The following is a 69512-nucleotide window of genomic DNA, read 5'->3' on the forward strand; positions in this document are numbered from 1 at the left end:
CCCTTGGACAATGGCCCACAGGCACGGTGATCCCCACGTTCCTGGAGCATGGTTGCCCATGGATCATCCTGAGAAAAACTAAATCACAATAGTGTGTAGAATTGTGATGTAAAAATTGGGGCTATAAACCGCTGATGAGTAAAAATTGGGACTAGAAACTGCTGAGAAAGCTCATGAGTGCCCCTATAAATACCTGTAACCCTCAACTATCGGTGTGCAGCTGGAGGGAGAACTTCCCCCGCTGTAGCCAGCGCTGTATTGCTCATACTTTGCCAAAATAATTAATAAATTGATTGCTGCTTGAATATTGGCCTAGTTAAGCTTCTTATTCATAACAGATTGTACAATAATAAACTTTTGAAGTACAATTTTAGAATATTGTTTGTATCCTTGAAACTATAGCTTTGGAATATATATAAAGGAAATATGCTTATCTCATGCCTTAATAAAGCAGAGAAGAGCAGCTTGAGAAAGGAAGATGAACATCAAATCAAGGATTAATAGTTTCGACCAAGGGAAGGTGGACATCACTGTTATGAGATTTACAGTCCTTGTAATTAAAAGGTGGACACATGCGACGGTGTTCACAGGGGTTCTTGGGTTGGGGAAGAGACGAGAATGTTGGCTCCATGTTTCAGAAGGCTTGATTCATTATTTTATGATATATGTTACGTTAAAACTATACTAAAAGAATAGAAGAAAAGATTTCATCAGAAGGCTAGCTAAGAATAGCAAGGAAAGAATGATAACAAAGCCAGCTTTGTCCAACCCAGCTGACTGTGACTGGCCATTAATTACAAACAACCACATGAGACCAATCACAGATGCACCTGTTGCATTCCACAGCAGCAGATAACCAATGTTTACATTTTGTTCCTGAGGCCTCTCAGCTTCTCAGGAGGAAAAATCCTAAGGAAAGGATTTTCCATAAAAGTTGTCTGCGACAGACCCACATCTGGGGAGCTGGACTTCACCAGATGGGATTCGTCTTCCTTCTTTCCGAAACCGGACCCCTGACATCTGTGGATACTCCTTTTGGGATACATCCTGAGACAAACTAAATCACAACAGCGTTTAGAATTGCGATGTAAAAACAGGGAATAGAAACTGCTGAAAAAGCTGATGAGCACCCCTATAAATAAATACCTGTAAACCTCAACTATGGGTGTGCAGCTGGAGAGGGAAAACTTCCCCCGCTGTACCCAGCGCTGCATTGCTCACACTTTACCTTTCCTGCTTGAATAGTGTCATAAATAAGAAGCGTCAAGCTCCTCATTTATGACACTAGGGACCGCGCTCCGTGGGTCCCGTGTCCCCAAGGGCGTGGTGTCCCCAAGGGCGTGGCCGGTGCCGGTGTCCGGAGCCCCGCCCCGGGCGCGGTGCCGCTGTCGCCACTGTTCTTGCCGGTGTTGTCGGGGATGTACGCGGGCAGGAAGAGGAGGAAGCCGGTGCCCAAGAGGTGGGTGCGTGGGACGGGGCAGCGAGAGCCCGGCTGGGCTCTGGGAAGTGCCTTTGGGGGAGCCAAAGGCGGCGGCGGCGGCAGCAGCAGCACGCTTGGGTTGCCGGGTTTTAATCAGGGTTAATTGGAGCTAACGCGCTGCCGGCTCCGGCACGCTGGTGGGAGAGCAGAAATCCCGAAGATGCTCGTCCTCCGTAAGCTCGCCGCGGAGTTTCAGCCGCTCGGCGGTGATTTGCAGGCTGGGTTGTTTTTGGTGCCCGCCTAAATCAATCGTACAGCGATTAGTAATTACCAGAACACCTCGATTCTGTAATTATTAATTACCACGCTGGTCAGTAGCTGTTGCATAACATCCCCCTCGGTGTCGCCGGTGTTTCCTGCCTTCCCCAGCTCCCAAATCCCACCAGCCTGTTTAAGCTCAGCTTTTCCAGGTGTACAGGAGCTAAAGGTGGGTGTCTGTTTCTGGGAGGCTGTGGAGAAGGATGAGCTGAGTCCAAGCCCAGGATGAAGGAGGGAGCATCAATACTTTAAACCTGTAGTGAGGTGACCCTGAGCCTCTCTTGGGTATTTAATTGGGAGTCTTGTTGTGTAAACATGAAGGATGGTTGTTTTGCCACAAACCTGTCTTCTGTTCATCTCGGAGTGGTGATTCCAGCCCTCTGGCAAACCAGCCTGAGGGTTTGGGCTGGATTTGTGCATCTCAGGGTGCAGGAGAAGGTGTCTCTTTGGAGCAGAAGGGCCCTCATTCCCTGAGTTCTGCAAGGTCAGCCTTGGGAATGGGAAGAGATTCATTTTCTCCGTGCTGGGTCAGACCTTGGAGCGGGACCCTGCTGGGAGCGGCCAGGCGGAGCAGGGCTGGTGGCAGTGGGACGTGACAGGGAGGATGGGCTCAGGGGCTTCTCCTTCTTACTGACTTCAAAAAACTGTTCTTGAGAATTAATAGATCAGCTCAGGCAAGTCCCGCTGTCAGGAGTAATCTCCCTTGGTACTTGCCAGCTTGCAGAAGGGATACACTTCCCCCGTTAAAGGAGCAGCTGGGGAAAAACAAACCAGTCCCATTTTCTCTTCTTTCTGTCTGTTTGGAGCTGGATTTGGGTGGTGAGTGGCCAGAAGACTTTAAAGGATATCTGAGGAATCTCATACAAATTTTCTGAAACCTAATTTAATTTTTCTCCTTCCTGGTGCGTGACTGTGATTTCAAAAGTGTTTCAGCTTTGTAAACAGTGCCAGTGTGTTTTACCCAGCTTGTGTGGACTAGTTTGGAGCTGGGTTGTGCCAGCCTCCCTGAGAGAGGGGATATCCCTCCTAATGCAGCTCTTACAACGCAGCAGGCTTCAGCTTTCCTGGGGAAATGCTGCAGTTTTCCATTCAGCCTTAAAAGACCCCTCAGTCTCTCCCTGAGCTGCAAATTCAACAGGCACTTCGGTGCATTTCATTTAATGCTCATTTCCTCTCGTGTCACACATGCGAGCAGCCCTGCCAGATGAGATTGGAGAGTGGTGGTAGAGGAGGGAGCTTAAATTGCTGCTAAACACTGGCAGATCCTGTTTTCCAAAGCTCCTTCCTGAAGAGAGGCTGCGAGTTTGTGGTTAGACAAATTACATCAAACCAAATGAGCTGCGTGTTAGGGGATGCAGATCTGGGTTTGTCTTTGAGCTGTGAAATTCAGATTGGCATTAAAAAATGAAGGACACAGGGTGACATCCAGGACTTGTTAAAGCTATTAACTGAGCTCTTATTGCTGTGCTGGGGTTTTGGCTGGGGTGGGTGAAATAAGTGCAGCTCAAAGAGATGGGACCTCATGTAGGCTTCAGGCTGCTCTCCTGAACACTGTTCCTCCTAAGTTTGGCATCAAATGCTGGTTTAATTTGGAAATGCCCATCTGAAAGGGACAGAAATCAGAAAACTTTTTTTTTTTTTTTTTTTTTTTTTTTTTTTTTTTTTAAGAGAGGCTCTTTTCACAGTGCAGTGCCCTAAATCACCCTATGCGATGTCCCTTTGTTTAAGTCACAGAATCCCAGAATGGTTTGTGTTGGTTAGGGACCTTAAAGCTCATCTCATTCTGCCCTATCCCTGGAAGTGTTCCAGGCCAGGTTGTACAGGTCTTGGAGCTGCCTGGGATAGTGGAAGGGGGTGGAACAAGATGAGCTTTGAGGTCTCTTCCAACCCAAACTACTCTGTGATTTTTAAGAGGAGCAGTGTGTGTGTGTAAAAGTCTTAATAATTTCACTGTTGTGGCTGTACCAAAGCCAGTGCTGGGTTTGAAAAGAGCCTGCTGGACAATCCCAGCTTGATTACCCTCTCCTGTGCCTCTTGCAGCCCCAAAGCCCCCCCTGCCGAGGGTGTGAAGTCCAACCCCTCCAAGCGGCACCGGGAGCGGCTGAACCAGGAGCTGAGCAAGCTGACGGGGCTGCTGCCCTTCCCCGAGGATGTGCGCTCCAGGCTGGATAAACTCTCCATCCTCCGCCTGGCCGTGGGCTACCTGAGGGTGAAGAGCTACCTGAGGGGTGAGTGTCCGTGCTGGGAGGGGGGAAAAGCCCCTGGGATCGATCCCCACTGCACAGCTCGTGTTCCACTGTGACGGCGTTCACAGGGGTCCCAGGATGAGGGGAGAGACGAGGATCTGACTCCATGTTTCAGAAGGCTTGAGTTATTATCTTTTGATATATATTACATTAAAACTATACTAAAAGAATAGAAGAAAGGATTTCATCAGAAGGCCAGCTAAGAATAGAATAAGAAAGAATCATAACAAAGGTTTGTGGCTCAGACTCTCTGTACGAGCCAGCTGACTGTGATTGGCCATTAATTGGAAACAACCAACATGGGCCAACCACAGATCCACCTGTTGCATTCCACAGCAGCAGATAACCACTATTTACATTTTGTTCTTGAGGCCTCTCAGCTTCTCAGGAGGAAAAATCCTAAGGAAAGGATTTTTCATAAAAGCTGTCTGTGACATTCCGCCCCAAGCTTTGAGATGGGAGGTTGTGTTTCCTGAGGGAAGCGTGATGGTGAGTTATAGGAGCAGGCCCTTGGATGTTGATACTGGCAGGAAAATGTCACCATGGATGGTGGGAGACACTTGGGGGCCTGCCCAGCAGCTGAGACCTCCTGAAAATTCCTTCATCTCATAAGCAGCCATCCTTTATGTCCAAAAATCCAGCCAGCCTTTATGTCCAAAACTCCTCCTGTGTCGCACTCCCAGCACCCTGTGAAGAAGAGAGAGGTGGGTAAAGCATTGTGTCTTGCTGAACTGCAACAATGCCCTCATCTGACTGGAATGGGAATTTAAAATTAAATTCACTAAATAATTGAATGGTCATGATGTAATACATATTACATGTTCCCTTTTACTGTATTTCATATTCTGTATTTCCTTGTTTATTCCATATTTGGTATTCTTATATTTATTCCATATTCCTTCTCCCACCCTCCCTATTCTTCTTCAACCCTTTATTATTATTACAGTTACAGTGTGTGTTTAATAAATTTTAACATTATATATGGTGCAGGGCCTGGCTGGGGGCAGTCACCACATTCCCAGGAGTCACCAGCACACGTGGATAGGGACGTGTTCCCTCTGCAGTGACTTGGGCCTGATGGAATGGGAGCTGGACACTGGGGAATGCAGAGCATATGGGGCAGGAAGGCAGCAGCAGCTTTTTATATTTAGAGGCTCCTATTGTGTCTTCTCCCCACGGCAGATTGGATAAACTTGGCTCCCTTGGTTTTTCCCTCCTGCCCACTCCTCTGGGCTCTCCCAGGGCCCTCTCCAGCTGGGATGCTGGGCTCCAGGAGGAGACTCCCGTGCCAGGCTCTCCAGATGGGACCTGTGCCTCCAAGCAGGAGCTAGTTCTCAGTGGATGTGCTCAGCGTGTGCTTCCCAGCGAGAGAGCTGCTCGGGAAAAGCCTTTGGCATTGCAGGGGCTCTGCAGCCCCCTTCTGCCAGGCCAGTTATTCCCATCTGGCCACTTGCCTGTGATTGCCAGCTCCTTCCCCTTGCTCTGCCCTGAAGTTCATCTTGTTTGACTTCAGATCATCCCAGATACATCAGGCTTGGCCTGGGTCTCAGGCGTGCCAGGTGAAGACCCGTGCCAGCTGCAGGTCACAGCAGCCCCATGCTGCTGGTGTGTCCTGTTGGGAATTTTGGGGGGACGTGCTGGCACCCCTTGTGCTCTGCTTCCTGCCTCAGGTTTGCTGTGCTGTGCTTTGTGCAGGCTCTTCTCCTGCAGCAGGGAGAGCATGGCATCATCTGAGGAGCATCCCTATCCTCACCCACAGCCCAAGCCCAGCCTTATCTCCAGGCAGGATAGAGATGGATGTTTTGATAGAGTGGTAATTGCCTTATCTCCAGGCAATTGAGAGACCAATTGCAGGGTGATGCCCTGAGGCTCCTTTTCCCCTTGTGCTGCATTTTCTCCAGCCCTAGAGTGGAGCTTCCATGTGTTGTCTGGCTGCTAACACCAGGAGAAATCTGAGAAGGGGCTTCCAGCCTTCTCCACCTTCTCTGGTATTTCTGAGGTGTGGGTGCTGTGGAACAGATCTGTTTAATGGGGTGTAGGAGCCTGGGGCAGTGTTTAGGGTGGGACAGAGCAGGGGACAACTGTGACGGTGTTCACAGGGGTCTCAGGTTGAGGGAAGAGACAAGGATCTGACTCCATGTTTCAGAAGGCTGATTTATTATTTTATGATATATATTACATTAAAACTATACTAAAAGCAATAGAAGAAAGGATTTCATCAGAAGGCTGGCTAAGAATAGAATAGGAAAGGATGATCACAAAAGCTTCTGTCTCAGACAGAGTCTCCAAGCCAGCTGACTGTGATTGGCCATTAATTACAAACAACCAATCTGTGAGACCAATCACAGATGCACCTGTTGCATTCCACAGCAGCAGATAATCAATGTTTACATTTTGTTCCTGAGGATTCTCAGCTTCTCAGGAGGAAAAATCCTAAGGAAAGGATTTTCCATAAAAGATGTCTGCGACAGACAACCACAGTGGGTTTGGGTGCTAGTATCAGTGCCTACTTCCACAGGGGATATGAGGAAAGTGACTTGTCATCTGCATGGGACCCTGGTTTCCATTGCAGGGTAGTGACTCACTGCATCGTCCTTTGAGTCTGCTTTGCTTTTGAATATTCTCCTCTGTCTGTGCTTTAAGAAACCAGACTAATTAGTAGTTTGCTGGAAATGATAAGCCTCAGGTCTAGAGGGGGAAGCTCTGGGAGCTCCTTCCATGCCTCCACGGGCTGATTCAGGGTGTGTGTTGCAGACATCTTTCACAAAAAAATCTTTTTTTTAGGATTTTTCCTCCTGAGAGGCTGAGAAGCCTCAGGAACAAAATGTAAACAATGGTTATCTGCTGCTGTGGAATGCAACAGGGGCATCTGTGATTGGTCTCAAGGAGTTGTTTTTAATTAATGGCCAATCACAGTCAGCTGGCTCAGACTCTCTGTCCGAGACACAAGCTTTTGTTATTATTCATTCTTTGTTATTCTATTCTTAGCTAGCTTTCTGATGGAACCTTTTCTTCTATTCTTTCAGTATAGTTTTAATGTAATATATATCATAAAATAATAAATCAAGCCTTCTGAAACAGCCTCGTCTCTCCCCCAGTCCAAGAACCCCTGTGAACACGGTCACAGGTGTGCATGCTGTAACTCCCCTGTGCCCCAGGGCAAACACTGCAGGTGTTGCACAGCTCTCTCGCAGCTGCCTGGGATCTCAGCCTTCCCTGCACAAAACCAGGGGGCTCAGGGCTTGGTCTGCCCGAGCTCTGCCCAGCCTGGGTAGCGGTGACAGCTCTGGTGCTATCACTGCCTCTGCCTCAAGGGCACTTTAAAGGTTTTGTCACTCGTGTGAACAGTGGCTGGACCTCACTGCCAGATTTGTGCTGAGCTCTGTCTGCAAACCAATTTGCAGTGGTTGCTACTTGGACCTGTGTGTGACAGCCTCCCAGACAGATCTGGAGTGACTTTGCTGATGAGAGCAAGAGCCCAAGGAGAAAAGCTGGTGTCTCTGCTGCCGACTGCCACGATGCTCTGGCCTCTCTGTGCTGTGACTTGCTGTAAAGAGGGAGATCTCATAAAAGCCTGGATGGATTTTTGTGGCTTGGTAAAGCTCCAGCTAGCTGGAGAGCTGTGCTGGGGTTCGTTTCCTGCAGTTCCTATAGCAAAGGAAGCAGATGTTGGGATTGCAGATGTGGCTCTGCCAAGGGTGAGCGAGAAAATGGGGCTTAAAATGCTCTCTGAGGTGGAGAGGGTGTGATTAGGAATTGTGCTGCCATGCCTTCTTCCTAGGAGAAGAGAGGATCACAGAGTCCCGCGCTGGTTTGGGTTGGAAGGAAGTTCATCCCATCCCACCCCCTTCCATGGGCAGGGACACCTCCCACCATCCCAGGGTGCTCCAGGCCCTGTCCAGCCTGGCCTGAAACTCTTCCAGGGATGGAGCACCCACAGCTGCTCTGGTAATCTGTGCCAGGGCCTCACCACCCTCACAGGGGAGAATTCTTTGCCAATCTCTTTCAGAATCCATGGAAAACCCTGTCCTGGTGTGAGACCACACTCTGGAGTCTGGCAAAGCTTGGGATATCTAAGAGTTCCTAGCAAACAGTGAACAGTGGGCTGCCTCCCCATGCAGCTCACCTGGCTGGAGCTCAGGAGAGGCCTCACCAGGTCCTTTCCCCCCTCTGGTGCTGGTCTCACCAGCTCCCTCCCCAGTGCTGTGCTGCAGGGCAGCTGGCAGCAGGTCTCCCTGGGTAATCTCGCTGCAATCAGCACTAAATTAGCTTTTTTTATTCATCTCCTCTTTGTTTGTTGTTACCAGAGCTGGCTGTTGGGCCGAAGCTGCAGGGGTCTGAGGCAGTGAAAGGAGTCGAGCTCAAGTCTGTCCCTGGGCAAGATCCTGCAGGACTGTGTGGGATGAAGGTTTGCAGCAGCAGGTTGGAGAGGCTGGTGTGGATTTGGGGATGCCAGCGCTCCCCAGGGCATTTCTGTGCTCCTCAGAAGACGCTGAGTGACTTTTCCATGGAGTTTCTAATCCGTGGGTTTGGCATTTGTCTGTCTCACTTGGATGGCATGAGCCTGCTCTGCTTGGCGCCGTGCCTTTGTTCAGCAGCTGAGGAGGCAAAGGTTGGTGCTGACTTGACAGGGTTTGGGATTGGATCCAAGACAAAAATGGTTGTGTGTGGCTCACTGTTGCTGGAAGAGCTGGGAGCTCTTGGGTTTTGGATGCCAGGCACCTCTAGAGCCTGTCCAAAGAGAAGTGTTTGCCATGGATGAAGCTTTTCAGTGTAACCCAGTCTGAGAGAGCAGATCTGGCTCTGGGGTTGTTACCAGTAACCTTTTATTTTCAGCACCGAATCTATGCCAGAGGCAAGGGATGTGTTTTAGCCTTGTCACGTTTTCCTTAGGGAATGTGATGGGCAAAAAAGTGAAGGGGTTACATTACTTTGCCCCTTTGTCTTTCTTCTGCTGGAAGTTTTCCTCCATTTCAGGGCTTAGGAACCTCCTTGCAGAGGCAAGAAAGCCAACCCATAAGAGGGTGTGTGATGGTATTCACAGGGGTCTTAGGATGAGGGAAGAGATGAGGATCTGACTCCATGTTTCAGAAGGCTTGAGTTATTATTTTATGATATATAGTACATTAAAACTATACTAAAGGAATAGAAGAAAGGATTTCATCAGAAGGCTGGCTAAGAATAGAATAAGAATGAATGATAACAAAGGCTTGTGTCTCAGACAGAGAGTCCAAGCCAGCTGACTGTGATTAGCCATTAATTAGAAACAACCAACATGGGCCAATCAAAGATCTACTTGTTCCATTCCACAGCAGCAGATAACCATTGTTTACATTTTGTTCCTGAGGCCTCTCAGCTTCTCAGGAGGAAAAATCCTAAGGAAAGGATTTTTCCATAAAAGTTGTCTGCGACAGAGGTGCTCTTGGGGATGTGTGGGGCCCATCCTGATTCATTGATGCTGGAAGCTCTGCTGATCCTGTCTGGCATCTTCCCTGGCTGAGTAAAAACCTTGCAGTCCTTGGGGATCACACCACCAGCAGGAAACCTGCAGTGCTCTGGGTGGTATTGGGGTTTGAAACAGAGCTGGATTTTTCCCTACTGTCTTAAAAATTACACACAGCCCCAGCACTTTGAAAATGTAAGTGACGACCACACTACCCCAGCAGATGCCTGGGACTTAGCTGGTAATGCAGATGGCTTTTGCCACGGTCTTTTTCATGGAATTATGGAATCACTGAGCTTGGAAAAGACCTCTGTGGTAATCAAGTCCAATCATTAACCCAGCGCTGCAAAGCCCACTACTAACCCACGTCCCTAAGCACCACAGCCATGTGTTAATTCCCATTAATTGTCCAAGATGCACTGCAGGAGATTGGAAAAACTGGGCAAAAACAGCAAAAGGGAATTGTCCTTTTACCCAGTTACTTTTGTTGTTGTGGGTATATTATAGATTTGGATACACGTTGGACCTGTTGCCTTTAATCCCATTAATTTGTGATCTCAGCTGCTTTGTGTGGGAGTCTGAACTGCTCCATTGGAAGGAGTGTGTTAAATGAGATTAATTAGCCAGCTTTTAATACAGCTTCTCACCTGCTTTGTGCTGCCTGGCAGCCAGTGGGGGTCTCTTCTCCCTGCCAGCCACTGTTTCCAGTCCATCTTAGCCCTTGGCCCCTTGCAGACCTGGCTGCAGCAGGCTGGGGGATCCATGGCTGTCACAGACATCTTTTCATGAAAATCCTTTCCTTAGGATTTTTCCTCCTGAGAAGCTGTGAGGCCTCAGGAACAAAATGTAAATAGTGGTTATCTGCTGCTGTGGAATGCAACAGGCGGCTCTGTGATTGGTCTTATGTGGATGTTTGGAATTAATGGCCAATCACAGCCCAGCTGGCTCTCTCTCTGTCTGAGCCACAAACCTTTGTTATCATTCTATTCTATTCTTAGCTAGCCTTCTGATGTGAACTTTTTCTTCTATTCTTTTAGTATAGTTTTAGTGTAATATATATCATAAAATAATAAATCAAGCCTTCTGAAATACGGCGTCAACATTCTCATCTCTTCCCTCATTTGAAAACCCCTGTGAACACGGTCACACATGGCTCCAGGTGGGATTCCAGAGGGTGGCATCTCCCCGTCTTGTCTCAAGCAAGGGGCTGTTTCAGGAGTGACCCCCTCCCTCATGTGAGGTTTCCTGTGTTGTAAGTCAGCTGGGATATGGTTAAAATGTTGGCTTTTTTCCTTCCAAGTCAAAAAGTGTCGGGGGATACACTATGGGTGAATGAAGGTGGTATAGAATGTAATCTTATCCCCCGACGAGTTGCAGCCGGACCAATTACTAAAGATTAGGAACAGGCCTGATCTCAACATGCCACACCTGTAGCAAGTAAGAACAGTGGTATAAAAGAGTGGATTGGTGGGATCTGGAGTCAGATGATGACTACTGCAAGGACCAGGAACAGTCAGTGCTTAGAGGAGATGCCTGCAAGAAACATCGAGGAGTTACAAAACTCTGGCGATATGGAATCCTTGCGCCATAATGATAATAAAACTCTTGATATGTAAGACAACAAAAAAGTGACTGGGAATAGCCCCTGTACCCTTGGTGGTTGCATGGGCCTGGAGTCCTCTGCCTGGAAGTGCTTGGGTTTCCCTTGGGATTGCTCCCAGTCCCGATGGTTCTTGGCAGTTTGAGCGAGGATGATTTCAGAGATCTGTTTGGAGGAGGAGAGCCTCAGGAACAGCAGGGCCCCTGGCTGTGGATGGTGAGGACTGGGCTGGCCGTGAGCACCAGCTGCTCACCACCACCTGCACTTTGGGGGCACACAACATCTCTCCGAGTTTCCTGCCCTCTCTCCATGCTCCAGACCTTCTCCCCAGGTCAGGTGTGTCCCATGGGAGACAGATTCTGGAGGATTTTTGAGCTCAGCTGTGCAGAAATGGACTGCTCTGTGCTTGAGAGAAGGGGAAGCGAGCACCTTTGGCGGGAGATTAAAAGCCCCTTGCTAAGATCAGTGGGAGAGGTGAAGAAATTTTGCTGGAAAGCCCAAAATGGGTATTCCCTGCTGGATTCTGAAAGCCACAGCAGCTCTCCCCAGCTTTCCCTGCAGATGCTGCTGGTGGACACTGGGAGAGAGCTGGAGGCCAGATGCTCTCAGGATGTGCATGCTCTCAAAAAGTTCTGTGCCCCCCTTTTGGAGCTTTATTTTGGGAGAACTTTGTTTCTTTTTGAAATCCCCTGCCAGCCTGCCTCATTTCAATGCTTTAGAGAGGAGTCAGCCCTTCAAAAGAAATCAAATTTTAAATGAGAATCGGTGTTTCATTTTGAAACTATTAGGCTCCATGAGGTGCAAATTGAAGCCATGTGGTCCAGATGGGATTTTTTTCCCTTGGGGATCACATGGCAATCACACTTTTTGCTTGGTGTCTCCTCACCCTGCTGCATCCATGCCCTGCATGATGAAACCTCCACGGGTGGGTGCTTGTTGGCACTCAGGCTCCAGGTGTAAATACATCCCAGGGATGCTTTCATTCCAAGTTAGTTTTGAATTCAAACATGCCAATCCATTTTTTTTTCTGCAGAGCAGAGTGTCCCAGATCAGCAGTTGCATGTGAAACTTCTTTAGATTCCAAATTGTTTTGGTTTTGGTTACCAGGGAAGAAACCAAACAAACATTTGAAGCGTTTCAGTGGTGTAGTGAGAGCTTCTGCCATGGAGAAAACTAAATGTATGGATAGTTTGAGGTGCCTCCTCATATCCAGAATTCAGAGGATCTTTTCCCTTTGGATCCAGCACCACCTGACACCCAGGGCTGAGCTGGGCAGGCAGTGCTCTCTGCTGGGATGTGAGTTACACAGGGTACCAGACCTCAGGGAGCTGCACATGCTGCTGGTGGTGGCAGGGGTGGGGTGGTTCCTACGCAGGAGCTGCTTTGAGCCTTTCTGTGATTTTTCTCTTTTTTTTTTTTTTTTTTTTTTTGGTGTGAGCTGGTGCAAAAACATGCCTTGAAAATCATCCTTTTGCTGCTGGTTTGAGTTTTTTTTTCAGTGATAATCAGCGGATAAAGGATCGTGCTGGAGATGTCCCTGGGAGCCTCTGTGCTCATTCCTGTTCCCTGAAGAGCTGGTTCTGTGGGAGTCCTGTGATGCTCCAGGTCCCATGAGCAGGGCAGCAAGAGCTTTCATGCTGGCTGCACCCAGGGGTGTTGCCTTGAAGGCATCCAGTGCTGAAGTATGAGGAAGCTCCTGAATTGTCACAACTCAGGACATCCCTCTGGCTGTCCTGAGCAGCCAAGACTCCTGCCAGGGGTCTCAGAGCCCAAAATGCTTGTGGTTTTGATTATGACTTGGTGGAGCAAATTGCCAACTTTGTATGAAGATCAGCAAGCCACAACAGTTTAAGTAGGATATTAGTTAAGTTATCATGGGGTGGAAAAGTGGATTTTAAAGTTTTTGGTATGGGAGTTCAAGAAGCAAGATGGAGGGATCTGTGTGTGTCCAGCCTTTCTCCTTCTTCTTGGCCTCCATCTTCTGCTGTGATGTTGGCATTTTAGATTGGTTGGAAGCAAGGAGTTGCTGCCATGAGCTCCCCAGGCTGATTCAGTGTTGAGATCTCTAGCTTGTCAGAGTGACCCCAAGATAAGTTAGAAAGTCTCTTTTCCCAGCCCGGCACTTGAAGAAGGAGTCAGAGCTCTTCATTTCTCGGTCTCAAGGTTGTTTATTGTATCTTATCTATAAAAAATTTTCTTCTGCCCTGCCAAGGTCAGCTCAGCAAGACAGTCTGAGGCACTCTGCCTGCCCCCAGGGCGGTGTTATCTTTTTATACTAAAAACAACTACATGTACAATATTTACAATTACTTTCCAGTGCCTATCACCTATGTTAGACAGTGAGCTTCTACTCTAAACCAATCTAAAAGTGCCAACATCACAGCAGAACATGGAGGCCAAGAAGAAGAAGGAGAAAGGCTGGACATACCCAGTTCCCTCCGTCTTGCCTCCTGAGCCCCCATACCAAAAACCCTAAAATCTACTTTTCCACCCCATGATAACTTCACTGATATTCTACTTAAACTGTTGTGGCTTGCTGATTTTCATACAAGGTCGGTAATTTGCTCCACGGGTCATAATCAAAACCACAGGGGCATTTTGGGCTCTGTGCCAGGGTCTCTGAGCCCCCTGGCAGGGGTCTGGGCTGCTCAGGACAGCCAGAGGCATGTCCTGGCTCCTGACATTCTCCAGCCTGGGCAGCCCAGAAGCTGGGCATGGCTCTGTGAGTGGGCTCTGTGCCAGTTCCTGGTGATGGTCACACCTTCCACCCAGCAGCTGCATGAGCAGCCCTGGGGTGGGGAGGAGGAGCAGGAGGCTCCTGGTTTGCCTCTTCTGTCACAGACATATTTCATGAAAAATCCTTTCCTTAGGATTTTTTCCTCCCGGGAAGCTGAGAGGCCTCAGGAACAAAATGTAAACAATGGTTATCTGCTGCTGTGGAATGCAACAGGTGCATCTGTGATTGGCCCATGTTGGTTGTTTCTAATTAATGTCCAGTCACAGTCAGCTGGCTCAGACAGAGAGTCCAAGCCACAAGCTTTTGTTATCATTCCTTTCTATTCTATTCTTAGCTGCCTTCTGATGAAATCCTTTCTTCTATTCTTTTAGTACAGTTTTAATGTAATATATATCATAAAATAATAAATCAAGCCTTCTGAAACATGGAGTCAGACCCTCATCTCTTCCCGTCATCCTCAGACCGCTGTGAACACCGTCACACCTATTCCACACTGATTTCTTGCCTTCTCACTTGCAGCCACAGCTCCAAACGTTGGCAACTGCGTGGATCAGCCCAGACCCCCAGGAGGGGACAGATGGACGGAGCTGCAGGGTGACAGGGGGTTGTTTCCGGAGGGAGAGCTGCTGCTCCAGGTATGGCTTGGTCATTTGGGGTCTGCCCAAGCTGCTCTGGAGCTTTTTGTGGAGTGGGAAGAGACCCTGCCTTGCCCAGAGCTGCTTCACTGTGATTCCAGCAGGCACTGAGTTCCTGGGGACAGAGATCAGTGGCACTGCCTGGCTGGGATGGGTCCAGATCCCCATTCCCAACATTTCCTCTCATCCCACTGCAATTTTCTGCCCCTTTGATTGCGTTATATCTCATGGACACGAGCTCCATCCCAACCAGGAGGTTCAGGGATGTCAATGTCATGTGGTGGTGTGAGGATGGATCCCTGAGTAGTTCCCAAGGTGCTGGGTTGGTTCAATATCTTCAGCAAAGGGCAAGAGGAGAATATTGAGAGCTATGGGACAAAACATCCCCCAGGAACTCCTTGCCCTGCCTGGGGCATTGTGTGAGCTATGTAGGGATGAGTTCACAGCCTGCCTGGGATGGGAAAAGCCAGCTTTGTAGGTGGTGGGGGAGAAAAGAAGAGCACTTGGACGTTGGAAAACAGTGGTGGACAAAACCAGTGGGAAGTGAGGGCTGTGCTTTGTAGAAAGGCCACGTGAGTCTCATCAAACAGCTGACAGTGAAGCTCAGAGCACCAGGGGCTGGTGAATCAGCCTCCCACAGTGCTGCTGCTTGGGGCTGCCATTTATAAATGTGAGCTGGAAGGGCCTGGCATGGCAGGTCACATGGAAAGGCTGACTGCTGAGCAAACATCTGGGCACTGATGTCAGCTGAGGAACGTGGGGCTCACTGGGGCTGCAGGGCGAGTCTGGCCAAGACCTTCAGTCATGCCATGTTCTTGCCATCTGTTGTGCCTGGGCTCTCGCAGAATCCCAGAATGGTTTGGGTGGGAAGGGACCTCAAAGCTCATCTTGTGATGAGCTGCCATGGCAGGGACACCTTCCACCATCCCAGGCTGCTCCAAGCCATCCAGCCTGGCCTTGGACACTTCCAGGGATCCAGGGGCAGCCACAGCTGCTCTGGACACCCTGTGCCAGCGCCTGCCCACCCTCAGCTCTCCTGTAGGCTTTCTGGGCCTTCAGTCCTCTTCTCCCACCTCTCCAAACGCCGGCAGATGGATGCTTGGCTCTCTTTAAGCCTGGCTTTGGTCGCTTCAGCCCTGCTCCTGCAGGGCCCTCCCTTCCAGGCAGCAGGCAGTGTGAGCAGACCCTCAGCAGGAGCCTCCATGTGGGGTTTTGGCGAGGCAGTGACTCCTGGGAGCTCGGTGTGACTTTTGGCAGTGAATCCTGCACCACACGAGGTCCCCCAGGGTCCCAGCTGTGTGCGAGTGTGATGGTCACAGAGGAGCAGCTGGATACCAGCAGGGATCCCGTGGCTGCCCCAGCATGGAGCTGCTCCTGAGCACTCCCCAGGGCTTTGGGCTTGGACCATATGATGGCAATTTGTTGAGCCATCAACATCAGAGCATTGGCAGGCTGGGGTGATTGAAGGCATCTGGAGAGCTTATGAGGTGTTACTGTGACAGAAATCCCCCTGCTGAGCTGTCTGGTGGCTTTTTTTCCTCCCCACAAAGATCATTTTAAGCATATATTGTGATTTGCAGAAATCTCTGGCTTGGAATCCCTCAGGGGGCTGCAGCACACAAAGGGAAGGAACTAGTCCCTCAGCAAGCTGGATCTGTATGCTAGGTTTCCATTTAGGGTATTCTTTCCCTAATTTCTCTCCTTCCATTCACTAATAAATTAAAGATATCACAGTCAAGAACAGGGGACATGAGTTACTATCTAGTGCAGTGCTTTGCTTTTGGGGGAAATCAGCCTGAAATGGTCGCCAGAAGCATAGAATATCCAGAGCTGGAAGGGACCCACGAGGATGATCATGTCCAAAGCACAGCCCTAGGAGAGTGTAGCTATTCCCAGATGGAAAGGAGGACTCCAGATCCTCCACGGAACCTCTCCTTAGCTGGTCCCTCCTGATGCAGGAGCTGCCCTGCAGTGACAGGTGGTTCCATGGGGGGTTTGGAGAAAGTGGTCAGTCCAGCTTGGATCATTGCTTGTGCTGTGAACGAGAAACTCCACGGAAGTGGATCTTGCATGGCTGTCAAGTGCTGTCCTTCTTTGTGGGGTTCTTTGTTGGGGAAGAAGGATGCTGAAGAAACATCCAACAAGTTGGGAGGATTTCATGGATGGAAGCTGGGCAGAGTAAGTTTGGACTGAACTTTTGCTTTCAGGCACTCAATGGATTTGTCATCGCCGTGACTGGAGACGGATACATCTTCTACATCTCCCCCACCGTGCAGGACTACCTGGGCTTCCACCAGGTGAGCACCGTGTTCTCCTGGCTGGAAACAGATGGATGCAGTCCTGGTGTGGGAAGGAGGTGCAGATGGAGAGCAAAGCTTCCCAAAGGGCACCAGCTCCTGTGGCAGGGGAAGGAGCTGGAATTTGCCTGTTCTTCACACTCAATCCTGCACTTTTAGTACTCAGGAAGGGAAACCTTCTGCCCTGCCCTCCTCCTGACACGTCTGCCAGGCTGTCCAGGAGCAGACACGGTTCTATTTTGTCATTCCAGTCGGATCTCATCTACCAGAGCGTGTACGAGCTGATCCATGCGGACGACAGGGCCGCCTTCCGCCGCCAGCTGCACGGGCCCCCGGTGCATGCTGCTGACAGTGAGTGCCAGGCTGATCCTGCAGCACTTCACTCGAGCACCTCTGATCCAGGAGCTCAGGGTGTGTGCAGCACAGCTGGGAAAGCTTCCTGTTGCCTTTGCTTTTCCAGCTTTTCCCCCTGAGCAGCCGCTGCTCGCCGGCTCGCAGCACCTCCGTGCTGAGAAGCAATCCTTTGTGGAGAGGAGCTTCACCTGCCGCTTCCGCTGCCTGCTGGATAACTCCTCGGGATTCCTGGTAATGCTGGGACACCCTTCTGCTCCTCCTGTGCCCGCAGAGCCTCTTGTGTCCCATAGGGATGAGAGGACAGCCAGTTCCCACCACCCTGTTTGCTTCACACCCATGTTTTCTAATCCGTGTAAGGCCTTGAATTTCTGTGGGCGCCTGAAGTTCCTTCTTGGGCAGCAAAAGTCAGCAGCAGACAAGTCCCCAGTTGCTCTCTTTGCCATTGCCACACTCCTCCAGCCTCTCTCCATCCTGGAGCTCTGGACCAAAACGCTGATCTTCCAGACAAAGCACAAGCTGGACTTCACTCCCATGGCCTGTGATTCCCGGTAAGGCATCTCGCGCTTTCCCTGCGGCAAAATCCTGGTGCTGGACAGAAAACTAGACCTGGTGGGGACGAGGAACACCTGACCCAGCTCCCATGGCCTGATGTATTTGTCCCTCTACTGCAGGCTCCCAGTAACACGGGGGGGAGCAGGTTAACTGGGCACCAGCACTTCTTGTCTGCTGTGGTTTGGGTGCTTTGTGGAACAGGGGATGCAGCTCAGCCCAGGGTGGAGCATTGCACCACCCAAAGTGGGGTCTGGCCAGTGGGGTGCAGCTGTGGGGGATGCATCCCTGGTGTCACTGCATTGCTGTGCTGTCTCCAGGGGGAAGGTTGTCCTGGGATACACGGAGGTGGAGCTGTGCAGGAGGGGGTCTGGATACCAGTTTGTGCACGCGGCCGACATGATGCACTGCGCAGAGCACCACGTGAGAAGTGAGTGCTGGGGTGTGTTTGTGGGGTGCCTCAAGGCTCTGGCCTGGGTGTACAATTGCTCCTTGGTGCTGTCTGTCCTGGGGCTGGAGCAGCTGTGACAAAGGCTCTTCCTCCTGGATGAGCTCAAGGGGTTGGCAGAGAGACAGCATGCTGCATCTCCTGCTCCTGTAGCACGGCCACGAGGCAATACCCAACCTCGTGGCATCTTGCACGTGTCATTTGTCTGCCCCCATGGAAGATCTCTGTCTGTGGCACTTCTTTTGTGTCCCTGCCCCAGTGATGAAGACGGGCGAGAGCGGGCTGACGGTGTTCCGGCTGCTGACCAAGAGGGGCAGCTGGGTGTGGGTGCAGGCCAACGCGCGGCTGGTCTACAAAGGGGACAGGCCCGACTGCATCATCGCCCGCCAGCGAGCCCTGTCGTGAGTGTTGCTGTTCCCCTTCAGCTGCTCTGGGCCTGGGGGGCTGCCCGAGGCACGCAGAGGCCGTGGAGGGGGAGGGAAGGGGAGGTGAGGTTGGCACTTTGCGGCATTTGTCCTCCTGAGCGATGCAGACCTCCCTGTGGGCTCCCCAGAGCCCTCTTGTAGCCAGCCCAATCCAGCCCCCTTTTCCTCTAGAAAAGCCAGGGCAAGGCTGTGAGTTCCCCACCCCCTTGATGTCAGAAGGGTGGTTTTGCCTGGCCTGGAGGAGCTGCTCATGCTGTTTTTCCATCCCTTTTTGCCTCCACACTGAAGGAATGAAGAAGGGGAGGAACATCTCCACAAGAGAAACCTGCAGCTGCCTTTCAGCTTTGCCACGGGGGAAGCAGTCTTGTATGGGAATGCCCTTCCTGGGTTCTTGGACTCCTTCCAAGCCAAGGAGGAGCTGCAGGTGCAAGCAAACTCCAACTCAGAGCAGTGCTTGGTGGACCCCAACTCTCTCCTTGGGGCCATGATGAAGCAGGATGCATCCATATACAATTCCCACACGGATAACGTGCCTCAGTTCTCCCTGCCAGGTTTCATCCCTGGGCCTGATGGGCTGACCCAGAATGAGGACACCAGCAGTGCCAAGGAGGAGAGCAACTCCCTCCTGGTGGTCATTGAAACCCTCTTTGAGAAGAGTGAGGTGGATGGAAACGCCTGCCAGAGCCTGAACGTGGGCAGCACGGAGCTGCAGCAGTGGGAGGAGGCTGTGCTCAGCCTGGGGGCACAGGAGGAGCCACCAGCTCAGGGGCTTGGCACCAAGGTGCCATCCTGTGTGGGGCAGGTGCTCCTCAGGGAGGGTGCTGGAAAGAGCCCGGAGTTCCCACACTGCCATGAGGAAAGCAGTGCTGTGGCTCACTTCCAGCGCTGCTGGGCAGCTGGCTCAGCATTCCCAGCAGAGCCCCAGGCAGCGGGCACATGGGGAGGCCAGGGGGCTGTGGGCTCCATGGGCTCTGCTCCCTCTGAGGGCAGCTTTGCCCAGCCAGAGCAGCAGGTCCCGTTCAACCCAGCCAGGCCGGTGGCAGGGACTGTGCTGGGTGTCCCCATGTCCAGCAGCAAATCCTCTGCAGCACTGCAGCTGGCAAACCAGGCCCTTCAGGCAGAAGCCACCCTCTCTGCTCCTGTAGATAACACTCTTCCTGCTGCTCAGAGCCAGCCTGGGTGCCAGCTGGTGCACTCAAACACCTTGGGGACTCTGTGCCACAGTGTCCCCCTCCAGGCAAACCCAGCCCCTTGCCCATCAGAGGCTTCACTGGCCGTAGCTCCAAAACAGCTGGAAGCTGCAGGAGCATACCTGGAGTCCCAGACTCTGCCAGGTGGCAGCCCTGAGAATCCCCCAGGGGCTGGGCTGTGGCTGCCACCCCCCTCCCAATCTTTTCCTTGCCCTGCCCAGGGCTTGCATGAGTCCCTGTTCTCTGGGGATGGGAAGCTCTGTGAGGTGGAGGTTGCTCTCCCTGCCCCCTTAGGAGCCAGGCAGCTGCCAGGGCATGGTGGCTTCCCCAAACAGCCCCTGGCAGGCCATGCAGAGCCCAGCTTTTCCTGGGAGGGGGAGCAGGCAGTGCCCCAAGAGGAGAAGTGGTTCTCACAGCCGTGGCTCCCGCAGGCTGGGGCAGCTCCAGTGCACCACAGCGGGCTCCAGCCGGGCTCCAGCACTGATTCCAGTGCCCACCAGATGGACTGCGTTGTGCTGTCCGAGTGCCAGTATGGAAACAGCCTTTTCAGGCATGACAGCACCTTCCTGAGGGATGCTGCTCAAACACCCCTTCCCCAGCAGCCAGGTGCTTTGCCTTGCCCTGCTGAGACCCGCCCTGGAGCACCCTGCTCCTCACCAGGCTCGGTTCCAAGGTGCTCAGCAGCTCTCCCTGTGAAGTTGGGTGCAGGAGCCCCCCCATGCTCCGGGCAGGGCCCTGGCTGCCCATCAGTTCCCCTCTCAGCTGGGCAGCCCCTCTGTGCCTGTGAGATCCAGCTCAAGGTGAGGTGTGAGGGCTGCAGGACCTGAGGAGGGAGCAAGGGGTCTGCCAGGGGTGCAGCCACGCCCTCCTTTGTGGGCAGCCTGGTTTGGAGCTCACTGTGAATCGGGAACCCTGTCTTGGAAAGCCACCAGCAGCTGTGAGCTCTTCTCATACCTGCCAGTGGTGCCCCTGGTCTCTCAGGATTTTGTCTTCCAGTGCTGTCAGGCAGTCTAAGATTGAGTGGTTTGTTCCATGAGGAGTCTCTCAGGGAGATGCCGCTGTGCTAGGGGCAGCCTCTTGCAGATGGAGCTGCTGCCTCACAGGCAGGTAGCACTAAACTGCTGTTCCTCAGCAAAACAGCATGGTCTCCTCATCTCCTGTGTTGGACTACCCTTGTCATGCTGCTGTTTAGTCCCCTGCATCATCTCTGCCAGCCTGAGCCTCTTTTCCTCCTGTGCTCTCCATCTCCTCCAGAGACCCTTCCGAATCCTTTGGAAAAGATGTTACCAGGCACTTCAAGAAGCTCAGCAGCATTGAAGGGTCTTGGTGGGAGTGGAGGCATCTTGGGGATTTGGGCTCTCCAGCAGCCTCCCAGGGGAATTTGGGGGAGGTGGGTACCAGGCCATTGTAGCCTCTCTGGGATGCAGAGTGGGGAAGGTCCAGCCAAGCTCCCCTTGGGTTTGTCACTGGCTTGTCCTTGTCGCCCTCTTCTCTGCTCCACGGTGCTGTGGGACAGAGAAGGTTGGGTTCCCCCTGTGGTTTTGCCAAAGCAGTGAGAAGGAAAGGCAGGGAGGGATGCAGTGACCGCTGGCTGCCTCTCCACTTCAGACCCACTTGATGCCCCTCAAACCAATTTTTCTGCAGCCCAGAACAACCACTTTGTTGAATTCTCTTCCTTTTCTATATATGTAACCTATAATGTGAATGAATTGTTTTTTCCCCACCATGAGTGCAAAGTCTTGCAGATCCATTAGGGAAACCCACCAAAAAAGCAATGACTGGGGAGGGTGGGGATGATTTGAGACCACAATGACTTGCAACATTGGGTCAGAGAGACCAGAGTGCTCGGGGACATTCACACTTTCCCCTCATGCACCCTGAGCATCACATCTGCCTGGCACACCAGTGTTAGGTATTTACAGATCAAATTAAATCAGGTAATTAGTGCAGGGCCAGCAGCAAGCCCACATGTCCTGGTGTAGAGTGGCCTCATCTCCCTGGGTCTCTTCCTTCATGCCCAGCTTTGCCTCTGTTCATGGGGCCTGGGAAAGGTGAAGCTCCTCTCTGCAGGCTGGGAGCAGAGCAATGCTGAAACGTGCTGGACCACTCTGAGGTGGCTTTGGGGAGCACTTTGGCTGGGCAAGGAGTTGACTGGCCATGACCCAGATCCAAAAAGCAGCAGGATCCACTCTGCTCACCAGCCTCTGTTGTTCTGGCACTGGTGAGATGATTTTGGGGGCGTACCAGGGGCTGCCAGAGATGGGCCTTGGAGTGGGGCACTGCTGCTTGGGGCTGTGACAGTCCCCCCCTGTGCTCTGATCTCTCTGTACCTCGTGGCTGTACAGATAAAGTCTGTTCTGGTGGCAGCGTCTCATTTTCTGCTCTGTGATTTCTTTGTGCTGCTGGTGGCAGCTGGAAGGTGCTGAGGAGAAAAGAGCTGTCCGTAGCCTGTGTTTGGTGATGGATTAAAGGGTGATTTGCTTCGTGCTGATGTCTGTTTTGATCCGAAACTGTGAGAAACGACTGCTCACTTTGAAAATTTAAAAAGGTTTATTAAGCCTTGACAAAAATACAACAAAGGACTACATAAGGGAAAATTCACAGTGCTGGGAACTGCCCCTCGTGGATACCACGTGGCTGGTTTGTCTTCAAGATGGGTGCTCAGTCTTTTATGCACCTGGGGGTTGCATCAGCCAGCCCTGGCCCTCCCAAAGTCTGTCAGTCAGCTCTTCTTTGCCATTTATCAGTGGAGACTGCTTTCTTGTAACTGGATTGGGGGTCAGGTGTTGCCATGCTGCACCCCCTAAGCACCAAGCTTTTCCATTCCCAACTGCCCCATGCAAGGGACACATGTGCAGCTTCTTTGTACCTGTCCCAGACAGCCCAGGCTGTCTGATGGCAACAATACAGGGGGGAAAGGGAACTGTGGGGAGAACAGAGGGCATCTAAACCACAATAACATAATTACACATCACTAAAGCCTTTCTGAATATTCACACAATAGTTATCCCTTAACTGCGAGAGCCAATCATCTCATGATCCATCTATAGCAAAACCATGTCTCTCCATTTCTTCCTTGATTGAGCAAGTGCTGGGAAAAGCCTAGCCCTGGTGCTGGGTGTGTGACACTCTCATTGTCACTGTCCCCAGCTACTGTGGGCATGCACGGCAGCAGAGGTGTGACAGTGTCCCTCCTTTGCACCCCCAAACTGCCCTGTGGGGTTGTGGGACTCACAGGCAGGGTTACACTAGGCATTGACACACGTGGTTTTAAATATCCGACTATTAAAAATGATTACAGAGATGCCTCTGCCCAAAATAAGGTGTAAACGACACCATATATGAATGCCAATAGCATGGATTTTTATTTAACAGTAAATGTGAGGGCAGGGGGGGGAAAGGGAAAAGATAGGAGGGTGGAGAGAAAGTGACTGCAGACTACATCCATCGAATGGTGAAGGGTAAGAGTCCAACAAACACCACATCCATGGGGTTTATATTCTGCTGAGGCTAGGTGGGAACATCTCTCTGGGGCGAGGAGCTTCACACTGGGTTATACTGTGGATCGCGGGACACCTGGGGACTCTTTACACCTGAGATGTCGCAGCTGTCTACAAGTGAGAGTAGTTAAATTAATTATGGCCCATCAGTCGGGATGGGCACCTTCAGCTTGTGTGTGAATGTCCCCGGACTTGGGAACAGGAGTTCTCACAGCTGAGCCATGACGGGAGAACATTGGCATGATAAAGACTTACTGCACATCGCAGGATTTGCCTCTTATCAGCCTCTTCCCTTACCCGCAAGCCTCAGGTGTGCGCCCTTCTGCACCTGGCAGAGCACCAGGGGGATTGTTCGAGCCATCGGCACCCACGGCCCGGTCCGCACCTCCCCTCAGCGCCCCAAATCCCCACCTACAGCCTGCAATAATCCCCTTCACCATCCCCACCCACAGCCCCTTCACGCCCCTTCAGCCCCCTCCACCTCCTCATTAACCCCCGCAATCCCTCCCGCCCATCACCCTTTCCCTCCGCCAGCTCCCACTCCCTCTTCAGCCCCCAAATCCCTTCTCAGCTCCATCATATACCAACCCCCCGCAGCCCCAAATCCCTGTCCATCCCCCGTCTCCCCCCTCACCGGGGGCGGGCCGTTCCCGTTCCCATTCCCGCTCCCATTCCCGCTGCCCCTGTCGCTGCCTCTCTCCCTGAGGGAGCGGCGGGCGCTCGAGCGCTGCCGGCCCGGCCATGTACGCGGGCCGCAGGCGGAGGAAGCCGGTGCCGCGGGCGTGAGTGAGGGCGAGGGGGCCGGGGCAGGGCTGAGGGGGGTGTCCCGGTGTCCCCGCTAACGCGGCTCTGCCCGGCAGGACGCGGCCGGGCCCGGCCGAAGGCGGCGGCTCCAACCCGTCCAAGCGGCACCGGGAGCGGCTGAACCGGGAGCTGGAGCGGCTGGCGGGGCTGCTGCCCTTCCCGCCCGACGTGGTGGCCGGGCTGGACAAGCTCTCGGTGCTCCGCCTCAGCGCCGGCTTTCTGCGTGCCAGGAGCTTCTTGGGCGGTAAGGGATGAGTGCCTTCCCCGCTTCCCCTGCCGCAATTCCCGCCCGGAGCTCTGTGCTGTCCCTCCTCCCTCACGGCCGCCTCCTCCTGCAGCCGTGTCACCCCTCCCGGGATGTTGTTGCAACCAAAAACTTGTTTTCTTTCCCTCCCAGAATCGTGCCTTTTTTTTTTTTTTTTTTCCCCGTAGTATTTTGGGGTTTCCTCCGCACTTTCAGGAGTTTCGTGTCGATCCCGCCTCGAATTTTGTGGGTTTTTTTTTTCCCCCTCCTCGAATTTTGACGGGTTTCCCCCACTTGAATTGTGTGGGTTTTCCGCCCTCGAGTGTTTGTGTCTCTAACCGCGTCAATGATTTTTGGTTTTTTTTGGTTTTTTTTTTTGTTTCCCATTGAAATTGATCCCCTCCTTCCGCCTCGAATTTTGTGGGATTTCCCTCTTCTCCTGCAATTTTGGGTTGGGTTTTTTCCCCTCGAATTTTGGGTTTGGTTTCTCCCCTCCCCGTCCCCCTTGGACTTTGGAGGCTCCCTCCCACCCTTATTTATTTTTTCCACTTCAAATTCCGGTGGGTTTTACCCCCTCGAATTTTGTGTCGTTCCTGCTTTACACCTCTGGAATTTTGCCGTGCCCACCATGAATTTTGTTTTCCTCTCCCCTGCGAGTATTTTGTTCTTTACCTGCCCTAGAATTCAATCTTTTTACCGCTCAGAATTTTGGTTTCTTTCCCCTGGAATTGCTTTTCCCCCTTTTCTAGCCCACATTTCATTGCTGTGCCGTCTCCAGCTGCTGGGCTGGAGCTGTGTTCCACCCTGCCGTGGGATCAGAGGGGTCTGGAGGGGTGAAGTTGATTATTTGTGGGTTCTCCTGAGGTGAAATTCTGGTTTTTGCGGGAGGGTTGAGGCAGAGCCAGCTCATCAGGAAATTTACCGTTCTGAGAGCGACTCATTTGTTCTGGGTCCTTTTTCCCCGCCTTGTCGTTCCACCTGGTTTAATTCCATGACACCGATTTCCAGTTTGTCCAACCAGTTTGGATGGCTTTGAGGCAGGTGTGGCAAAGAAGGAGGAGAGCTTCAGCCTTTCAGATGCAAGTAGAGATTGCAGACCAAGCTGAGTCCTTTGTGATGCTTAATACCAATTAAAAAAGTATCCTTAAATGGAACTCTGGGCAAGCTTATCAACAAAATAATTGATTTTAACTGACTTTATTTATTTATCCATCCTGCTTGAGCACTCCCTAAGAGAAGATTTCAGGAAAGCAAGGGCAAAACCTGGGATGTGCTGCCGTGGATTGTGAGGAGAAACAGTTGGAGCAGGTCTCAGGTGTTGCCCATGATTGCTGACAGCAATTCCCCCAGCAGGTGTCTGCCAGCCCATCCCCTGCCAGAATAAATAAATAATCATTGATTTATTAATTATTAATCGGTTTAATAATTAACAGCACATAATGTTACTTCACCATCTCGATTTATGTGTAGCTGGTATGTATGGAAGTTTGTATGGGCTTGAAGGTCTTTGAGCTTTATAAGGATGTGTTTTTCCCGAGGACATGAGGATTTTTATTCTTTCTATGGCCCCAAGGGAGCTGTGCCTGCGTGGGGGCACCACTCAAGGCCTGCAGTTCAGTGACAGGAATCGGAGGATTTAAGGCCGCTCAGTGTTGTTTAATCTCTGGAGTGGTTTAGGATCATCTCAAGCACTGCCTGTGCTGAGCAGGGTCATTTACCCAAACAGACCCCAAACATCCCTCAGCAGGCTGATGTGCTGTGTGTTGGTGGCTCTGCTGCCAGGCTGGTGCCAGCTTTCTGCAGGGCTTTGGGAGAGCAGTGGGCAGGAGCATCCTCTGTGTGATTGTGGGCTGATTCCACTCCGTTTTCCCCACTCGGATCTCTCCAGTTGAACAAAGCAGGAAGCAGCTCAGTGCCAGCTGTGTTCGGTGGCTCTGGGGGAGGTGGGATCTCAGCCAAGATCTGCTCCTGATCCATGCCAGGTGGAAGAGGCTCCCTTTGGGATGGGGCAGCAGCGCTGTCGTCTGTGAGATTCCCAGGCACCTTTCCCTTCCCTCGTTGCCTGACTTTGCAATCCCAGGTTCACACAAGTGCTTCCTTGCCATGGAAGAGGTGAACTTAGGAGGGATGGAGACGCTGTGAGAGGTGTCCTGCCAGGGAGCAGAATATCCAGCCCATCTGACATCCATCCTGCTGGAGAAGCAGCACTGACCAGAACCCAGCACCTGGACCAGAAGGGCCAAAAGGAGCTGAGGTTGCTTCCAAGCTGGGGCTCCTATCCAAACATCAGTGCCAGCTGATTTGAAGGCTTGTCTGTCCTCCTTTTCCATCCAGGTTTCTTCCCTTACAGCAGTCCTCCCAAATGCCTTGTTTCTTACCCGCCTTGGTGTCGCAGACATCTTTTATGGAAAATCCTTTCCTTAGGATTTTTCCTCCTGAGAAGCTGAGAGGCCTCAGGAACAAATTGTGAACAATGGTTATCTGCTGCTGTGAAATGCAACAGGTGCATCTGTGATTGGTCTCATGTTGGTTGTTTCTAATTAATGGCCAATCACAGCCCAGCTGGCTCGGACAGAGAGCCGAGCCACAGGCCTTTGTTATCATTCTTTCTTTTTCTATTCTTAGATAGCCTTCTGATGAAACCTTTTATTCTGTTCTTTTAGCATAGTTTTAATGCAATATATATAATAAAATAATAGATCAAACCTTCTGAAACATGGAGTCAGATCCTCATCTCTTCCCTCATCCAAGAAGCCCTGTGAACACCATCACACCTTGGTTCACGAGTATTTTTAATTCTCTTTCACTACCTTCACCTTCCTCCCTTCTCTGTTGGAGGCTCTTTCAGCTCGTGGGGTTTCGTAGAGGTGGGGCTGTGCTGCAGGGCCCCTCCCTGTCCCCTCCCAGCCCGTGTGCTGCTGTTGGTGGCCGTGCCACCGCTCCAGGGGGGTGCACAGCTTGTCACACCAGCTGTGTGCCAGCAGCTTATCCCGGTGGTAGTGCCTGGCCGGGCTGCTCCCCTCTAATCCCTCCCTGTTCCGCCTCCTGGAGCAAGGCCCCAGCAAACGCTGCTGGGAGAGGAGGAGGGATCCCTGTCTTTTCCACCTCCTTCACCCTCTGGAAATGGGGAGAGAAGGAAAGGTGCTCCAGGGGAAGGTTTGCTGTCTTGCTCTGCGAGAGGATTTCTTACCAAAAAAAGAAGATGCTTCAAAGGCGCCTTGTGGTGTGTTGTCAGGTGCCATCTGTGTGTCTTGGGCCACTTGAACTCCTGGTGGGAGGCCAACTGGCAGACATCACAGTGGTCAAGGGCTCACTTTAGAGAAGCATCTCTAGCAGTTTGTTGCTGCAGAGTGCTGGGAAGCTCGTCCGAGCTGTGCTTCCCATCCTATAGCAAGACTGGCCCTTCTGGTGTGTGAGTGTAGCCCCTGCTGGGCACTCACCTGTCCCTGGGTGTCCCCAGGGTGCCCTATGCCTGTCACAGCCCTGTGCCTGATGTTCAGTGATTCATCTGTGGGATTTGATGCTCTGAATCAAGTCTAGGGTTTATGAGCTGCAGGAAGAGGTCAGTCTGTGGTGCCAGGAGCAGTTTGAATCCCATAGCAATGGGCTAGGCCTGCCTTAAAATGGGAATTCTGGGGATGCAGATGCACCTCTGCCTGTGTGCAGCATCCTGCCTGGCTCCCTATGCATCACTGGGAGGAGAGGGGGAAACACCTCACAAACTTTTGGCTGCACAGTCTGTGATTGTGGGTCAGAGTTGTTCTGGGCTCTGTGTGGGTTTGAGCTCTGCGTGGGTCTCTTCCATAGGGAAGCTTAAGGTCGTGTATCCAGAGTTTAAGCAGTTTTTCTCTCCCATGTATCTTTAAAAGATAACACTCTTGGGGATGTTGGGGGCTTAGGGATTTTCCCAGAGTCCTCTTACAATCGTTGGTGGCTGCTGTAGGATCCATGTGCAGCCTCCAGGCTCAGCGTCACCCTTTGAACTGTGATATGAACCCAGATTGTTATTGCTGGAGCTGTAGTGCCCCAAAAAGTGCCTGAGCTGCAGTCAGGTCAGGCTGGAAAGATGCTTTTAATTATAATTATTACAGGCTATATGAGTGTGCCCCTGAAACCTCTGCCTAGGGATGAGGGCTCGAGATGGGGTGTTTGGGACTGAGGCTGCTCATCCCTTCATTTGTCAGCCTTCCCTCCTCCTGAGCTGTTTGTCAAACACTGCAGAGAGCTGTAGCAGCGAAGCCTGAGGGCTGGTTTAAGGAAAACAAAGCCTTGTCCTGTGATCACTGTGCTCTCTTAATTGCCTGGGTAATGAGCTGACCTCGGAGGCGCAATTCAAGGCGGAGAATTCTTGTGACTTCCTTAGGTAGGCAGTTTTCCCGCTGTGTGCTTTCCTGGCCAGGTGTTTTCCCCTGACTCCCAGGGAAGCTCTTGGGGCTCACAGCAGGCTCCTGGGGGCTGGCAGGGGAGCAGGACTGGGAAGAAACCCCAGGCTGAGGCTTTGGGCTGGGATGATCCTTCCTGGTCCGGTGGAAGGGGTCCCTGTCCACAGGAGGGGAGTGGAACCAGGTGGTGTTTCAAGTCCCTTCCAACCCAAACCCTTCTGTGATGGACACTAAAGCTCCTGAGGGAAGAGCACTGGGAGAGGGAGGGTTCAGACAGTTGGTGATGCTGCAGGAAGAAGGAAAATCTGTCAGGTCCTTGTCATCTTTGTCCTTGTTTCAACTCCCGCACGTGCTTTTCTCCCTTTGAGACCCAAGTGACACAACCAAAAGCTCCATGTAGCCAAGGCCTCCTTGCTTCTAGAAGTGCAGTGAGATCTTTTAAGAGGCCATCCATTATTAACCATGAGTGTGGTTCTTGGAAAGCAGGGCATCCACACCATTCAGGCAGGGATAAATAATGCATCTGTTTAATGAAATTTTTGCCAACAGGGAATTGTGGCAGGTCCGAAGTTAAGTAAAACCCTGGTATCCATTATGAATTAACAAATGGAAAGTCAGGGACTGTTTGCCAGTGGCTGGAAAATGGGATTTGAGCAGCACTGATGAGAACCCAGCTGATGGTTCAGCAAGGCAGGGAAAAGATGGCTCTGACGTCAGCAAACCTGTGCCCACTTCCCTCACCATTTACATGATGTTTTGTATCTTCTATCATATATCTTATGTATTTTCTATCTTACTAACAATAAAAAGTAGGAAAAAGCAATGTTGAGGGGGTTATTTGATGTGAGCAACAGAGCTGCAGGTCCCTCTGCCCATGAGCAAGGAGAAGCTGGAGAAGTGGATGGAAAAGGGAGATCTGGAGATGCACTTGTGGGAGTAGAGACTTTACTGTGAGGTAGGGCCAGTTCTTCAGGGGATTGGCACAAATCACAGAAGGAGAGAGGTGGATAAAAGGCAGTTTTGTTAAGAAATCAGTCAATCCTTCCCCCAGAGTGGTTTGTGCATTCTGGGGTGTTTGGCAGAAGGTTTGTAGGGAGGACCACTACCAAAATCTTCTCTGTCCCACTCTGTCCCCGCTCTCTGTCTGCTCAGTCCTTCTCCTTCATCAACACCTGGAGCAGGTTTGGGATCGAGTTGTTTTCATTTTTCTCCTTTGCAGTCAGTGGCTGATGGAAGTCCTGCTCCCACCAGGAGCTTTTGCTGTGTAGAGGGAATGGGCCTGGGAGATATCCTCTCAAAAATGTTAATTCCTGCTTGGTGCTGCAGGGATTTCGCAGGTCTGCAAAGCCCTGGCAGGTTCAGGAGTTCACTGGCAAACTCTGTAGGCAGTGAGGTGTCCCTGCAGCACCACATGAAACAGATTCCCAGGCTCAGAAGCATCTGGAGATGGAGCTCTTTGTGGCCAAACAGCCTGCAGGGCCTGGCAGGAGCTGTTTCTTGGAAGAAATAGCATGAAATTTGTGCAAGCCTTGCTGCTTTCAGGTGACCAGCTTCTCACCTTTCTCACCTCCAGCAACAAAGGTGTTGTATTTGAGGGGTGCTCAGATGAAGGCAGAAATGATGGGTCTGACTCTGTGTTCTCAGAAAGCTAATTTATTATTTTATGATACTATATTAAATTAAAGAATACTATACTAAAAGAATACAGAAAGGATACTTGTAAAATGCTAAAAAGATAATAATGAAAACTCCTGACTCTTTCCAGAGTCCCCACACAGCTTGGCACTAATTAGCTAATGAATGAAAACAATTCACATCAGAATGTAATGAAACAATGACTTTTAGTAAACAATCTCTAAACACATTCCACATAAACAAAACAGAAGAGAATCAAATTAAATAATTTTTTTTTTTTTTTTTGCTCTGAGCCTTCTCAGCTTCCTAGGAGAAAAATCCTGGGCAAAGGGATTTTTCCAAAGAATGTGAATACCACACAGAGGTGACACTGGTGGCCAGAGGGAGGGAAAGCCACTTCTCTTGTTTTTATTCTCTTTTTTCCCTGCAAGTGCCTGTCCCCAGTTGTGCAGGAGGGGCAAAGGCTGCACCTGGTCTTACTGCCATGGATGCAGGAGAGCCCTGTGCCTGGGATGGATCCCCCTTTCCTGGTCCCAGCTCCAGGCAGGATGCACGCAGCAGAGAGGATGTGGCGGTTCCCCGGCTCCTTCTGCTCCGTCAGCCTGATGTGCTGTGACAGTTCTGCTGAATTGCTGACCCCAGGGGCTGCACGGGGCTATTTATGGACACACAAAGCCGGGGGACACCGGGCAGGGTGCCAGCCTGCTGTGGCCACAGCCAGGAGCCTGTCCTCTTTGGGGAGCCTTGGCTGGCTCGGGTGGAAAAGGCACTGTTTGGTGAAGTTCATGGGGGAGCCTCCACTGGAATTCTGATTTATCCCTCGCACCCTGGTGGTTGGATTGTGTTTGGTGGCTGTCTTGGTTTGGAAAGACAGGAGTCTGCTAAGGAAGGCAGGAGCCTCCCCTGAAATGGAGAATGTGAACCCTCCCCACCCCTCCCAATTCCTATGAATTTTAAATTAAGGGGCTCCCAAGTAAAAATATGGGAGCAGAAATAACAGTTCTTTAATAGGGAAGAAGAAAAATAAAAGGATGAAATAAACAATGCAGTACGCTAGAACAACAGTGACAGAGTCAGAACCCAGCCTGACACCCTGTGGGTCAGGGTGTTGGTGGCAGTGCCATTGGAAATGTGGCTGCAGCCCTCCTGCAGTGTCAGGGGTGGTTCTGTTGGAGCAGGGGGATCTGTAGAGAAGGATGTATTGTTCCTCTGAAGATCCAGTGGAAGGAGAGGCAGCTGCTGTTCCTCTGGGGAATGCCGTGGAGAAAGCCGTGCTGGTGTCTCACAAACCTCTGGATTATATCTGGGTAGCAATGCTTGGCTCCTCCCTCTGGGCTCACATCTCCCAGTGGGATGTTCTAGTTCTTATCAGCCATGCAGTGACATTCAATAGTCTGTTATCAGCAGTGTCCCCTCCTGAGGGAGGTGTGAATGTGGTCACTCAAAGAGAGAGATAAAGCAAACTGCCCACTTGACAAAGGTAATCTGCCACACAGATGGGAATGGAAAACATCTTGCATTGCAATCTTCAACAGTGGCAGACATCCCCATGGAGGACACAGGACTGTCCTCTGCTGTCAGTGTGTCTCCTCTGGCCCCACAGCCCAGATGCTGATAGCATAGCCTGGTTTTAGGCAGTGGTTGAGATGAAGATTTTCGTTTGCAGGGGTGATATTGAGCCATTAAACCAGAGCCCTGAGCAGAGGGCAGCGCCTTTAGCTGCTCTCCTCTCGGCCAGGTTTATTTTTATCTCTCACCTCTGGCGCAGCAGGCTGGGAGCTCACAGAGGAGACCTTTAATAATTCATAGCTCCCACATTTCTCTCCCAGCGATTAGAAAAGCGAGTTGCTGGAAGGCTGCTGGCACAAACCTGCTCCTTCCACACCACAGGGCCCTGCCTGGGTGTTGTAGCCTCTCTCATCCCGATGGCCTGTCCCTCCCTGAGGTTTTATGTGGGCTACAATCTGGACAGGGGACCCCAGTGGTCCCTTGGGGGGTGAAAGGGTGAGGCCACAGCAGCCTGTGTGTGTGTGTCCACCTCAGCTGGCTCAGGCCCAACCCACAGCTGTACAAACACTGCTGCAACCTCAGTCCTGGTGTCAGCCCATCCCTGGCCAGCTCCTGAAATAGTCTGGGCAGGCTGAGCTCGGGGAGTCCTCCAGAGCTCCCAGAAGCAGTGGGATTGCTGCTGTGTCAGGTGTTTTTCTGTAAGTGTCAGAACTGGGCTGTGCTTTGCCTTTGGTTACAGAGCAAAGTCGATCTTTGGGATGGTCCTGTGCCTGGTGGAAGAACTTTGTCCCTAGAGCCTGACTCTGGAACATCTGCCTTTTGCAGCATCTGAGATCCTTCAGGATCAGCTCTGTGCAGATGGAGGAGCTGAGTTTCAGCAGCTGCTTCAGCACAGCCCAGGGAGAGCAGAGCCTATTACAGAGCCTGGCTTTGTTTATGTGCTGGTGGCTGTTGCCTGCTGACTTGCTGTCCTACTGCTTCCAGAGTCCACTTGCTGCTCCCATGGCAGCCCTCCTCCTGTCCAGTAGCTGGCAAAGGCAGATCCAAGACAGCTCTTGCTCCCTCTGTGAGCTGGCAGCTGGTGTTTCACATCTTTCCTCCCGGATCCCAGTGGGAGCAGCAGGTTTGCCAGCAGCCAGATGCTGTCTTCTGTCCTCGTGGTGCTGGCAGGAGGCTTCCCAGCTTTCCTGTGAGCTCCTCTGGACGGCCCTGTCATGCACAGGCTTGTTGTCATCTTACCCTTACACTGAAATATCCCCAGGAACTTGTGACAGTGGTCACAAGGGTTCTTGGATGAGGGAAGAGACGAGAATGTTGACTCCATGTTCAGAAGGCTTTTATTATTATTTTATTATATATATATTACATTATAACTATACTAAAAAGAAATAGAAGGAAAGGTTTCCTCAGAAGGCTAAACTAAGAATAAAAAGAATGAATAACAAAGATCTGTGTCTCGGACAGAGAGGCCGAGTTATCTGGTCTGTGGTTGGCCATTAATTGTAAACATTCAAGATGGCCCAATCACAGACAAAACCTGATGCATTCCACAGCAGCGGATAATCAATGTTTACATTTTGTTTCTGAGGCCTCTCAACTTCTCAGAAGGAAAAATCCTAGAGAAAAGGATTTTCACAAAAGGATATCTGTGACAGGAACTGTTCTCTTGGGGAGTACAGAACAAAATTTAGGGGCACATCCTTCAGCTCAGCTGAGTGACAGATTCCCTCATGCGTGTGGATTGTGCATGGACCACTATTGGATCTCTGTGTCTGCATCCCTGTGTTTTCTGTGTTGTTTTTCTCCCACTGTGAGCTGGGGCTTGCCTTAATTTGGTTGAGTAAACCCACTGGGTTGCTGAACTGTAACGAGACACTGACTGAACTGTGTCCTTCAAAATGGCACATTCCTGATGCTAGGATTTGCTGCAGTGCCTCCTGTGCAGGGCAGACTTCTGCTGCTGCTGCCAGCGTGTGCCCAGGTGGTCAGGAAGGCCATGCTGTGGCCACAAGGGCAGGGCAGTGACTGTCCCCTGGGCTGAGCATTGCTGAGGCCACATCTTGAATCCTGTGTTCAATTTTGGCCCCTCACAGTATGAAAGACATTGAGGGGCTGGAGCATGTCCAGTGGAGGGAACAGAGCTGGGGAAGGGACTGGAGCACAAATCTGATGAGGAACAGCTGAGGGAGCTGGGAAAGGGGGTCAGCCTGGAGAAGAGGAAGCTCAGAAGGGACCTTCTTGTTCTCCACAACTCCCTGACAGGTGAGGGCTGGGCTCTGCTTCTAGGGACCGAGGAACAGGACAAGAGGAATGTGACGGTGGTCACAGGGGTCTCAGGTTGAAGGCAGAGACGAGGATCTGACTCCATGTTTCAGAAGGCTTGATTTATTATTTTATGATATATATTACACTAAAACTATACTAAAAGAATAGAAGAAAAGGTTTCATCAGAAGGCTAGGCTAAGCATAGAATAAAAAGGAATGACAACAAAGGTTTGTGACTCGGCTCTCTGTCCGAGCCAGCTGTGCTGTGATTGGCCATTAATTACAAACAACCACATGAGACCAATCACAGATCCACCTGTTGCATTCCACAGCAGCAGATAATCATTATTTACATTTTGTTCCTGAAGCTTCTCAGCTTCTCAGGAGGAGAAAATCCTAAGGAAAGGATTTTTCATAAAAAGATGTCTGCGACAGAGGAAATGGCCTCAAGCTGTGCCAGGGCAGAGTTACTTTGGGTATTGGGAAAAACTTCCTCACAAAAAAAGTCAGGCATTAAACCAGGCTGCCCAGGGCAGTGGTGGATGCACTGTCCTTGGAAGTGTTCAGAAGACCTGTGGATGTTGCACTTGGGGATGTTGTTTGGTGGTGGTCTGGGCGGTGCTGGGGAATGGTTGGGCTCTATGATCTTTCCCCAACTTTAATGATTCCATAATTCTATGATTCTGATGCCTACGTGGCTTTAACTGCTTTTTACTTACAGGATGTTAAAAGAGGGACAAAAGGAGTGGGGGGGGGGGGGGGGGACCCAGACTGAAACAGTTGAGGGGTGGGGAAACATCCTGTTAAAATCAATCTTGTGAGAGGTGAAGCAAAGGGCTGTGACTGCACGGTGCCTTCCCCTGCACTGTCCAGCCTGCAGCATTCCAGCTGTTGTGGCAATGTGTTCCTGCAGTGCTGATGTCCCTCCCTTCCCTTTTCTTGGTGCAGTTGCTCTGAAGAATCCTGGTGCCAAGGAAGCCCAGAGGGACGGAGCCTGTGGCGCTGGACCAGCTCTGGGCTCAGCAGCAGTTCCAGAGGGTGAGCTGCTCCTACAGGTTAGTGCTCCTCACAAATGCCTTCACGGGATCTTCCTCTTGTCCCTCTTCCAGCTCCTTTGAGTTGTACCCCAGAACCAGGCTGTTCTTTCACTCATGGCAGGTGATTTGTGATTTCATGTGGTGTAGCTCACTGTGCTTCTCACTGGGCTGAAGTTTAAGACCTCCAAAGGTCCCTAGTGCAGAAACTGTTGCTTCTTCCCTGCTTTCCCCATTATTCCTGGAAAAAGTTGCCATTTTAAAATAGTCCATATGTAAGGAACATCTTGCTGGATTTCTGAGCATGGTGATTTGTATTTTTTGCTTCTCTGCCCTCATGTCTAAGTGTGCCAAAGGTACAATATGAGAACCAAGCTGAGCATGGTGCTTGAGTGCAGTTTTCAGTGTGGGCACACTGATCCTGACTCTCTGTGTCTGGTGGGAGAAGTGCTAAAGCCAGCCTGGTTAATAACCAGAAACCTGAGGGTTTTCCCTCAGGATACAACCAAACTGCTCAGCAGGGCTTGCTGGGGGTTGATGTCCTGCTCATCAGCTCCTCACACAGTTGGGTGCTGTCCTTTTGGAGGTACCAAACAGCATCTGAAAAGCTGGTGGAGCTCTCTCAGGGTCTACCTATGGGACCCTGGGTGTGGCAGGAGCTCAGAATCTGTCCCTGTACCCCCCAAGGAAACATTCCTCCATACTCACAAACATACTTCCACCTGCTCTGCCACCTCTGATGGCCAAACTTCCTTTGTTTCTGATTCTTCCCCTTTCTTCCTCTGAAGCTGCTCAAAGGGTTAAAGTGCATTTGGCAGCACTAATTAACCTCTGCAGCAGATTCCCACACACTGAGACCAACCCCAGAAAATAGAGAGAGCGTTTGTGCCTGGAAAAAAAGGGAAGGAGAGGGGGGAGAAACTCTGACCTGGACAATGAAACAGGAGTTGGCAGCAACAATAGCTGGACTTGGCTGGGACTCCATGCCAGGCCCTAATTAATGCTGATGTCTGTACATTATGAAGTGGGGGAAGCAGGCCAGGACTGGCTGCTGTGGCTTCCCTGCCAGGTCAGTGCTTCAGGATGGTTTTGGCTCTTAAAAGCCACAGCAAAAGAGCTGCCCTCCCAAACTGGTAGGGAAGCTCCTCTGCCCCTTCTAGTCTTCTGCACGTGTAAAGGACACTGTCATCCAGCACCCTGGTCCCTTCTCACATGTCCTGTCCTGCTGTGGGGTTTTTAGCTCAGGGAAAACACCTAAATTACTTCCTCAATTTATGAAACCGGTAGCAATGAGCCCCTCTTGGATAAGACAGAGGCTCTGATCAGCTCAGCCTACTCCTGCCAGGAAGCCCAGTGCTCCCTTGAATATTGACTTTGCAATCCTGGAGCCTGAGGAGTGGATGGAAGGGCCAGTGAACTGTGAAATGTCTCAGTGTTAAAAATGCATTAAAAATGCAATGGAAACTTCAGATTGATGGCTGCATTTGCTCTTCTCTGTGCGGAGGGCTTGGGGCTTCAAATCCACACAGGCACAACAGCTTTGGGTGTTTATTTTGTGAAAACAGAGCATAGCATTCAGCCTAAGGGGGGTGGGCCGGCATGAACCAGGTAATGTTACAGAAAAAATGATCTTGGAGGTGGTGGTGATCTTAGAGGGATTCTCCAACCTAAATGATTCTGCGATGTATCGGCAGAAAGGAAAAGGTGCTCTGGGGTCACCCAGGGATTTTGTAGTTTTCCCCCAAGTTCAGGCACCAGACTCAGCCTGAATTCCCTGCTGCTTTGGAAGAAACTGGCTTTTCAGAAATCATGATTGTTTTTGCTGCAATTTCAAATCCAAACCTTTATGCTTTAGCTTTTGGCTTTTCCATTTCCACTGGTTAAGGCCCCTTCAGCGTTGGCCACCTTGAGGAGGGAATGGGCAGCAGAGGCAACATCTTCCTTGGCCTTCCAGGCATTCCACGGTCCTTCTCCAGGCCACTCCTCTGGAACCTGGGATGGCCACACACGACTGACAAGGCCCTCAAGGCTGTGAATGGACCTGTTCCTGATGGTGTCCACTTTCGTACTGCAAGAAGTTCAGAGGCTTTTATCTGCTCCCTGCACAAGATGAGGATATATGTCCAAAGCCTGAGTCTGAGTCAATGCTCCCAGGGTGGAAGCACAATTTTCCATCAGTCTGGATTAGGATATTCCCAGGCAGCTATGTGGAAGAGCTGCAGGAGCTCAGAGAGGCCATCTGTGGTGGCTCAGCTGCCTGCTAGCCAGGCTTTGGGTGTCCTGCTGTGGAAGTGAAGTGGCTGTGGCCTGTACCTGCTGATCTCCTCTCTCCCACAGGCCCTCAATGGCTTTGTGCTGGTGGTGACATCAGAAGGGCTGATATTTTACTCCTCGCATACGATCCAGGACTATCTGGGATTTCACCAGGTTGGTGGGACTCTGACTCACTGTGGAGAGCCAGTTTTTCCTTGGTGGTGGTGAATAGCCCCAAATTCCCTGCAGGGAGGAGGCTCTGCAGGGATCACAGGCTCTCAGGGAGTTGTTTGGGGCTTTTCCTTGGGAATGTGGACCCCGTGTTGCCAGACGTGGTCACTTGTAGGTGACAAGGGACTTCATCAGCCCATAGATACTTTCCAGCAGCCAGGGGGTTCATGGCCATGGGGAGATGTCTGGGCTTCTTTGCCCAGTTTGCCTGGGACACCCACTCAAATCCTGGTAAATCCCACAGGGCTCCAGCACTCCAGGCACCCAGGTAACCTGGAGGAGACACTAGATCATATTTACAGGGAAACTGTGGTTTGGTGTCACCCACACACAGCTGGCTGTCCCCAGCACCAGGGTAGATGGCACCTGTCCACCTGGGCACAGGGAGCAAGTCCCAGGGCATTGTTCTCTTGGGAATAGTGTAGGGATGGGGTGGTCTTGCTGCTATTTTGTTCCAAAATCCATGTTTTCATCTAATTTCTTAAGCCAGCACTAGGATTTTGACTTATGGGGGTGTCAGAGCTGAGCTGTATTGGCTTTTTAAGCTTCTCAGGAGAGGAAGTCAGGCCCAACATGGGCAAGGAGTCCTTAAAGCCAGATGTGCTGTCTGTTCCCACCACCATCAGTTCTGGGGGAAAGTTTCCAACCTCATTTAGCCAGGGACCCATTTGAGCACCAGGGAAACTGGGTAAGGTAAAACCAGCTGGGGCCATGGCGGGCTGTTCCCAGGTGGGACATGAAAACTGGCCCTGGGGACAGGCTGCAGAGCTTACAGAAGGCGTGTCCCCTCCAGACGGATGTCATGCACCAGAGTGTGTTCGAGCTGATCCACACCGAGGACCAGCCGGAGTTCAGGCGCAACCTCCGCTGGGCCCTGGACGCTGGTGAGCCCTCTGCAGCAGGTAAAGGCAGGCTGCCATCCTGGGTGCCACCAGGGATGCTGGGACCCCAGCTGGCTGTCACCACTTGCCCCCATGTGGCTCAGGCCACGGCTTCGTTCCAATGTTGTGGCTTTCCCCCCCAGTTTCTGTTGCTGTGCTCTGCAGACTGCTGCAGTGCCCAGTGCTGGGCACCTCCAGCCCTCACTAGGGTGAATTCTTACTTGATTCTCTCAATCCCTCTCTTCGACAGCAGGGAAGAGTCTTAGCTCTTCTGCTGGCATCTGCAAGCCGGATCAGCTGCCCCCAGAAAACTCCTCCTTCCTGGAGAGGAGCTTTGTGTGCCGCTTTCGCTGCCTCCTGGATAATTCCTCCGGCTTCCTGGTGAGTACAGACCCTCTGCAGCAGGAGAGGGGCAAGCTCACCACAGAAGGTCACACCAGCACTGAAACCACCCCCTGGAAAGATCTTGTGCTCCTTTCTGCCATGTTGTCTTGGTTTGGAAAGACAGGAGTCTGCTAAGGAAGGCAGGAGCCTCCCCTGAAATGGAGAATGTAAACCCTCCCCACCCCTCCCAATTGCTATCAATTTTAAATTAAGGGGCTCTCAAGCAAAAAATATAGGAGCAGAAATAACAGTTCTTTAATAGGGAAGAAAAAAAAATGAAAGGATAGAATAAGCAATGCAGTACACCAGAACAACACTGACAGAGTCAGAACCCAGCCTGACACCCTGTGGGTCAGGCTGTTGGTGGCAGTCCCATTGGAAATGTGGCTGCAGCCCTCCTGCAGTGTCAGGGGTGGTTCTGTTGGAGCAGGGGGATCTGTAGAGAAGGATGTATTGTTCCTCTGAAGATCCAGTGGGAGGAGAGGCAGCTGCTGTTCCTCTGGGGAATGCCGTGGAGAAAGCCGTGCTGGTGTCTCACAAACCTCTGGATTATATCTGGGTAGCAATGCTTGGCTCCTCCCTCTGGGCTCATATCTCCCAATGGGATGTTCTAGTTCTTATCAGCCATGCAGTGACATTCAATAGTCTGTTATCAGCAGTGTCCCCTGTCCAGGGAGGTGTGAATGTGGTCACTCAAAGAGAGAGATAAAGCAAACTGCCCACTTGACAAAGGTAATCTGCCATACAGACGGGAATGGAGAACAACTTGCATTGCAATCTTCAACACGTGCAGCACTTGCCTGTCTCAGCAAGAGACTTTCCCCTGTTTTTCGTAGGTTTGGCCTGTACCTACAGCCTCTCCCTGTGAGTTTTGTTCCTCTCCTCTCAAAAATGCTGAATCTTGACCAAGCAAGTGCTTTTCTCCCCTGTGTTAAGGTTTTTCTGTTAAAACTGTGTCTTAAGATCAAGTAGGTGGTGGTCATCCCTCCTTCTCTCTGCACTGGAGAGCTGTGGCTGCCCTATCCCTGGAAGTGTTCAAGGCCAGGTTGGAGAAACCTAGGATAGTGGAAAGGTGTCCTGGCCCATGGCAGGGGGATTGGAATGAGATGATCCTTAAGGTCACTCCAAAGTCAAACCATGCTGTGATTTGATGATTCTGTTCACACCAACTCTGTACACAGACGTCTTCCTTTCCATGTAGCTCTCTTCCTTCTCACTTTTCTGCATGACACTGAGCTTTTCTTCTCTTCCCAGGCTTTGAACCTTCAAGGCAGGCTGAAATTCCTTCATGGGCAGAAGGAAAGGTCTGAAGATGGCTCTGTCCTGCCCCCCCAGCTCGCTCTGTTCGCCATCTCCACACCCCTGCAGCCGCCGTCCATCCTGCAGATCCGAACCAAGAACATGATCTTCAGGACCAAGCACAAGCTGGACTTCACCCCCTTGGCGTGCGATGCCAAGTAAGCAGCAGAGCTTTCAGTGCTCCATTCCTGACATCCCCCCCAGCCTTGCCCGTGAGCTCGCTGTGCTCTCTGTGTCTCACAGGGGGAAGATGGTGCTGGGCTACACCGAGGCGGAGCTGCGGATGTGTGGCACGGGCTACCAGTTTGTCCACGCTGCTGACATGCTGTACTGTGCTGAGAACCACGTCAGGAGTAAGAGTCCCCTCCCTGCTCCCTTGTGCTGATGAGTGGGCTGGGACTGGGGCAGCTCTGTTGGCTGCTCTGTCAAGCCCAGTGGCTCTTTCCCCACAGGATGCTTTGCTGCAGGGAGCTCGGTGTGGAGTGCGGCGAGGGGTGTTCAGCTGTTCACAGGGGTCTTAGGATGAGGGAAGAGAGGAGGATCTGACTCCATGTTTCAGAAGGCTTGATTTATTATTTTGTGATATCTATTACATTAAAACTATACTAAAAGAATAGAAGAAAGGATTTCATCAGAAGGCTGGCTAAGAATAGAATAGTGACGCTGGCAGGGGGGCTATTTACAGACCATGAACAAGACAGGGCTGCTGTGGAAAGCACCTCAAGCTGTTTTATTTTTCAGCATCAGTCTCATTACATGATTATGACAATGGCAAGATGCCAGCAGCTCACGTTCTAGGCAGCAGACACAGAACTTAATGTTACAACTTACTTTATGAGCTTCTTGACCAATCACACAAAGCAAAAGCACATTGACAGTAGTCTTTTCCAATCACCATAAGCACATGTACCTTTGGTTAAAACAATGCTTGCTTATTTCAAATACAATACCTGCTTGTAAGCTTTAAAACACAATGCACAGAGCTCTATTATTAAGCTTTAACCTTCCTAATATCTAGTTTAGATATGTCTAGTCTGCTAGATAAACTTTCTGTAGCTTAAAGAGTTATTCTAGACAAGCGTTAATACACAGACCTTTGTTCTATTTGCCCTTGCTTTTCTACAGTTTAAATAATTTTTCTGCTGACTTATCTCATGGCTGCTGCTTAGCTCTAATCACAGTTCTGCTGTCTCTGCAGCCTGCAAAAACTTTCTAATTTTGTAGATTCTCACAGAATAGGAAAGAATGATAACAAAGGCTTGTGGCTCGGACTCTCTGTCCGAGCCAGCTGACTGTGATTGGCCATTAATTAGAAACATCCAACATGGACCAATCACAGATCCTCCTGTTGCATTCCACAGCAGCTAACCATTGTTTACATTTTGTTCCTGAGGCCTCTCAGGTTCTCAGGAGGAAAGGATTTTTCCTTAGGATTTGCCTAAGGAAAGGCACAGGGGATTGCCACAGACATCTTTTACGAAAAATCCTAAAGTCCCCTGTGCCTGCCGGCCACGCTGCTGCCGTTTCCAGCTGGGAAGGGCAGCGTGCCGTGGTGGCAGCACTGGCGCTTCCTCCGGCAGTGATGCAGACGGGCGAGAGCGGGCTGACGGTGTTCCGGCTGCTGACCAAGGACAAGCGCTGGAAGTGGGTGCAGGCCAACGCCCGGCTCGTCTACAGGAACGGCAAACCCGAGTACATCGTGGTCACACAGAGGCCCCTCGTGTACGTGCTGGGCTGGCGTGGGCACAGCCTGCCTTTCTCCATGGCTCTGGGGTGCCCTGAGCAGGGCAGCATGTTGGGTTTGTCCTTTGTTGCTGCAGCTGTGGGATTCTGTGCTTGGCGCTGTTCAGCCGCATCCCCGTCTGCAAGGCCAGCCCTCAACAGGGGCGATGCTCAGTCAGGCTGCAGATGTTTGGTTTTTTTGTGTGTGTTTGTGTGTGTGAATGCATGCTGGCTGGAGCAAAGGGGCTTTGGCTTGCAGGGATCACAGCTGCCCATTACAGAAGCACTGGTGTGACAGTGTTCACAGGGGTTTTCAGGTGAGGGAAGAGACGAGAATGTTGACTCCATGTTCAGAAGGCTTGATTTATTATTTTATGATATATATATATTACATTAAAACTATACTAAAAAGAATAGAAGGAAAAGTTTCATCTCAGAAGGCTAGCTAAGCTAAGAATAGAATGGAAAGGAATAAAAAACAAAGGTTTGTGGCTCGGACAGAGAGTCTGAGCCAGCTCTGCTGTGACTGGTCACTAATTCCAAACATCCACACGAGACCAGTCACGGATCCACCTGTTGCATTCCACAGCAGCAGATAACCAATGTTTACATTTTGTTTCTGAGGTCTCAGCTTCTCAGAAGGAATAATCCTTAAGAAAAGGATTTTCACAAAAGATGTCTGCGACACACTTGTGGGGTGGGTTTGTGTCAGCCGCAATGTCCTCTTCCTGCCCTGCAGAGATGAAGAAGGAGGAGAGCACCTTCGGAAGCGGTCCATGCACCTTCCCTTCACCTTTGCTACAGGAGAGGCGCTTCTATACCAAAGTTCTCATCCTCTCCCAGGCTTCCCTGACCTTTTCCAGAGCAAAGGGAAGCTCAGCAAGTCCAAGAAGCCCTCCTGCAGCCACGCAGGGCGCTCCCAGAGGAATGGCATTGACCCCAGGTCTCTGCTGGGCGCTGTGATGCAGCAGGACAAGGCGGTGTACGCCTCCCACTCAGCTCCCATTCCCAACCCTTCCTTCAGCAGCACTTTCCAGCTCAAGGGTGTGTCCTTGCCAGGTGCAGGAGGGGATGCCTGGAGTATGGGCACAGCTCCAGCTTCTTCAAGGGGCAACAGCCTCCAAGAGAAGCTGCTGGATTTGCAGCAGGAGGACCCTCTCTTGGCCACCATGGACTTGCTCTCAATTAAGAGTGACCAGAGCTGTTCCAACGAGCTCTTCAGTGCTTTGGAGGGCCTGGGCTTGAATGCTGAGGACCTGGGGCTCCTGCTGCTGGATGAGAGAATGGTGATGGTCAGAACGGACCCAGACCAGTCCCCATCCCTGAATAACAGCCTGGCCAGCAACCAGATTCTTTCCCATGTCCCCAGGCCTCCAGTGGATGGGCATGAGGGAGGGCAGCAGGTCTGTCCCCTGCCAGGCACGCCCCCCAGCCCACAGGGAGGCCCTGCTCCGTGCCACATGGAGGACGAGCACTCGGGGTGCCAGCTGGCACAGCGAGCAGGGCAGCCACGCACTGCCCTGCCCCAGCCCCAGCCCCAGCCCCACACGCTGCTGTGGGAGCAGGCCCCCAGTGCTGTGCCAGGGCTGCTCCCAGAGCTGGCTCAGCAGGAAGAGCTCTCCAGTGGCTCCCAGTGGAGGCCAGCTGGGGAGGAGACTGTGCTCCACTCCTTCCAGCCAGTGCAGGGCACCCCATGGCACAGCACCCCCGGCTCAGCCCCGGGCGCTCCCTGCCCGCAGGAGCCACCCGGGGCCCAGCAGCTGCAGGGAGACTGCTCAGTCGTGCAGCCTCTCCAAGAGGATGTCCAGCAGTCCTTCTGCCTGCCCAGCCAGTGCCAGGACCGCGTGGCACCGCCCAGCCAGCCCAGGCACCATCACTTGCTGATGAACGGCGTGTGTGGCCCCAGCTCTTCTCCACAGCCCAGCCCTTGGCAGGACTGTGTCTGCCCTCTGCTGCGGGCTCCAGCCCAGCCTGGCGTTCCTGGCCTCAGCAGAGATGGGATCTCCCAGCCCCAGGGCTGCCTGGGCCCCGGGCCTGGCCTGCCCCCACAGCAGTTTCACCCGGATGGATTGTGCAGCCTGGATGCTGCCGGCACTGGGGACTCCTGGCAAGAGATGGCTCTGTACCCCAGGATTTTCCCCCCTTTCTACCAGCTCGTTCCTGAGAAGCAGCTGAGCTCTGTTCTTTCCGTACCCCAGCACTCTTCCCCCAGCTCAGCTGCAGAGCACTTTGGGAGCATCAGCAGCCCTCTGGAGACGCTGAATTCCTATGGGACACGGAGCCAGGAGGGCAGGCACAGGGTAAGGGCCTTGCTCCCTCTGGGGCTCAGTGTTTTCTGTGCAGGCAGTGCTGATAACCCCCTGCCAAGCTCCTCACCGTTGTTCTCTCTCTCTCCTAGCCCCACAGCGGCTCTGGTTTGCCCAGCTCTGCCATGGGACTGCCCCAGGACCATCCAGTGCTGGGGGGAAGCCTGGCACTGCCCTGCCAGCCTCAGCCCCGGGCAGAAGTGCTGCCAGATCCCCCTCACGCCTCCAGGAGGAACTTCTATCTCTAGGAGAGACGGGAATGGACAAAGCAGGACTTTTCCCCGGGGAAGGAGCTGCCTTCAAACCTTCCCCGCTGCTGGGTGCATCCTGACGGTGCCATTGATGTCGGTTGCTTTGGCTCACCTGGGGTTTTTTTTCTCAACTTCCCACCATCCTGCTCGCTGTGCTGGTGTCCCTGGTGTGGTGAGGGATGGCAGCAGGGCTGGAGGACAGATTTCCCAGGGCGCTGGAGCAAGCTGAGCTGTGGTTGCAGGTCACCCCATGGGTGCAACCAAAGCTTCACCAAAGCTTTGTATTTACAAGCTGTGCATGATCCAGCATGGATACCAGCCTCATGAAAACCCTTCTGTGTCTTTCCTTAGGACAGGTTTTCATGAGGCTGGTGTCCATGCTGGATCCTGTATCTTTTCATGTGTCTTTTCACCTCTGGTATTAAATTTCCCGCCGTCCCTGCCAGGTACCTGTGGCCGTGGCCACGTTGTACAGATTTGTTGCCTGTTTTATAAGGAAAAGGAGCCTTGTGTGGTGTTCTTGTGCTGCTCTGGTCCTTCCCCACCCCAGCTTTCCCGGTGTGCCAGGTGTTCCCAGTGTTTGGGACCTAGGTTAGAGCTCCTGTGGCAAACACCCTGGGCTTTGCTGTACTGTACAAGACATGCTGAGATTGGCTGCTAAACTGATTTTCTCTGGGTGCTGGCCTCAGGTATCCTCAGACTTCAAGTCTCAAAGTTTTCAGTTAAAAACCAAAAATTTCAATGAGATAAAGAAAATAAGTAAAATAAGTATAATGCTACTTAATTGTAAGTACTGAGAGAGTGATGTTTTCCCACAGAAAAAAAAAAAACCCCACAGCCCATATGTGTGTACATAATACAAGTTGACAGATTTATTTTTATGCCGCTCCAGTGGACGGAACAAACAACCTCTTACCATCCCAAAGCAGCATCCTGTGGAATGGGATGAAAAGGTTGTTTAAAGACCAGAAACACGGTGACCCTTTAAGAAACCTGACGAAGCTCATCCCTCCTCCTGCTCGCCCAGCTTTGGATTCGTGTGAATTCCTCTTGGTTTTGTTTCAATAAATGGTTTTGGAGCTCCTCTCTGATGTTTCCCTTGCTGGTTGTGTCTCTTCCCAATCTGGAGCACGTCAGGGTTTGCTAAGTGCAGCATTGGAGCTCAGGCCTTGCCACTGGTGACCTGAGATGGAATGGGTTGGATTGGAAGGGATTCTGAGGAGCACCTGGAGCCTTTGGGATGCACACAGTCCGCCATGGATGTTTGAAAGGGATTGAGAAATCTGACAGAGAAAGGTAAGTGTATTAAAAAAAAAAAAAAAGTACAATATTTATATATTATAGTAATGTATAATACATATGCATATAGAGTTGCATGTAGATGCATTGAAATATAAAGTATGTGTATTTATAAAGTGTCTGTATGTAGTTTCTAGTACGTAATAGAAAACATCTTTTAAGACAAATGAGCTGATTCTTTTCCCCTGCACTAGAAACTAGAAAAAACACAGGTTTCTTTGCTCTGAATGCTGAACTGTCCAACATTCCCACCCCTGCCTGGCACCTGCTTTTTCTTAGCAAAACAAGGCAGTTTTGTTACGTTTCTGAATTTTTGTCGGAGATGTGCTGGGAGCATTTGATCTTTTATGGTTCCTGTGCCCTCCTCTGCTTACTCCTCCCTGTTCCCTCAGAGGAGCTGGCTCTGGGCAGCCCCACCTGTGCCGAGGGGGATGGAGGGATGGGACCAGAGCATCCCTGGGGCTGCAGCTTGCTGACGCCAGATGCTGAGCACAGCCTGCCCACTGCCAGGCTTCCTCCCCAGGCCAGGTCCTGGATGTGCCGGCAACCATTCCGTGGCCATTCCTGCCCCGATGGGTTCCTCCTCTTCCTTGCCATGCATCAAGCCATCATTTCTGTGCAGGGAGCTGCTCTGCTCCCAAAGTAGGCCGGCACATCCATAATTTACGCCCATCCTCATGGCAGCTGCTGCCTGTCTTCCCCTGGGCCTCGTGGCATTGATTGCTGACGCACCAGGGAGCCTGGCTGAAGGAAAACTTCCTTCTGCAGCAAGGGAGATGCCTCTGTTCATCACCCCAGCGTCCGCAGCCTGCCCTGAGCCGTGGTGGTAGGAAAGGGGAGTTGGGCAGCTGTGCATCTGTGCTCTGGTTTGAACATCTGGAGGGAGCACGGCCCCATGAGGCAGATCAATCCCCAAGAGCTGGATGAGGCCAAGGAAGGTGTGAGGAAATGTGACCGTGTTCACAGGGGTCTCAGGTGGAGGGAAGAGACGAGGGTCTGACTCCATGTTTCAGAAGGCTTGATTTATTATTTTGTGATATCTATTACATTAAAACTATACTAAAAGAATAGAAGAAAGGATTTCATCAGAAGGCCAGCTAAGAATAGAATAGGAAAGAATGATAACAAAGGCTCTCTCTTGGACTCTCTGTCCGAGCCAGCTGACTGTGATTGGCCATTAATTAGAAACAACCAACATGGGCCAATCACAGATCCACCTGTTGCATTCCACAGCAGCAGATAATCAATGTTTACAATTTGTTCCTGAGGCCTCTCAGCTTCTCAGGAGTAAAAATCTTAAGGAAAGGATTTTTCATACAAGATGTGTGCGACAAGGAAAGAGTTTGGACAGAATCATAGAATATCCTGAGCCGGAAGGATCACTGAAGTCCTGGCCCCGCACAGGACAGCTCCGAGGATCCCGTGGTGTGCTTGGCTTTGGGGATGTTTGTGTGGCTGTAGGCTCAGCTCCATGTGGGAACAGGCAGGAAGAGCTGTGGTGCTCCTTGCAGCGGGGTAGGATGCACGTATGGAGGGGCAGCAGGAGGAGAGCAGAGGGCATTTATTTGCTTGCCTCTTTTCCCTTTCCCTTCCTGCCTGCTGTGTTCCCAAATGCCAGCCAGGACAGGGGCCTGTGAGACACAGCCTGCGGCAGAAGGGGGCTCCTGTCCTGAGCCAGCTGGGAGAGCTGACATCTGGTTCTGGCTGCATCCGTGAGGCTGCAAGCCCCAGTCCCCAGCTGGGATGTCTCCCTGGGCCCCAGGACAGCCGAGAGCAAGGTAAATATTTCCCTGGAAGCCCAGCCTGGTGTTTGCCCACACCATGGCCGTGCACCATCCATTACAGATGGGGCAGTGGAGCAGAACACGCTGTGGTGGCTCCTGCTTTGAACAGAGATAAAGGAGCACATCAACCATCATCCTGGGGTGAAGGACCAGCAAATGGCTAGCAGGTACTTTGGAATAATGGCATAGCTATTGGTGTTATCATCATCATCATCATCATCATCATCATCATCATCATCATCAGATATTGCTATCATTGTTATTTTCTGGACCTAGGAGAGTTTGATATGAATGGGCCAAAACTGTCTGTGTGGTTTGATAAATGTGTGTGCCTCAAAGAATAATCTCAAATCTGATGTGAAATCTCAGACTCGCAGAATGGTTTAGGCTGGAGCCTTAAGGCTCATCCTGCTCCCCCTCCCCACCATGGGCAGGGACACCGTCCATTATCCCAGAGTGCTCCAAGCCCCATCCAACCTGGCCTTGGACATTTCCAGGGATCCAGGGGCAGCCACAGCTTCTCTGGGCACCGTGTGCCATCTCTGCCCACCCTCACAGGGAGGATTTTTTCCCAATATCCCATCCATCCCTGCCCTCTGGCAGTGGGAGGCCATTTCCCCTTGTCCTGTAACTCCAGGCCCTTGTGCAAAGTCCCTCCCCAGCTTTCTTGGAGCCTCTTTAGGCACTGGAAGGCTTTAAAAGAAATGTTTTTAGCTCCCATTTCATTATTTTACACTGAAACTTACTTCAGTTTCCTTGCTGGGTTTAGCAAGGTTTATATTTTATATTCCTTACCTTCTGCTGACATATCCCTGCCCCTTCTGCTGACAGGGGCTGTTGCTCTGAAGCTGTGAGGACTCCTGCCCTTGCTAACAGATCTACCATAGCTACTACATTGCTGATGTCTCCCAGATGCCTTTCCACTGAGCAGAGGAGTGTTTGGTGTCATGGTGTCCCATCTCTGCTTTAAATTTCGCCATCCTTCCCAATCCTTAATTCCCCTTTTCCTGGCCAGCTGTGGCTGCTAAACCCCCAAGTGGTTGCTAAACTCTCAAATGCATCTAGGAAGATTTCCAAGCTCTACAGGTGGACCAAGTGTCACATCTACCTTGCACAGTGCTCTGTAGTGGTGCTGGGTTCCAGCCCCAGCTGTTGCAGCCATTTCTGATGGGTTTGGCTCTCCAGAGGAGGAAATGTCCTTTTCGAGCTCGCCCAGGAACAGTTTGCACCTCTGAGCTTTTCGCTGCCTCCTCAGAGGACGTTCCATGCCAGAAACCCCCTTGGCTTGAGTTTGAAATGCCTTCAGTATCAAAAATCCCAGCCTGGGCTGATGGTGGCTGGGCCACACAAGGGGAAGGGAGAAGAAAATCCCTTTGCACCTTGGCCCTGTGCCCTGTCAGTAGCTGGGGTTACTCTGCAGAGAGCAGAGCCTGGCAGGGAAGGAGCAGACAAACAATGGGAGTTCTGCTCACAACGTGGAGGAGCTCAAAGGTGGATGGAGCTGGGGGCAGCCCAGTGTGGAGAGGGGCACTGTGAGGCAGGGCAAGCTCAGCCTTCTCCTGCCCCTCAGCAGGACTGAGGTTCCTGCAGCGAAGGAGGCTTTGAAGAAACGTGGCAGGGAGGCCAGGCAAGGCTGTGGCAAGCCGGGAGAGGAACAGGCAGAGCATTATCCGTGCTGGCTGCGCTCCCGCGGAGGTAATCTCATAGTTATTTTAGCCTCCAGCTGGGATGCAGCTCTGAGCCCAGCTTTTGCAACATCCTGCCAAGCCCAGGCTCCAAATCTGCCCTTGCTGGCTCTGAGCAAGGCGGGACCGCGTGGTGAGAACCTGCCAGCAGCAATCGAAGGGAAAGACCTTCACACTGCTCCCTTTTTGTGCCTTGCTGCCCATTTTGGGGCTCCTGGGAAGGGGCTCTAAACCTTGGGCTTGGTAGTTTGGTTTGGGTTTTTCCCCCTCTGTAATATGCAGATTTAAAGACAAAACTGGAGCATTTGGATCCATGCTTCCCTCTGCAGAGAGGTTCCTTGCTCCCTAAAACTATCCCATAAAAACATGGGAGCTCTCTCTCCTGGGAGATGCTTCCTTTGGGTCTGTGTCCTGGAAATCCATGAGGACACTGCAAAGAAACTTAAATCTGAGCTCCTCCCTGTTCATCAGCAGGGCTGGCTGCTCCTCCAGCAGTATTTCTGTGGCATCACTGGGTCTGTAGTAAGTCACAAGGACCATATCTCCTGGACACACTGGCTACTTGCTCCGGGTGGCCTCAACCTCCCTGATAAGCTCAGCAATGCTCCTTGAGCAGCGAGGCTGGCTTGAATCACTGCTGGTCTTCATACCCACAAGGATTTGAGCCCTTGCCCAGTTTCAAATGGACAGTGCTTTGCTTTGGTGAGTTCTCAGAGCTGGATCAACAGGACACTCTTTGAAGTTTGGTTTGCTTCTTTATTTTCAGGATGGAAAAGGAAAACCCAGCTGGTTTGGGGAAAAAGGGAGGATGGAAAGAGCCTGGTATAAAGCAAGCTTTGCTTGCCTAGCCAGGTTGTTTTGGGAAGTCACCACATGCCTTGAAATAGATTAAGTGTGGCTCCAGGGGCCATTGTGGAGAGTGAGCACTGTAAAAATGCAGATTTCAGGGAAAGCCTTATGCACTGTGACAATTTAAAGTACCCCCGAAGGGCATTCGCTCAGGCAGAAACACACTTCACTTGGAGCACATTATGAATGAGACAGGGGAACAATTTGTTTGCTGGAGATGGGCAGGGGATCAATTAGGCAGAGCAGAGGGCACAGAACAAGTCAATTTGCAAAAGGATAAAACACAGAGGAGGTGGCTACATCCTGTCTGGCTTCTGGGTGTTCTCTCTGCTGGGATGGAGCTGTGGCATTCCTGGAGGAGGAGATTTGCCTGCCCTGAGGAAGAGGCTCAGTGTGGCATGTTCTGGGCACTCTTACAGAGTCATTGGGTATCCCCTTGGCTCTGCTCTTCCTCCTGGTTATCCTGATCATCAGGGCTGGGGACATTTCCCCGTGGGTTGGGACAGCTGCTGGGACTCAGCTGTGCCACTCCAGGATCAGCTAACAGCTCACTTGGCTGCACAGAAGTACTGGGAAACCAAACCCTGAGCATTTTTGGAGACAGAAGAAGGAACGATGCCAAGTGCATTTGTGGGTTTTGGGTGGAAGGGGAAGGCTGACGCTTTGGAATTGAATTTATTTTCTTTTTAAAGGGAAGGGACTTTGCTTAGGTAGAAGGTAAAGTGTTCAGAACTACAGAGCCTGTCTGGAAGTGACTGGGAAGAAAGAGCACAATGGAAGTCTTAAAACTCCTCGAGAGTACACATGTTTTTGTGCTCCATGAGGTGTGCATGAGTTAACATCACAACTGTGAGGACCACATATGTCCTTCTGAACTTCAAATTTCATAACCTCAAAGCATACCCTTAATGACCAAATGCATCCTTCTGAATTTTGCAAAACCATGAATCCTGCTGAGTGCTCATAAGTTAATTGGAATATGAGAAGAGAAAAAAATTTCCCTGCCCAGTGGGTGGTGGGCAGCCTAGAATGGCCATGGGGCTCTTTGTGGACATGGTTTAGTGGTGGCCTGGCAGTGCTGGGGGAATGGTTGTGCTCAAGGATCTAGGAAGCTTTTCCAACCTTAGTGATTCCCTGATTCTGTGATTCTACTGCCATCCTGTCACTTGGTGCAGGCCCTGTAACAAGCACGGCCATTCTGCTGCTCCTATTTTTAAGGGGCTGTCCAGAGGGAACTGACGGTTTCATTCAACACAAAGAGCTCTCCGTTTCCCCCTGTGGCACCAGCCCCTAGCAAGAAGCTGCTCACAGTTTTGGGCAAGAGAGTGGGATTTTTGTAAAAGGACAGCTCTTCCCATTCCCTGGGAGTGCAGGTCTTGGTGTAGATCCTTCCACTGATGAAAACATAATCATCATATTATTATGCTTTGTTCTGTGTTTGCTTTGGCCACACTGAGATTTCAGTCCCTAAAATTCCTGCTGTCTCCTGCAGTGGCTGAGCATACCCAGCCCCAGTAACTGTCCCACAAGCTTCCCCTCCATCCTGGCCCCTGTGTGGTTGGAAGCAGAGACCCACAGGCTTCAGCTGGAATCACAGAGAGCAGCACAGCAGCTTGGAGCAGCCTTCCCCCTGAGAGCCACCCAGATAATGAGTTGTGACACGGGCAAGTTTCCCTGTCTGCAGTAAACCCTGGGCAAGCCGCCAATTCCAGACTCTGGGGTTTGTGGATAACCTTGTCAGCAGGCTGGTTGTTCTGCTTGTTTGGGTTTTGTCACTGTCTGTTCTGACACATGGTGACATTGACGGCAGGTGCCTCGCCGCCCTCGCAGCAAAGAATCTCTTCCTAATATACCTGATCCAAACCTGCCCTCTGTCACTTGGGAGAGCTGCTTAGATTTCATGGGAATGAGGAGTTTTGGTGTGTTTGAACAAAAGAAAAGGCATTTCTGCGTGTGGGAGGTGCATTCTGTCTCTGCCTTATCTCAGGTGATCTCTATGGTCTGTTCCAACTGTAACCATTCCTTGATTCTGAGGTCCCTTTAGCAGGGAAAATTCTGATTTGCAGCCAACACTTAGCTCCCTGTGTTTGGAAGATGTGTACATTATACACAGGACTGGCAGGGTTAGCCAATGTTTTCCTTTAAAAAAAAAGGCAAATAGGAAACTGGGTTTCAAGTGCAATGAACGTCCAGTGTTTGTTGTTTCCAGGAAAAATGCTGTCATTTTCATCAAAATAGCCATTTAAAATGTGCTTTGTATTGCAAAGGAAGCTTGTTTGGGTTTCTGTGAAGAAGTAGGTATTTATTTATGATGTCTTCTAGGTCCTGTGTTCTAAACATGGCATTTTCACCACCTGCAATGGAAGTCCTTTATGGGCTTTTAATCCTTTGTTTCTGCAGAAGTGGTTTTCCTCTCCTAACTCATGCAAGGTCCCAAAGCTCTTCCTGTGATCCCCTTGTGCAGTTTCCTAGAGTTCATTTTGTACTAGATGTGTTAGAAAGCCCCAGGAATGCATTGTTCCACCTTAGGAGTTAGAACTTCATGGAGTGTCCCTGGTGTACCCAGATAATCTCTCATACTCCATTAAATATGTGCAGGGGTCTAAGAGAGTGGCACAAGCGTTTGATACTGATTGGATTTTCCCCATAAGCTTTTGCCCTGAGGCAAAGTTCCCTCAGCCCCGAGAACCTGCCATTTCCCTGGGAGTGCAGTCAGATCTCCAGGGTAAAATGCCACACGTGTGGCTTGGCCTGAAAGTCTCACTAAAGGCATCCCCTTCACTGGGGAGCGTTGTTGATTGATTTGATAGCACTACCCCACTGTTCAGGAATAGCCAAATGCTCCCTGATGTTGCTCTGGAAGAGCCTCTACAAAGGCTCTTCTGATTCTTCCCAGAGCAACACCAGAGGGTGAAGGAAAGCTTAGTAGGTATTTAGATAACCCACCCCCAGCCACACTCCCTTGGCTGAGCCAGAGCTCGGCATTCCCACCACATGGCTCAGTCACTGGAGATCCAGGGCTGAGCTTCAGTAGCTGGAGCTGAGTGGAGAGCCCAGTGGAGGGCTGGTCAGGGCCACCAAGGTTTATTAGTGCCCTCAGGGCCATGACAGGGATGAGAAGAGACTCCTTGACAGCAGTTTTGGGATTAGCAGCTCCCTGACTGGAAGCTTTGCCTGAGGAGGGACGATTGTGAGGTGGGATATGAACTGATCTGTTCCACAGGAACAAGGAGGAACTGGCAAGTTTGGATGTTCAACCTGTCACTTCACTGGAGAAGTTGCTTTTGCTTTTCTAAAAATACAGCCTTGAAAAGCTTTCCAAATTGGGCAGCCAAGAGTAAAGCCACCCAGACTCACCAGTTACTTTGGAAAGCTGGCACTGTAGTGGGAAGTGCTGCACTCACCGTCAAGTCACACTGCCTCAGGGCTTCTGCAGCACCTCACCCCTTCATGACCCTGTCCCCTCAGGGGCTGCCCCAGCCCGGCCAAGCTGCCCGGCAGCAGCGCCGCAGCTCCAGAGCAACCCCATCCAGAGGCAGCTGGGAGCCCTCAGCAAGGCAGCCAGCAGCACACGGGCAGGAGGACACGGATGGCGCTTTCTGCCCGGCACAGGGCTTGTGGCCATCTCCAGGCTCCGCTCTCACAGGGATCCCCGCAGCTGCGGCCCCTGCCCAGCCGCTCTGTGGGCAGCACAAAGGCTTCAGCAGAACCACCAAAGGCCAAGGGGCTTCTGGCCATTTCCCCTGCAGCACTGCACGCCTGGGCAGCTGGCTGAGTACGAACACTCTTTTCCCCCTTCAGGGCCTCACCACCCCTCAGCCTGCTGTGCTGCTGAGCACAAGCACCCTTTTCACCCTTTCCTGCCTCTTGCCCTGTAGACCCTGGGCAGCAAAGAAAAGCTCCTGACAGTCTGTGTACCATAACACATTCTATAATTTATTTTACAATTACCTATAATATATAATAATATATATAATTCTATATAGTCTATAATTGATTTATTTACAATATAGATAAACATGGAAAAGAAGAAAAGAAAAATCTTAAAGGAAATGAAAAATCCCCACTGGCTCAGGTTGCCCCAGCAAAGAGAGCCTCCCAGATCAGCTCTCCTCAGAGCTCCAGCAGTGCAGCCAGCCGAGCCCTGACAGATGAGGCTGAGTCATCCATGCCCTGCACAGCTGATCATGCAGCCTCTGGATGGTGGAATATCGCCCACACTGTATTTGCCCAGAGGACATGCAGTGTTTCAAGTGCCAGCTGTGACACGGCACCGCTCGTGTCCTCTGTCAGGCGTTCCAGGGCTGCAAGAAAGAGGAACAGAGCCATGGGGAGAAGCTGGAGCTGCGGGAAGACGAGGAGAGCCCCCTGCAAGGACCATCCCAATCAGCTCTTTCCATGTCCAGCAGAAAGGAGGGAGCAAGGGGTTCAGCACAAAGATGCTGGCCACGAATGGCCCACGTGGCCCTGAAATCTCACTGCGCTCTGCCCATGGGAGCAGAGCCCTCTGTAGCCGGGGCAGGGCTTCGAGCTTCCCCCGGCAGACCCTGCTGTCAGCCCCGGCCTCCCCTGGCCGCAGAGCCCTGAGGCGCGGCCAGCAGCCGCTGGCCAAGGGCTCCCGAGGGCAGGGGGCACAGGGCCGGCTGCTGCCCGGGGAGCCGCGGTGCCGGCCCGCAGCCCCGCCGGGCCGGGGCTCCATGGGCACCCGGCTCGGGCCCACGGGAGCCTGGAGAAGAGCCCGCGCGGCCTCTGGCTGCAGCAGCGGGCAGGGGCACAGCTGCCAGCCCCGCACCCTGAGCACCGCCCTCAGGGGCCTTCTCCGGACTGAGCCTGGGGCTTCAGGCACTCCTTACCAGGCACTCATCAATTTTATATGGCTGCTCCGTCTTCAGCACTTTCTGGAGATCCGTCTTCCCCAAGAACCCGGCCGCACAATGCAGTGCTTGCCGAAAGGCCTGGAGAGCAGCAGAGACCCAGAGATGGCCCCACAGCCCAGGGCACCGGACCCACATCTCTGTGCCCAGGCCTGGAGGAGGCATCAGCCCGCGAGGCACCAGGGCAGGACGCAGCCATGTCCCCTCCCTGAGATGCACCAGCATCACAGAAAACCTCACCTTTGCCACGTCCGAGTTCTCATCATGACAGTAAATTAAAAGTGCACACAGGCTCTTGCTCACAATTGTCTTCAGGGGCTTTTTTCCCTCATCCACTGTCGGAGATTGAGGGGACAACGACCATCCTTTAATGCATCGAACTCCCCATGGTGTTCGCAATCCCCGAAAGCGTTCGCTATCACGTCCAGAGGTCAACCATTTGTTGGAGATGAAGGGAGAACGACCATCCTATAATGCATCGAACTCAACTTTATTGATCAATCAATCACCTTAAATAACAAAGTTAACGAACTTCATGCATATTCTGTAATCCAATTTCATGATAGGCTAACAGAGAAATTTCTAACCACTCCTCTTGTTTTAAAATACCTACAATTCTTTATTAAAAACAGAACCAGAGTTCCCAAAACTTCTTCATCAGTTCTCAGGGTGCCAGCTTTTCCCAGAGACGGTGTTCTTCTTGTTATGGGAAGACAGCCTGAGAACTTTATAGTTTATAAAGAGAGTCTAATTGTTTATAGAAATCAGAAGGCTGAGAACGGCTTTACTTTTCCCTTTTACTTTTCTCTCAATTGTATGTCTCATGGCCTTTTTCTTCAAGCCATTCTTGAAAAACTCTACAACATTTCCCCCGTTTTTTTCTTTGAGAGAAAAGAGGTTAGCTTGCCAGGTTTTCTCTATCATCCTACTAACCATCTTTTGGATACAACTGCAGAAGCAAGGTAAGATAAATAAAAGCATTAAAAGTACACCTAATATCCCTATAGCATATATTACAAGGTTTCTTAACCATGGACCCAATCCTAAGCTTTTAAGCCATTCATCAATTCCCAATCCTTCTTCTTCCTTAAGGCTGTTAAGCCCTAGTCGTAGCTCTTTTAACTTAGCATGAATAGATACAGAATGATCAGATAAGTTCATGCAACACATCCCTTCAAACTCTTCACACCCATGGCCTTGTGCTAGCAGTAAAAAATCTATGGCAGCTCTATTTTGTAAAACAGCGTGATTAATGTTATGAACAAAATTCGGGTAATATTTTTTTTGTGAGAAAAAGTTACAAAAAGTAGCTAGACCACGGGTAGCTGCCGAAGTTCTTCGTGTTTTGTTATTGTAATCACGAGTTGTTGTGGCTAATCGCTCCTTTTGTATCAGCAGAGCCTCGCCCGAGGCTAAGTTGTACCTTTCCCAGAAGGGTGGGAACCTTCTCGAACAGTAGAAGGTGGGGGGGGCTTTGCAAAGTGACTCCAAGACCACAATGCAGCATGGGTCCCCCGGTGTACAGAGAAGACCCCAAAACGACGAGCCACCTAAGAGTTGAGAGACTAGAGTGATGTCTAGACGTGAGGAGCCGAATGCTGAACCTGCAGAGATGCAAAACACCTTCAGAGCCTCTCGCCCTGACCAAGAGAGACGACCCCGGCGGTGAGACCAGGCTGACTGAGCCGGCAAAGGTACCATCTGACGGGATCAGCAGGCCCTAAAGGCTCCCACGAGGACGTGATCCCCAGCTCTGCCCCTTGTGGACAGAGCTGCGCATATCCTCCTCCTCTGAGTCACTTTGGGAGAGACGACGGAGACTGCAGACCCGTCGAGCCACCCAATCCTGAGCTGATCACTTTTAATAAAGGCATTGAAAAAGGAGAAGAAGTCTCCTGGCCCTTTTTGTTTATTTCAATTTACACTTTGTACATCTGCAGTTAGCATATCTAATATCTGTGATGTCTTATTTAATTCACCTTTAGCCCAACACCCTATTTGTTTTGCTAAGGTCATTGCTTTGCTTGCAGCACCCCATGGTAGGAGATCTAAAACCATTATTTGTTTAAATTTACTCCAGAACAACGGATCTCCTATTTGACTACAGTCTAAGTTGTGTAAGCTGCGCCTTTCCCTGCCAGCCTTATGACTCAGTTGCATCAGCACAGATATGTTAGGGTGGAATAATGATAACTTGCCTAAATAACAAGGTCCACCCTGTGGTTGGGCTGGTATTCCATTCCAGGCTCTATCTCCACAGATTAGAAATATTCCTGTGGGTAATTTCTTAGGTGTCATGATACTAGAGCCTTTACACTGGTTATAAAGCTGTTTGGACACTATTTCCAGGCTTAGAGATGAATCCAGAGTAGCCCATGTTTATGCTGACTCATCCTTTGAAAATTAGAGTAATCAAAGCTGTAACTCCTCCAAGGCTGAGACAAAGCAATGACTGATTAATCTGTCTAGCAAGTGTTATCCATACATTATCTCTAGGTTGACTAAAATGTGCTACCTTTAATTCTTCAGCTACTACTATACTGAGCAATATAACAAAAGTGAACTTTATTTTTCTGTTTTTATATTGACCTTCTTTTTCTTCTCAGTTTTTAACCTTACTGTTCCTGACACCTGAAGACCACACCTTTGTAACCTTCTAATGCAGTTATCTAATGCTTGATTGGGATCTCCTCTTATAGGACCTACAACAGAATGTTGTGTTAAAGGCACCAGTTTTCTACACCTTATCGAGGCTATATATGATGCACTTTGAGCTTTAACCCTTTTCAAAATACACTGTACCTCCCACCGATAATCAGCCAAGATTTTCTGCTCATGAGATTCATAAAGGTCTAAAGCTGAGGCAGTGTTTAGCTCTGTCTCATTCCGTAGTGCCCACTCCCAATTGTGTTCCCAGGTCGTCCGGCAACGGCGTGTTACGGCCTTATCAGGCATTGCACAACAGGTGGTAATTGGACTAAGAAAAGAAAGCTGTTAGCTGTTTTCATTCATGCGAACCTGGAGAGGAGGTTAACAAGCCTGAAAATGATTCTTTCTGTCCTTGAAATTGTCACATCCACCTTTTTCATGGGTCTCTCAGAAAGGTTCAAAGTCAGTTTTCAGTCTGTAATCCTTTAGTCATTTGGCTCAAATGGCATCAGCTGGGCAATTCTCAGTCCTTGTTCATTTGGAGTGGTGAGAAAGTAGTATGCATTTAAAGCACTTAAAATATTTAACTTAAAATTTACAGAACTAACAGAAAGATGTCATACAGCAGACTAGCAAGTAGGACAGAGACACCAGTACAGAGTAGAGGGCAAACATTTGTCATTTTCTTGACTCTCATATTTTTAAAGCTGACAAACAGAGGTCACTAGATCACTAGATAATTAACTTGCACACTTCTGTAAAAGCATGATCTGAGAAACTAAAGCTATTTCCTAGTAAGGAGCAGGACTTACTGTAGTATCTTTTTTGCAACTAAATAGGACTCTAGCAAATAAAAGATGCTTAGGGTTTTTCTATTTTTATCTTTTTACTGGTGTGTTCTGTGACACAGACAATAAATACCATTGTAAGACCTATTTTTATCTAGCAGAAACACTTGGAGCAAAACTTTAACAAATCTTCCTAACAAATGAGTATGGCTTCCAGCTTTCAGCTCCCAGTAGGAAATAATATTTGATTCATATTCAGAGAATTAATAGCCTTTACAATTGGAGACAGGATGTCACTTGAAGACTCATAACTTTTTAAAAAAGTGTTCTGGAAGATACAGACTTAGAAAGCAGCAATAAAATAATGCTCCAAGAATTTTAGAATATATGAAAGTAATTTACAGAATTAGCTGCTTTGAGGAAATTATGCCCAAAATAAATATACTAAACAGAATTATTAAAATAAAGTTAATTTCAGTTACTCATTCATCCTCTGTGAAGTCTAACGAGACTAATTATAGCAGACTTATTTGCAAAACATGTAAAATCACTGAAATCTAATTCAAACTTAACAGAATCTAACTTAACTTACTTAATAACACTTAATTTTACTGGCTTCAAATCCTACATAACTTAAACCTATATATAATTTAAGCTTTAGCAGACCTCGAACTTAACCGAGAATAAACTTAACAATCTTAACCTTAATAGTATTTAACATTTAATGGCATTTGATAGACAACTTAATTTAAACTACTTAATAAGAGATAAAACTTACTATAGAAATAATATATAACATTCACTACAACTTACTGGCCTGATTCCAAAATATTAAGCTAAAATAACCTTTCTCATGTTTTTGCTGCAGCATTTTTATACTTAAATACACTTAAACACAAGTTCATTCAAGGTACACCTGTGAAAAAATTCTTTTGAATTCAGTGCTTGCTTTTACATCTATCACATCTAAACAAAGCTTAAAGAATACAAAAAACACACTCATTACATCTCACTCATACAATCATTCCAACACATCTTAACATTTTTAAATTTTTCAAAACACAACTTTAGAGTCTGATGTTCCGACTCAGCTAACCGGGCTTCTGATGTTTAAAGTCTCTGCTAATACAGATTCCAAGACATCAGAACCAATGCTGAGCCAAATCGACTGAAATTTGACTCCCGCATTCACTACGCTGATCTGTCCTTCACAGTCTGTGCCGGGACGATCAAAAGTCCCTTTAACTTCGCTTGTTTACCATCACTGGTCTCTCAATTTCAGCAGGGATCTTTTCTTTTGTTGACAAGAGTTCACAATTATTACGACTGTTAAGTCTTAAACTGTAGCTTTTGCCGGCTGCGGGGCGGAGGGAGAAACGCTCCCGCTTGAAAAAGCGCTCCGGTCCTGCGGCGCTCGTGTCGGAGCGGGCGAAAACTCCCCCCCCCCGCGCTGGGCTCTTTGTTTACTCACTGTTTGCCGGCTGACTGCTGCAGGCACCGCTGCACGCGTGGCTCCCCCCGCGGTGGCGCGGCTCCTTCGCTCCCCCCGCGGCGCCGGTCGCTCCCCCCGCGGCGCGCTTCGGTCGCTGCCGGTGCGACTCCCGCGGCGGCGGCTCGGTTCCTGCCGTGGCGGCTTTGATCCTGGGGCGGCGCGGCTCCTTCCGCGCGGCGGCTCCGCTCTCCCCACCGCTGCCTCCGCTCCCGCCGCTGCGCCCATGCCGAGTTCGAAGTAGCACAGCACCGCAAGCGCCATGAGCTGCGGCCGCTGTTTTGCACTCAGAGAGATAGTAACACAGCGCACCATACATCACTCGCCATGGCTTGCTTAGCTTCTGGGCAGTTTTATCACTCTCTAAAGCAGCCTCTGACAATAAATCACTGAATTCACGCCATCCCGTTAAGTCGTAAACCTTACGGAAAATCCCTTTATCATAGCCGTAAGTCCAAAGTCCTTTTAATTCCTTTTGCCAATTCATCCCCTTAATTTGCCTTTTTTGCAAGAAAGTAATAAAAAGTTCTATGCGGCTTGCCTTTCCATACCTATGTAAATGAGCGCGCTCTGCAGCACCTGAAGGTCATCGGCCGCATGTACCAGCCAAGACTCGTCTTTATACGGTCGCTTGGGGCACGGCACGTCTCGGCGGGTTTCCTCCGCTTTGTTTTCGTGCTTATTGCCATTCCGCAGCTGCTCCTCGGAACCTGGACAAGTCCTGATCTCCCGTGGTTGCCCGCATTCTCCACCATTTGTCGGAGATTGAGGGGAGAACGACCATCCTTTAATGCATCGAACTCCCCGTGGTGTTCGCAATCCCCGAAAGCGTTCGCTATCACGTCCAGGGGTCAACCATTTGTTGGAGATGAAGGGAGAACGACCATCCTATAATGCATCGAACTCAACTTTATTGATCAATCAATCACCTTAAATAACAAAGTTAATGAACTTCATGCATATTCTGTAATCCAATTTCATGATAGGCTAACAGAGAAATTTCTAACCACTCCTCTTGTTTTAGAATACCTACAATTCTTTATTAAAAACAGAACCAGAGTTCCCAAAACTTCTTCATCAGTTCTCAGGGTGCCAGCTTTTCCCAGAGACGGTGTTCTTCTTGTTATGGGAAGACAGCCTGAGAACTTTATTGTTTATAAAGAGAGTCTAATTGTTTATAGAAATCAGAAGGCTGAGAACTGCTTTACTTTTCCCTTTTACTTTTCTCTCAATTGTATGTCTCATGGCCTTTTTCTTCAAGCCATTCTTGAAAAACTCTCCAACAATCCACGACCAATTCCACCACCTTGCTGAAGAGTTGAATGGAGAGCACCTGCACATGGCTGTTGTCCTAGAGGAAACACAAAGCCCTGCATCCAGTCCCACCTGGGCAAAGGCCTGAAAATCCAGAGGGCACCAAGTTTCTGGGAAGCACCCAATGCCTGTGGCTCAGGATGCAGAAGCTTACATGCTCAAAGAGCAGCAGGAGTGCCTCAGCCAGCTTTGGGGCAGTGGTGCTGGATACCAGGATGTCTTTGTGCTGGAGCACATTGGTGAACACAGAGAGGGATATGCTGACCATCTCTCCCTCTGCATCATCCAGCAGCTCCAGAAGGCTTGGAGACAGGATGCACATTCTCCTGGCCTGTGTGGAACACAAGGCTGTGCTGGGAAGCCATGGACGGCTGCACCACCAACACCGCCCTGGCACTGCAAGGCCACCCTGCTGCTGCAGGGGCCACAGGCCAAAGGCCTGCCCCAAAGCACTGGGGCAGGTGAGGCAGGAGAGCTGGGAGCAGCTGCCTCAGCTCCTGAAGCCCTGCACGCCCATGGGGCTGCTTTCACAGCGCAGCTTCAGCCACGGCCCCTCCTCACCATCAAGGGATCCTTGCTGACCACCACGAGGCCTCTGAGCGCCAGGCGACACCGCTCCCTGCACTCGCTGTGCAGGTGCCTTGCCAAGACCTTCAGGACACTGTCACCACATTCCCTCAAGTCCAGGCACTCGAGGACCTGAAAGGCACAGGGCAGTGACAGGGGAGCCGGCCAGCAGGAGCCCAGAAGCGCACAGGGCTGGGCCCAGGCAGCAGCACAGGGCGTGGGCACCGTCCCAGGCAGCTGTGGCTGTGAGAGGGCAGAGAGCTGGGAGGCAGCTCCGCCAGGCAGCGCTGGAACCAGGCTCACCTCCACAAGGAATGCCAGGAAGGGCAGATCCCGGTATGGGTCCTGCCTGCTGAGCTGCCGGAGCAAGTGGAGTGCGATGCGAGAGCACAAAGGGACCAAGCGACGGCGCATCTCCCTGGCAGGGGGAAAAAGGCACCAAGACCCTGAGGTGGGGGACAAATCTCTCCCAGGACTGACTCAGAGAGGTCTGTTACCCAGAGTGGCAGACTGGCTCCTGTAATTCTGGATAATGAGGTGGTGGCTATGGAGCGCAAGCATGGCTGAGACACGATGCTCTGTGCTCACACCCAGCACTATGCCATGGGTCTGCTGGCCAGGTGAGACCCCCTTCTCCCCACTGCCCCCGGCATTTTTGCCCTGTGCCCCACTCAGTCCCTGTGGTCGTGGCCCAGAGAGCCTCGTCACTGAGGGACAGCCAAGGAGACTGGAAAAGGCTGGGAGAGGAAGGTGCCCAGAAGGGGCCATCTCCCAGAGCACCCACATCCATCCAGGGATGCTGGGGAAAGACCAGAGCTCCCTGAGTCAGTCTTGGGAGAGGTTTGTCCACCACCTCAGGGCCCTGGCTCCACCGTGCCCCACCCATCCTCGGCCCGCTGCAGCTCGGCCCCAGCCCCGCCTGCTGCCCCGGCAGCGCCAGCCGGGCCCGGCGCCGTGCAGCCCCGCCTGGCCTGGCCTTTGCTGCTGCCGCCCTCTGGCAGCCGTGCCCTGGGGCGGCAGCGAGCGGCAAGGGCCGGGCGGAGCCCTGCCGGGCCAGCAGCCCCTGTGGCCACAGCGCCGGCAGCGCCGCTGGCAGGGAGCTGTGCCGCTGGGGCCGTGACAGGCTCTGTGCTCACAGGCATGGCCGGGCCGTGCCTCAGGAGGCAGCAGCAACAGCTCCGGCCGATCTGGACAGGTGAGTGAGGGCAGCGGGCTGACAGCGGGGGCTGCCGGGATCCTGCAAGTCCTGTCCCGGCTTTGCAGGGCTCTGCTCCCTGTGCCGAGGGCTGATGTGGGCAGGGCACACAGAGATTTCAGGGACACGTAGGGGAGTCATGGCCAGTACCTCCCAGCTGATTCCAATGTCTCCTACTCCCTTCTGGGTGGGATGGCCCTGTCCAGAAGCTCTTGTAGGATTCCCTCAGACCTGGGCTGTTGCCAGGGCTCTGTTCCTCTCTCTTTCAGCCCTACAAGCCCGGAGGCAACGTGCCAGCCCATCCTGCCGTGACCTGGAAAATCAAGCCGAGTTTCCCCAAAGAGCTGAAGAACTGGGGACGTCTTCTGGATCCAGTCAACCAGTGCCCCAAGAAGAGCACCAGGAGACACCCAAGAGGACACTGCCTCCCAGCGCTGCTGGAAGTCCTGGCACAGCTGATGCTGGGCAGAGTTCTTGTGGCTTCAGCCCTTTCCCTGCCTGTTGACTGCCCCATCCCTCAAGGCCTCAGTCACTGCCCATCCCCATTTTTTCCCTCCACTCTCCCTCCCTGTAGATGGCTCCCTCCCTCCAGCCCTCATATACTGTCCATCCCCATTTTTCCCCTCCACTCTCCCTCCCTATAGGTGGCTCCCCCTGTCCAGCCCTCACACTCTCCATCCCCATTTTTTCCCTCCACTAGTCGTCCCTTTTGATAGCTCTGCCCCGCCGGCCCTCAGGCTGTCCATCACCTTTTTTTCCCTCCACTCTCCCTCCCTGTTGACAGCTCCCTCCCTCCAGCCCTCAGACCCTGCCCAATTCCTTTTTTCCTTCCCAGCTCATCCCTTTGCATTGCCTTTCATTAATAAACAGTTTGGCATCTTCACTTTGCCTGCATCCCTGTGGAGCTGAAGGAAATGAGGGGCCCTGGGACACACAGGCCCTGCTGCCGTTCTCTGCCACGCTGTCTTTTGTGCACGGACACAGAGGAACGAGGGCAGGTCAGGCTGCAAAGGTCCCTGTGCTGAAGGTGCAGTTCCACAGCACTGTGCAGTTACACATCTTGCTGAGCACTCTGGAGCCCCTGGATGTTGGGAGAGCCAACGTGAGTATGCTCTGAGCCCAGCTGAGAGGGATTCCATGGCAAGCATCTGCGGAGGGCAAAGGAGCTTGGAATGCTGGAAGCTTTCAAGAATATCTTCCTGAAAGCACAGCAGTGCTCCATCCCTGCAGAGGATGAGGAAGAGGGCAGAAGCAGAGCGCATCCTGGCTCAGCAGGGAGATCTGGGTGTGCCTAAGGGCAAATGAAGCAGCAGCACGGTGCCCGAGACTCGGACACGCGGCCGTGCCGGTGCCCGGAGCGCTGTCAGGCATTGCCGGGATCCCGGCTGTGCTTCTGCTCCCCACAAGTGAGGAATGGCAGCCCCAGGCTCAGAGCCAGTCAGAAAGCCAAGCAAGGGAGAGCAGAGGGAGGGCACCCTGCCAGTCTCTCTTGGACATGGCCGCAAAACAGCCCCTGCTGCTTCTTCCTCCGCCTGCCTTTGGGCTGTGCTGGTGGCAGAGCCAGCCAGGTTGGGCTCTGTGTTCTAAAGCCTGTTGGGAGAGGGCATGAAAAGCTCTGTGTGCACAGCAGAGAGTCCTGGAAGGTGCTGGCAAGAGCATCCTGCAGGAACAGGGCTCTGGTCCCTGGCCAGGAACAGCCTGGTTTTGGTGCCGTGAGCGCAGGCAGGAGCTGAGGCAGGTGAAGAGGCAGCGGGCAGCTTGTGTTTGTGGAGGGTCTGGGGCTGCACCTCTGAACCTGCACCTGGAAACTCACTTGGGGGAACAGGAGCTAGAGCTGGAGTGCCTGTCCTGAAAGGACCTGAAGTCATTCAGCCTTGCCAGCGTTTCTTAAGGGTGTGTTGGAGTGGGGGCAGCTCTCTGGTCACAGGAAGAAACAGACTACTTTCCCAGGCATCATTCTGGGAAAGGCTGTGAAACACGCAAACGAAAATATTATAAAAATTTCATATCTAAAGTTGCTGATCCTGGTGTTTGTGAAGATGTGGAATGTTATGGAAATATGTTTACTAAAGGGTCCTTTCTTATTTAGACAATGATGTCGATATTTTGATTAAAGGACCAATCAGGTCTACATATAGCAAATTAGACTATATAAATGAATGGATTTCATCATAAAGTGGATTAGGCTTCTGATTCCTTTCGGAGTCTGTGTCATCTCTGACTCAACAGTGGCATTTTGGTCTTCCCTAGGAAAGCCAGACATTTGGGGAAACACCTTTGGAGGAAAGGGGCTTGCTCCTCAAGGAAAGTGCTTGCCAGGGAGCTCCCAGTGAGGCAGGTGGGAGTGTCCCCCTTTGGCTCTCGGTGCTCCTTTCAGTGCTTGAGGCCCATTGCACGTGGCAGAGGGGCATGGAGAAGGCAGTGAGGAGCAGGTTTGGCATCTGCCTGGACCTGTGCAAACCAATTCAAGCACCTGCAGTAGGGTGTGTTACCTTCTGTGGACCGAGGGTGAGCAGGAGCATCTCTGTCCAGCCATGAGCCCCAAAGCTCTCTGTGAGAGCTTTGAATTAAAAGGCCTTTACACACATACTTTTCACATCTTTCCTGTCTGCTGTGTTTCAACTCTTGCCAATATGCATTGCCTCCTGCTTGGTGGGAGCTGCTGTGGCCCAGGGCCAGCACAGAGCTGGGATGTGTGGGCCAGGCAGCGTGGAGAGCCTTGGCTGATCTTGGTGTGTCCCTGGCCTCAGAAAAGGCCTCCCAAGGTGTCCTGCTCGTTGGCTCTCCCAGTGCATCTTGGAGAGAACAAGGTAGGCATTTCGGGCAGCTAGGCATCAGCCGGCCTTAACATGGGGCCGTGTGGTGGAGCGAGCCCAGCTGAGCTAGCCTGAGAGCAGCCCAGTGCTCCGTGCTCCTCTCTGCTGACACGTGAGCGTTTCTCTGCTTTCGGGATGGCCCTGGCTGTGTCAGGGCTGCTACGTGGGCACGAGACAGCCGGTCCTGTCCCGCTGGGTCCCAGCAGTGCCTCGCAGCAGCCCTGCAGCCACGTCAGGATGCTGGCCAAGAGAGGCCCTGGAAGCTGAGGCAGCTGATTTTAAGCTTTTGCAGATACACCCAGGGCATGGCCAGCGGTGTTCCCTCAGGATACAGCAGTCCTGAGGGGCCTCCCCAGAGCTGCCTGATGCTGCCCATTCCGTGTGGTGCGGCGAGGGTGTATTTGGCCTGGGATGGTCAGTGTCCGGCTAGCAGAGGGCAGGCCGACACCCTGCTGCAATTCAGTGCGAGTACCCCTCGGCGTCGGAGGGCCTCGGGCTGAGCTCACACTACGGACCGGTCTCACCGCCAATGCAACTGTGAATAAGGAACGGGACTCTCGGTGGGGTTAAGTCCAGTTTAATGAATGAGCCAAGATGACATCCAAGGAGAGGCCCCAGGGAAGCATCCGAAGGAAGAACCCCAAGAAGAGACCAAGAAATGGGGGTGAAACAAGGTTATAAAGGGGGTGGGTGTACTAAGGAGGAGTTTACATTGAACCAATCAGGAAGGGTGGAGGGATGAACTTAACATAATTGACATAAAGGGGAAACCAATAAATACAAAGTAAAGGAGGGGCCCCGAGACCACAGCCAACCACAACCCCCAGAGAGGAGAAGATTCTGGAAAGTTGGGAGGAGTGGGGGGTGATTGACTGGGCCCAGGGAGGAGAGAAAGTCTACAAATAAGGGAATAAAGGGGGAGGAGGAATTCTATAACTTAACTGACAACTTAGACCAATGGCGGGAAAACTGGGGAGGGCAGAAGCATTTGTAAGCATAGGGGGGAACAATACAAAATGGGGGTGCTATACAGTAAACTTAACGAACACACTACTACAGTGTGGCACCAGCTGCTTTCCTGTGGAATGTTCTACCTCCCCCAGGAGTGAAGAGGGAGCTGGAGAAAGAGCTTGCCAGGCTGCTCTGGATCCTTTCCCAGCAGCCCTGGTTGAGTGGAGCAGTCCGAGCTGAGCGCAGATGTGCCAATGGAACAGCCGTGCACGGGAAGGCTCGCTGGGAAGGATGATCCAGGAACCATAGGCCGGGCAGCCTGGCTTTGCTGCCAGGGAAGGCCTTGGAGCAGACCCTCCTGGGTGCCATCCCACGGCACGTGCAGGGAACCAGGGGCTCTGCTGGAGGCTGGGAAAGCTCTGCGGAGGGACGGGCACAGCTGGGGCTCCTGGCGGGGTGTTGAGGGCTTCTGTGGGGGTGTTTGGGGGGTGGGTGTTGGTGGGCGTGTTGGGGAAGGAGTTGTCCGGAAGGCGAGAGTCTGGGCTGGAATCGGAGTCAGTTTGAAGGCAGCATCTGTGCTTTGGCACAGCTTTGGTTATGGAGGGCAGAAAGAACATCTGTGACTATTTCTTTTACTGGTCCTGTTTCCCCTGCAGGGAACAAGAGGGGAGAGCTGTACTTTATTGGCCACTTAGATATCTGTACTGGCGGAGGATCAGCCCTTTTGCCATCTACTCATTTGTTTGGGTTACTGCTGTAACACTGAGTGGTCTTACATTCCTTGAGGGCTTTTATTCCTGAAGAGAATTAGTAGATTACAATCCCTTCACCGAAAACCATTTGCAAAGCAAAGAATGGCCTTCTTTTTGGCTCTGTGCAGTGTTATGTTTTGTAAAGTGTCTTTCAATAGATGATAAGGCAAATGAGTTGCTGCTTTGAGGTGGGAACAAACTTCAAAACCATTCCCATTCTCTAGCCATTGCAATTACTTTGAGAATTTCACAAATTTTGGAACTACTTGAGCTGAGTAATGGGAAGTAAAACTTTCCTGAATTGAGGATTTCTTTATGCCAGATTCTTCGGTGTCTTCATGGCAAAGATGTTTTTGTGTTGCGGCAAATTACTTCAATGAGAAAATCATTCCAGCATGGAGGAAGAGCTCCTGACAGAGACCAAGTGTTGCCAGCAGTTGCTCCAGTTGCTCCTGCCGTCAGCCCCCAGTGCTCGTGGGCTTTGGCTCCCTTTGGCACAGAAGCCCCCCGGGGCCACAGGTCTGTGGGGCAGGAGACGGGCACCAGCGCTGCCAGGGCTCGGGGGGTGGCAGCTCTGCTTGGGCAGGGACTCTGCCCCAGCTGCTGATGGCAGCGCTGCCCGGGCCCCAGGGCTCAGAGCAGCATTGGTGCCCGGGCCCACACGTTCCTTGTGCCAGTCACACCCGCGGGTTTAGGATGGCCACGGGCCGGGACGTGTCCCAAGGAGGCCGTGCCAGCGTCCCTGGAAGGGCCCGTGCCCTTCCCAGCGCGGCTGCGTCGGCAGCCCTGGGGGCTCCTTCTGCTGCCCTGAGCCCGCAGAGCAGGGCAGCGTTTGCTGATGCTCTGAGCCCTTCCTAAAGATCCTGTGGGGCTGCCTTGGACACCTGGGGCCAGGCATTCCTTCCAGCCTGGGCCACTTTGGCTGGGCTGGGGGCGGCCCCAGGGCAGGCGGCAGTGTGTGCAAGGGCCCTTGGTGACACGGTGCAGCACGGTCATTGTGACATGGAACGGGACAGGGTGTCCAAGGGCCCTTTGTGACACATGGTGACATAGGAGCTGGCAGTGACAAGAGCAGCCCACAGTGCTCGGAGCAGGCGACGGGACAGGACGGGACAGAGCGGTGCCGTGAGGAGCCCCCGCACAGCGCGCTCGTTCGTGTCCTACCCGGAGCTTTTCCGAGGCGTTGTTCCTACAGGTGACCTCGTGGACAGACTGCAGGCCCTGGTGGCCCGTGGCCTTCCCGAGGTTTTTGTTTTGCAGGTGCCCTTGAGGACTTGTTGACTTGGAGGTCTCCTGAGCCGTCTCTCCGGAAGGGGCCCTTGAAGCCACAGTCTGGAATGGCAGGTAGATTCCTTAACCTCTTCAAAGTCTTCAGATGGAAAAAAAAGAGAAGGCCTGAAGCTGCCCCAGCACAACAGCCTGAAAAACCAGAGCAGTTCCAACCACTGAAGGATGGTGAGTGGCAGAGCAGGGCCTCAGGGCTGATGGCTGCAGCACACTTGGCCCCATCCCATCCCATCCCATCCCATCCCATCCCATCCCATCCCATCCCATCCCCTGGGTACATGCCCATGGACAGCATGGGACAGGGGCAGGGCAGACACCCCGCAGTGGCCCTGCTCCATCCCCTGGGCCATCCCAGGGCTCTCCCTGCCTGGGCAGCGCAGGGCTGGGCTGTGCTCTCCGGCCTCTCCCGCAGCCCCTCAGCTCTGGCTGCGCTCGCTCTTTGCCAGGTGCAGCCCTGGACAAGACACAAGAGCAGGAACCCGGCCGTGGCCGCTTGCGCAAAACCCTGAAGGTACCTGCAGCCACCCCACCTGGGCTGGGCCTGCTGTCCCTGCTCAGCCCAGCACCATGCTTGGAGCATGCCATGGAGCATCCCTGGTTTCCCTGTCCTTTGTTCTGCAAATGTTCACAAAATTCCTGCCCATTCAGCATAGAGAGACCAGAACCACAGCAGCAGATGTCCCAGCCCAGCCTGACTCCAGGCTGACCAAGTTCCAGGCAACGCCTCACGCCAGCCCAGAACGGACAGCACACAATAATGCAAAGAATTGTCAAAATGAGGCGGTTCACATGGCAGTGACTGAGAGCAAGGCCATCAGAAACACTGACAACAGAAGGACTCAGGGCATCAC

The 69512-nt window shown here is 51.6% G+C and overlaps 2 protein-coding genes across 2 annotated transcripts; both read left to right on the top strand.

Moving 5' to 3' along the window:
- The first annotated feature begins 1418 nt into the window (after window positions 1–1418).
- LOC128937935 (uncharacterized) lies at window positions 1419–20489 on the top strand. The gene is made up of 10 exons (XM_054277819.1): window positions 1419–1459; window positions 3779–3966; window positions 14284–14399; window positions 16607–16696; window positions 16948–17047; window positions 17157–17281; window positions 17408–17598; window positions 17920–18029; window positions 18307–18448; window positions 18761–20489. The coding sequence occupies exons 1-10, from the start codon at window positions 1419–1421 to the stop codon at window positions 20487–20489; spliced, it is 2832 nt and encodes a 943-aa protein (XP_054133794.1).
- Window positions 20490–23903: 3414 nt separating this feature from the next.
- On the top strand, window positions 23904–44359 carry LOC128937948 (aryl hydrocarbon receptor-like). The gene is made up of 11 exons (XM_054277842.1): window positions 23904–23944; window positions 24023–24210; window positions 34950–35056; window positions 37373–37462; window positions 38313–38421; window positions 38651–38781; window positions 40039–40241; window positions 40327–40436; window positions 41664–41805; window positions 42545–44105; window positions 44204–44359. The coding sequence occupies exons 1-11, from the start codon at window positions 23904–23906 to the stop codon at window positions 44357–44359; spliced, it is 2838 nt and encodes a 945-aa protein (XP_054133817.1).
- The last annotated feature ends 25153 nt before the right edge of the window (window positions 44360–69512 follow it).

This window comes from Melozone crissalis, unplaced genomic scaffold (genome assembly GCF_028551555.1).
Source record: "Melozone crissalis strain CALT ecotype California unplaced genomic scaffold, PUWL_Pcris_2 ptg000023l_1, whole genome shotgun sequence".
Classification (NCBI taxonomy): domain Eukaryota; kingdom Metazoa; phylum Chordata; class Aves; order Passeriformes; family Passerellidae; genus Melozone; species Melozone crissalis.

Coding starts and splice junctions, on each gene's coding strand:
- LOC128937935 (XM_054277819.1), top strand. CDS start 1,419: ATGTACGCGGGCAGGAAGAGGAGGAAGCCGGTGCCCAAGAG. Junction 17,282..17,407: donor ATAACTCCTCGGGATTCCTG/GTAATGCTGGGA, acceptor AATCCGTGTAAG/GCCTTGAATTTCTGTGGGCG. Junction 18,030..18,306: donor CGCAGAGCACCACGTGAGAA/GTGAGTGCTGGG, acceptor TCCCTGCCCCAG/TGATGAAGACGGGCGAGAGC.
- LOC128937948 (XM_054277842.1), top strand. CDS start 23,904: ATGTACGCGGGCCGCAGGCGGAGGAAGCCGGTGCCGCGGGC. Junction 37,463..38,312: donor ACTATCTGGGATTTCACCAG/GTTGGTGGGACT, acceptor TGTCCCCTCCAG/ACGGATGTCATGCACCAGAG. Junction 44,106..44,203: donor GCCAGGAGGGCAGGCACAGG/GTAAGGGCCTTG, acceptor TCTCTCTCCTAG/CCCCACAGCGGCTCTGGTTT.